At 39.6% G+C, this 71,729-nt stretch overlaps 3 protein-coding genes across 4 annotated transcripts; 1 reads left to right on the top strand and 2 right to left on the bottom strand.

Moving 5' to 3' along the window:
• Positions 1-12,808: 12,808 nt before the first annotated feature.
• Positions 12,809-36,820, bottom strand: WFDC9 (WAP four-disulfide core domain 9). Its single transcript, XM_025399997.1, has 5 exons — positions 36,755-36,820; positions 19,804-19,897; positions 14,970-15,118; positions 13,530-13,677; positions 12,809-13,008 (listed from the first exon to the last, which is right to left on the bottom strand). The coding sequence occupies exons 3-5, from the start codon at positions 15,058-15,060 to the stop codon at positions 12,978-12,980; spliced, it is 270 nt and encodes an 89-aa protein (XP_025255782.1). The 5' UTR covers positions 15,061-15,118; positions 19,804-19,897; positions 36,755-36,820; the 3' UTR covers positions 12,809-12,977.
• Positions 35,311-36,740, top strand: WFDC10A (WAP four-disulfide core domain 10A). The gene is made up of 2 exons (XM_025400000.1): positions 35,311-35,461; positions 36,422-36,740. Exons 1-2 carry the CDS (start codon positions 35,371-35,373, stop codon positions 36,568-36,570), a joined length of 240 nt encoding a protein of 79 aa, XP_025255785.1. The 5' UTR covers positions 35,311-35,370; the 3' UTR covers positions 36,571-36,740.
• Positions 36,821-51,991: 15,171 nt separating the features above from the next.
• Positions 51,992-70,122, bottom strand: WFDC11 (WAP four-disulfide core domain 11). Of its 2 annotated transcripts, none has more exons than XM_025399999.1 (5): positions 70,034-70,122; positions 66,604-66,685; positions 54,019-54,169; positions 52,694-52,836; positions 51,992-52,167 (listed from the first exon to the last, which is right to left on the bottom strand). In XM_025399999.1, the coding sequence occupies exons 3-5, from the start codon at positions 54,116-54,118 to the stop codon at positions 52,147-52,149; spliced, it is 264 nt and encodes an 87-aa protein (XP_025255784.1). In that variant the 5' UTR covers positions 54,119-54,169; positions 66,604-66,685; positions 70,034-70,122; the 3' UTR covers positions 51,992-52,146. The 2 variants fall into 2 exon arrangements, with proteins under 2 accessions (XP_025255784.1, XP_025255783.1); XM_025399998.1 differs by having other exon boundaries at positions 70,030-70,091.
• Between the last annotated feature and the right edge of the window lie 1,607 nt (positions 70,123-71,729).

The following is a 71,729-nucleotide window of genomic DNA, read 5'->3' as shown; positions in this document are numbered from 1 at the left end:
TCTATTACTTGCCCCTACTATACCCATGGGATACACCCCACCTCACCTTCATCTGTCCATTACAAAAAAACTCCTGTGTTCCCACAGAAGTCAAAACAGATTTTTGCCCCTCTGGGGAATGCTCTTGATAAAATCCACAGAACTGCAGATGGAGGGCTCCTAGATTTTAAAAGATTCTTCAGGGCACTATGTGAAAATAGAAGAGACCCTCTGACTTGAGACAGAGCAAGAACCTATGGGGAAATTACAAACTCCAGAAAAGAATCCAGACACTTTATATCCATTATAAGAGGGAGCAAAAGGAAAAAAGAAAGCACAGGGATTCTGAGTTGAACACCAAGTTCACAGCCCAGTGCTGATGTCAGAACTGGGGGCCAGGGAAAGTACATGATATCAAAGTAGAAAAACAGGATTTCATTCCTTCTCTTCTTCCCTCTCTGTCAGTGTCCAGAGAGAGCCTGGGCTGAGTCTATTTTCTCCAGAATAAAAATATGTATACACTCAAAAGCTTCCCGATTCCTTCTTCTTTTTTTTTTTTTTTTGAGATGGAGTCTCGTTCTGTTACCCAGGCTGGAATGCAGTGTTGCAATCTCGTCTCACTGCAACCTCCGCCTCCCAGGTTCAAGTGATTCCCCTGACTCAGCCTCCCAAGTAGCTGGGATTACAGGCATGCACCACCACGCCTGGCTACTTTTTATATTTTAGTAAAGATGAGGTTTCGCCATGTTGGTCAGGCTGGTCTCAAACTCCTGGCCTCAGGTGGTCTGCCCGTCTCAGCCTCCCACGGTGCTGGGATTACAGATGTGAGCCACCGCATCAGGCCCCAATCCTTTCCTATTTCTCAAAGCCATGTTTACGTCTAGTATGCCCCAGGGACCCTACTCTGAACTTCTCGCCATCAACTTCCTCTCTACCCCCTCCCCTTAACTCAGAGGTACTGACTGTGAGTCCCCTTATGCTTTGTTATCATGCTCTGCTCTGGACTCGACTTATCTATATTACAAAACTTAGCTTATAATGCTGAAAGGCATGTAGCTACCTTATCCCTCTGTGCATGAATACCTAGTCCCTTTTCCTATACAGAGGTATCAACCCTGGCACACAGTAGCAATTTTATAACCTCCTGTTGATTACTTACTGGAAGTTATTAAATTTTAAAATGAGCCTATTAGAGGTTATGTGGATCCTGAAAGAGTAAATGACCACTGGTGGAAATGAAATCAACTAGGCAAAAAGGACAAATCTAATCCTTCTCAAACTGAGGAATAGGTAATAATACCTTTGTGTACTGCTACTTTGAAGGCTGTCCTTCCATGAAGGAAATTAAAGACAACAGAGGAAACAGAGGAAGAGTCTTAAGAAAGGAAAAAAGAAGGAAAGGATAAATGGAGAAGCAAGTTGAGGGCACCCATGGATCAGTTATGGGGATATGCCCATATACGGGTGGTTGCTTTCTACAGATATTGGGTACGTTTAGAAGAGAGAGGTCTGTGGGGACCTGGTTGAGAAAAAGTGGCTATGTGATGAGTGGCAGGGATGGGAAGCCAGTGAAGAAGTCAGAGCTCTTGGACAGAAAGAAGAGTCAGGTACATGGCTTTAATGAGGGAAGCTAAGGGTACTGGAGATGGAGTAGTAGAAGTAGAAATCCTAGGTCTGCTTGATTGGAAGTCAAGGCTGGGAAATTCTCTCCCATGGAAATGGGTCCAGGTGAGGCAAGGAGGTAACCCTCTGTCTCCCTCTCTTCCTTTCCCATCTCCCACTGATGGATCAGAAGGTCAGGTAACCTTGGCCATTTGTTTGTCGGTCCAGGCATATCTCTCTCTGGTCAATGTAGAAATCCATATATGAATCCATTTGGAAGTGCCTGAATAATAATCCACCTATTGGGATTGTGTCAGGGCAGGTAGGTATGTACAACAGGCTTAGGAACCCTGAGAATCTACCCTTTTCAAACTTAACAACCCTTCTAGACTCTAGACTCCATGGATTTAACTGCTTCTTCAGAAAGCATCCTCTTTGTACTCTCCAAGTCCTGTGTTTGCTTAAACTCATTCCCTTTGCCCGATCTGCTCCTGCAGCCTCCCACAGGCTCCACAGCGTGCTGGCCTCTGGAACTTCCCTATTTCCCCTTGGCCAAAATGAAATCTATTTTTATCACCCCAAACTCTAATGAAGTCATCCAGTGAAATCCATACTCATAGAACTCCAGATCCCAAAAGAACCTGAGAGTTCCTCTAGACTCTCGCCCATATCTTATCTCTCCCTGACTCTTATTCTCTCCCCGCTGTCAATCACTCACTCCAGTAGTCTTTCTAGAGTCCTTCTTTAACCTTCTTTCCAACCTCTTGACCGTTCCACTATTGCTAGTATCATAGCTCATAAGTATCCAGATTTCACTCCACCTTCTTCTCCCTTTTCTTCAGCACAAAGTGAATGCATTAGGAAGTAAGTAAAATTTTTTTTCTCCCTTGGAATTGATCAAAGTTACATACAACTGGTTCTCAAAGTCTTTTTTTTTTTTTTTAGATAGAGTCTTGCTCTGTCACCCAGGTTGGAGTGCAATGACTCGATCTTGACTCACTGCAACCTCCACCTCCCGGGCTCAAGCAATTCTCCTGTCTCAGCCTCCCAAGTAGCTGGGATTACAGGCGTGCACCACCATGCCTGGCTAATTTTTGTATTTTTAGTAGAGATGGCATTTCACCATGTTGGCCAGGCTGGTCTTGAACTCCTGATCTCAAGTGATCTGCCCGCTCGTGGTTCTTAAACTCTTGACACATCAGTTGAGTGGCAGTGCCCACCACGCCAAAGGCTTCCCAACTCCAGATGACCAGACGTTTTCTTTTGTTTTTTGGGGGAAATGTAAGCAAAAGTTCCTGGAACTTTCTCAGTTAATTCTTACAGGTCTGGAAGGTAGCCTGTAAGGAAGTCTTTGGATGAAGCTTGAAAAGGGTGCAATACTCATCAAAGCAGTGAGTTCAGCACCAGGCAGATTGAAGGTACCAGCTTCTCTCCCCTCTTCAGTCCTATCCTTACCACCCATGTGGTCTCAGGACTTGGGTCATCTAGTATGAATCACAGCAAACCAGGGATCATAGAAGTTAGAGGTTTATGATATTAAGTATGTATGCATCTCTTAGTGATGGGTGCCTTTTGGAATATTGAGGAAGAAGGGAGGAAAATGGAGAAGGCTGTGCCACACATAGACCAAAACAAGAAGGTCGTCTCTTTGAGGGGACCCTCCTCTAGCTCTGTCTTTTCCCCATAGAGCAAAAAGCTTATGGAACCAAGAGGAGATGCTCACCTGGAGACTGTACTGCCACTTCTAGATTACTATGAGTAGCAAGTACCCAAGAACACCTTTTCCAAATAGCTCTAAGCCCATCTCCAGACCTGTGCGGGCTTTTCCTAAGATATAGCTTCCTAAAAATGGACCTTGTCATTGACGTGCATATCCCTGAACCCAAGCATTGGCCAAGGGGCAACAGTTTGCAGGTACATGTGAAGAAAGCTTAGAATTGTGGGTTTTTGTGTCTACTAGACTGAGCTTTCTACTCATTCCTCCATACACTCCTCATTATTTTCTTTTTATGATTACAAAAGCAATCCATATTTATTGTAGAAAATTTTTCAAAAACTGAAAAACAGTAAGAAGCAAATAGAAAATTACCAACAATTTAATGACCCTGAAACTATCATGTTACCATTTTAATGTATATGCTCCATGTAGGTACTTCTGCATGGGTGTGTGTGTGTGTGTGCATGTGTGTGTGTGCCTGTGTGTGTGTGTCCGTGTATCTGTGTGTGTGTCTGCGTGTGTATGTGTGTGTGACCTACATACAACTAGACATTCCCCAGTGGTGCTGAACAATCAATATCTTTTATGGGCCCGCCGTTAAACATCACTGTACTCACAAAGAAACATAAATCCAATTCTATAAATATTGGGAATTTTACTGATGGTAAAATGAAAACATGAGGAGGAGGTTACATCACTATCATATGGTAACATTCCCTTAAAAATCATCTCTTTATCTCTCCTAAATATTCCACTGTTCTTTGACTGCTATACCTCTCTCTCTTCTTTCACCAAGCCTCTCTCTTTGCTTTCCTTCTGGTAAAAGCAGTCTCAGTTTCTCTCTCTCTCTCTCTCTCTGTGTTTCTTTCTCTTTCTCTTTCTCCCCTTGAACCTGGCCTTTCTAAACACCCTCAACTTGTATACTTGTATACTATACTCAGCTACACTAAAGTTTCCGTATTTAGCCAAATCCAGCCCATCATACCAGCTGTTCCCCTGGTATATTCCTGGGAGTGGAGCTCAGTTCACGCTGTTTCACAATTTCCTTGGGAAACACTCTGTGTTCTTCTGCAAAGAGGAGTGGGCAATATGTTTTCAGATTTACAGACAAGCTCCTCCTTCCACCGTCTTGCTCCCATCCTATGCTAACTTATTCACAAAGGTTAAGCAAGCAGTTGGAATTATGGAATCTCCCATCTGGTTTCCTAATATTTTTACCGTCAGTATCAGGCCTATACTCATGTTTCATCCCTACACTGCTCCTAACCAGGTTCAGAACCTCTCTCTAGGGTCTCCTCCTCTGGTAACAAGAGAAAAGAATGGGTTTACCATGTTTGTTTCTCACTAGCATAAGCGGTTATGAGATGCACCTCATTTGCTATAATTGAAGAAAAGACAAGTGTATTTCCACTCTCAGAGTCCAAGGCTGTCCCAAGTGCGACTTTTAATATGTCTTACACTTTCTGGGCTCTGAGAAGGGCAGGATGCTAGTGCTCAAATGACCAAAACAATGACAATTATAAACATCTCTGACATGAGACATTATGTATACACTGATTGTACCTGTGTCCTAGGTTTATGTGCAATGTCCTGCAAATGAATTCACCCTGTAGGAAGATTATTAAAACTACCATGGATATGTTTGAACTGTTGTGAGAATTACCAAAATGTGACACAGAAACATGAAGTGAGTACATGCTATTGGCAAAATGGCACAGGTAGACTTGTTCAATGCATGTTGCCACAAACCTTCAATTTGTAAAAATGCAATATCTGTGAAGCATAATAAAACAAGGTGCAATAAACGAGGTATACCTGTATATCCGACTGATTTATGATGCTGTTGAGTTCAACCATGTCCTTACTAATTTTCTGCCTGCTGGATCCCATTCATAAGAGAGGGATGTTGAAGTCTCCAACTACAGTAATGGATTCATCTATTTCTCCTTGCAGTTCCATCAGTTTCTGCCTCACATATATTTTTTAAATGTATTGAGGCACATTTGACTTTTTAAAATGTATCTATTTAAATGTATATATTTTAAATATATATATTTAAGGTACACAATTTGATGATTTAATATGCATACACACTGTGGAATAATCAGCACAATCAAGATAATTTTTCTATCACCTCAAATAGTTACCATTTTCTTTCTCCCCTTTTTTCCTTTCTTGGTTTTTTCCTTTTTTTTTTTTTTTTTTTTTGGTGAGAATGCTTAAGATACATTATCTTACCAAATTTCAACTATACAATAAAGTATTGTTAATTATAGTCACATTGCTATTCATTAGATCTCAAAAAAATATTGATTATGCACAACTAAAACTTTGTATCCCTTTGACAACATCTCCCCACTTCTTCCTCCCTCTAGCTCTTGGTTATCACCACTTTACTCTCTATGTCTACGGGTTTGACTGTATTAGATTCCACCAATAAGTGAGATCATGCAGCATTTGTCTTTCTGCATCTGGTTTATTTTACTTAGCACGATGTCCTCCGGGTTCATCCTTGTTGTGTCAGCTGATGGAGCTGTTATTTCTATCTTGGTGAAAGCTGAATAATAGTCTAGTGTATATGTACATGGGTGTGTGTTTACCACATTTTTTTAAATCCATTCATCCATCAATGGACATTTAGCTTGCTTCCACATCTTAGCGTTTCTGCATAATGCTTAAATGAGCATGGGCATGCAAATATCTCTTCAAGATCCTGTTTTCAATTCTCATCGATATATATCAAGAAGTAGGACTGCTAAACCACATGGTAGTTCTACGTTTAATTTTGTTTGGAATATCCATGCTGTTTTCCAGAGCCACTACACCATTTTCATTCCCACCAGCAGTGCACGGGGTTCCCGTTTCCCCATGTCCTTACCAACTTGTTATCTTCTGTTTTTTTTTATGTTTTATGGGAGGTGTGTGTGTGTGTGTGTGTGTGTGTGTGTTAAATAGTGGTAGTCCTAATATAGGAGGTGATATCTCATGGTGGTTATGATTAGCACTTTCCTGATGATTAATAATTTTAAGCATTTTTCCAAATAAATGTTGGCCATTTGTATATCTTCTTTGGAGAAATGTCTGTTTAACCCTTTGCTCATTTTAAAAATTTGATTATTTATTATTGAGGGGGCAGTTATTGAGTTAAAGGAGTTTTAAAGTATATTCTAGATATTAATCTCTTATCCAATATCTGCCTTGCAAATATTTTCTCCAATTTCATAAGTTTTTTAGTTTGACGTCACCCTATTTCTCTATTTCTGCTTTTGTTGCCTGTGTTTTGGTATCATATCTAAAAAATCATTTCCCTTCTCAATGTCATGCTTTTTAATTGTTTTCTTCTGGGAGTTTTATAGATGTTTATAAAAAATTAACTTCGTTTTGGGTTCATTTTTGTGTATGGTATAAGATAAGGGTCCATACTAACAACATTTATTGAATAAACTACCCTTTCCCCAATGTGTAGTTTTGAAACTCTTATTAAAGATCATTAGACCTTGTATATGAGGGCTTATTTCTGGACTCTGTATTTTGTTCTATCAGTCTACATGTCTGTTTTTATGTCAGTGTTATACTGTTTTGATTACTATAACTTTGGAAACATGTTTTGAAATCAAGAAGTGTGATGCCTCTAGCTTTATTCTTCTTTCTCAAGATTGTTTTGGCTATTTGGAGTCTTTTAAGACTTCATATGAACTTTAGAATTTTTTTGTATTTCTACAATAAATGCCATTTGGATTTTGATAGGGTTTGTATTAAGTTCATATATTATTTTGGGTAGTGTAAATATTTTTAACAATATTAAGTCTACCAATCCTTGAACACAAGATATCTTTCCGATTGTTTTTGTCTTAATTTCCTTCAGCAATGTTTTGTAGTTTTCAGTGTACAAGTCATTGATTAAGTTTATTCCAAACTATTGTAAATGCGATTTAAAACAGATGTATTTGGATTGTTCATTGTTACTATATAAATGCAACTGACTTTTGAGTGTTGATTTTGTTCTATCCTGCAACTTTACTGAATTTACTAGTCTAATAGTTTTCTGATGGAGTCTTTTTATATACAGTTTTCTACATATAAGACCATGTCATCTGCAGAGATAATTTTACTTCTTCTTCTTTTCCAATTCAGATGCATTCTATTTCTTTTGTTTGTCTAATTACTCTGGATAAGACTTCCAGTACTATGTAGAATAAAAGTGCTGAGTTTGGACATCCTTGCCTTATCCCTGATCTTAGAAAAAAAACCTTTCAGTTTTTCACTATGGCATATGATATTAGTTATGGCTTTTCATGTATGAAATTTATTATGTTGAGGAAATTTCTTTCTATTCTTATTAATATATTGTTGAATGTTTTTATCATGGAAAGGTTATTTAATTTTGTCAAATACTTTTCCTATGTCTATTATGATAGTCACATGATTTTTTTATTCATTCTATTAATACGGTGTATTACATTTATTGACTTGTGTGTATTGAACTCTCTTTGCAACCCAGTGATAAATCCCACTTGATCGTGGCATATAATCCTTTTAATGTGCTGTTAAAATCGGTTTACTAGTATTTTGGTAAGGACTTTTATATCAGTACTCACCAGGGATATGGATTGTAGTCTTCTTTTCTTGTAGTATCTTTGTCTGGTATTGGTATCAGGGTAATGCTGGCCTCATATAATGAATTTGGAAGTTTTCTCTGATTCCATTTTTTTGGAAGAAATTGAGAAGGATTCATATTCATTATTCTTGAAATGTTTGGTAAGATTATTCAGTAAAGCCATCTGGTCCTGAGTTTTTCTTTGTTGAAAATTTTTTTTGTTTGTTGAGAGATTGTATATTTCTAGGAATGTATTCATTTCTTCTAGGTTAGCCAATTTAAATAAAAATTTCTGTGGCACCAGTTGTAATGTCTCCTCTTTCATTTCTCACCTATTTGAATGTTCTCTACTTTTTTCTTTTTCAGTCTGGACAAGGATTTATCCATTTTGTTTATCTTTTCAAAAATCCAATTCTTAGTTTTATTGACTTTATGTTTACTATTTTTCTATTCTCTATTTTGTTTATGTCTGTTCTGATTTTATCATTTTTGCTAACTGTGGGTTTAATTTTTCTTCTTTTTCTAGTTCCTTGAGGTATAAAGTTAGGTTATTGATTCGAGCTCTTTGTACTTTTTAAAATGTAGATGTTTATTACTATGAATTTCCCTCTTGGTACTGCTTTTGCTGCATTCCATAAGTTTTGGTATGCTGTGTTTTCCTTTTCATTTGTCTTAAGGTATTTTCTAATTGTATTTATTATTCCTCCTTGAAGCAATGGTTGTTCAAGAGAATGTTATTTAATTTTCACAGCTTTAAATGTTTTCTAGTTTTGTTTCTGCTGTTGGTTTCTAGTTTCATTCTACTGTGGTCTGAAAAGACACTTGGCATAATTTAAATCTTAAATTTGTCAAAATTTGTTTTCTAATCTAACACGTAATCAGTCTTGGAGAAAAATCTGTATGCTCTTGAGAAGAATATGTATTCTGCTGCTGTTGGGTGGAATGTTCTGTATATGTCTGTTAGGTCCATCTGGTAAACAGTGTTGCTCCAGTTAGCTCTTTCTTTATTGATTATCTGCCTGGAAATCCTATCCATTATTGAAAGTGGGCATTGAAGTCTCCTATTACAGGATTGCTATCAATTTCTCCTTTGAAATCTGTCAATATCTGCTTCATATATTTACATATTCATATTTAAGCTAATGTTGAGTGCACATGACCTAACAATTGTTTATTCCTATTGAATTGACCCTTTCATCATTGTAGTTATAACCACCTATTTTAAGTTGGTAACTTCAACTGCAAACAAAAACTTTACTTTGACTCCTCTCATAACCACCCACTTTGAGTACCTGTAGTCAGAGTTTGCTTCTTTTTATATTGTGTGTTTATTAACAAGTTTTTATCTTTTACTTTCATATTAAGGTTCAAAGTAATTCATGCATCACTTTTACAGTTTTACATTATTCTGTATTTATACATTTACCTTTCTCAGTGAGGTTTATGCTTCCTTATGCTTTTGCATTGCTATTCAGTGCTTTTCCATTTAATTTGTTTTTGTTCATTTGTTTGTTTGTTTGTTTGTTTGTTTGTTTTCTGAGACATAGTCTTGCCCTGTTGCCCAGGCTGGAGTGCAGTGGTGCGATCTCAGCTTACTGCAAACTCCGCTTCCTGGGTTCAAGCAATTCTCCTGCCTCAGCCTCCAGAGTAGCTGAGATTACAGGCACACACCATCATACCCAGCTAATTTTTGTATTTTTTTTTTTAGTACAGATGAGGTTTCACCATGTTAGCCAGGCTGGTCTCAAACTCCTGACCTAGAATAATCCTCCCACCTCAGCCTCCCAAAGTGCTGGGATTATAGGTGTGAGCCACTGTGCCCAACCTTTCATTTCAATTTGAAGAAACCCCTAAAGATTTCTTATAAGGCAGGCTAGTGGTGACAAACTCCCTCAGTTTTTGTCTAGGAAATGTTTTATCAGTAGTTTATTTTTAAAAGATAATTTTGCTAGGTATAGTAATCTTAGTTGGCAAGTTTTTTCTCACACTACTTTGATTATGTCATCTCACTCCCTCCTGGCTTGCAAGTTATCTGCTGAGAAATCCGCTGTTAATTGTATGGGGGTTCCCTTATACGTGATGAGTTGCTTTTCTCTTGCTGCTTTCAGAATTCCTTCCTTAACCCATGCTTTTAACAATTTGATTAAATGTATTTCATTGTAGCCTTCTTTGGATTGATCATATTTGGGAACTTTTGAGCTTCATAAATTCAGATGTTGACTTATGAACATCTGGGAAGTTTTCAGACATTATTATTGTTGTTGTTGTTGTTGTCATTGTTGTTGTTGTTATTTTGAGGCAGAATTTCACTCTGTCACCAGGCTGGAGTGCAGTGTCGTGATCTTGGCTCACTGCAACCTCCGCCTCCTGGGTTCAAGTGATTCTCCTGCCTCAGCCTCCCAGGTAGCTGGGACTGCAGGTACGTACCACCACACCCAGCTAATTTTTGTATTTTTAGTAGAGATAGGGTGTCACCATGTTGGTGAGGATGGTCTCGATCTCTTGACCTTGTGATCCACCCACCTTGGCCTCCCAAAGTGCTTGGGTTACAGGCGTGAGACACCATGCCCAGCCTCAGACATTGCCACTGTGCCCGGCCTCAGACATCATTTTTTAAAGTAAGCTTTATACTCTTTTATCTCTCTCTCCTTATTCTGGTATTCCCATAATACATATATTGGTCTATTTGATTGTGCCCCATAAAGCCCTTAGTCTTTCTTCACTCTTTTTCATTCTTTTTTTATGTATTCACCTTTGACTAGCTAAAGAACAAGTCATGATGTGTTCTTTGAATTTGCTGATTCTTCCATCGGTCCTTTCAGCCAGGTGAGACAAAAACCAGTCCCTTAGGCAGCCCTGAAAAAAGTCAGAATATTGGACAGGGTGCCAGTTTCTGTTTCTCTGTATTAGGCATACAATGCCCCCAGAGGCAGGCATTTCTGGCTGAGATAACTCCCATCAACCAAAGACTATTCTCTGGAGAAGGTTCCCGATGTACGTTATTAACCACAACACTTGCAGGAGCTCTGAGATGAGTGCACACACCAGTAAAGGGAATTTGGGTAGGTTACTAAGAGGTGTCTTCTATAATGACTCATTGGCATATCTACTTTATGCCACTAGACAGAAGCAATGGGTTATAGTCACAGGTGACAGTTTCAGGATTTATAACCACTTCAGTTTTAATAACAAGGATTCTGATATTCTTTCCCCAAAAATTCTATCTGACATTTATTAACATTAGCCACCCTGACAAGGAAAAGCAATCTGGGCTTCGTATCTTCTTCAGTGGCATGGCTGAAAGCTTAGTTGGCTCTCAGTGTATATAATCCACAGCCATTGTGTATATGTCTATGTAGTTGTGCTCTTCGTATGGCTGCATTTTACTGATCCCTTTGATCTCCTTCCACTTATCTGTGACAATTACTTTTTTGCTAATGTTGGTCAAGCAACTTCTCTCCCTTCCTCCCCTCATGACCCAGGCTTGGCAGATGAATGTATGAAAGAGACATAAGGTCTAAGTAGGTTATCCAAGAGGATAACTGGTTCTTTTCCTAGCCCTTCATTTGGGGATTCCCTAACCTTTTGTTTGTCTCTACTTTTTGTCAGGAAGGAATAAACTTCTTTACTCTAAAGAGCTCTAAGTCCAATCTCTTTCTCAATATCAGGACAAAGCTCCACTTGTGAAAGATGTTCACCTGAGCCCTTAGATCCTGAACTATTGTCCCTTTTCATTCCACAGAGCTCTAAGGTCCTAACTAACAATCTATTAGGCCCTAGTCCCTTGCCTGGCCTTAGTCATTGCTGCATCATATTCTCTAAAGCTGTATAGCCTTTCCTTGGGCTACAAAGTTGACAGATGTGACATTCTGACCCATCTGTCTAGGTAAGCATATTTGGTCCTCTGCCCCAGGGAGAAACACATGACTGGAAGTATAGTGAGAGCACTGTGATCTCCTCATTCAGGGGAAGTTACATTTTAAAAATGATCAAGAGACTAATGAAAAATGGTGAAAAATTTCACATAATCTGGGGAAACAATATGGGCAAGAAAGTCTTCCTTGCATTCCCTGAAATCACAGGATATGAGTAATATTACTCAGGTAAAATTTCCAGGCAAACAGAACTGACCTGGCAGGAATAAGAGGGGATTAGGTATGACAGAAGGCAGAGTCCATTCTGGAAGCTCATGGTACCAACCTGGAAGGCATAAATGCTTTCTCTAATGACAGCATACATTATCTTCTTACTGGAGTGATACTTGTTTCATTGGACAGGGTGATATGGAGGCCAAGGTCTTGGGTCTGTGTTGAGGAGTCTGGCTTTGCATGAGTAGACAGGTCACAGATTGCCAAGTACTTGCCAAATCCCATTTTCTGTTCTTCTTGAGAAAACAGCTAGATTCCCAATCTCCTTTGCAAATATGTGGGACCATGTGACTATATTATGGTCAATGGAATATAGATTAAAACAATAAACTTTGCTTCTAGGCCTAGCCCTTTAAAAGCTTCTGTATGAGCCCCCATGATGCCTTTCTTTCCCTACTGCTAGTTGGATATAGAGGAACCAGTAGAGAAGCCCCTGGGAGATGACAGAGCTACAGATTTAAGGAGCTACATTCCTTGAATCATGGCAGGGATAACTGCCCACTGACCACCCTCAGTGAAATGCATTGTGAATGAGAATAACCTCTCATGGGTTAACTGTATTAACCCCATGAGATTTGTATAAATCTGCTTGAATATTTGCTCCAGCAATTAACCAAACTGGTTCATTCATGGGTCTAACTGGGAAGGCAGAACTGGGCACCTCTGCTCATGATTGAATGGGAACAACTGTTGGGACTGCTGAGGATTACAATGAGAGAAATTAAGTCATAGGGAGGAATTTTTTAAAAAATACGCAGAGCCCTGAGGTTGCTGTAGCAATTTATTTGACAAAAGCTTCAGGGTAAAGGGGTCAAGGAAATAGCAGAAAGGTTACTAGCTAGAACCAGTGGGTGTCCCAAGAAGGAATTAGGCAGCACTCTTCTTAGACCAGATGTTCATCCTTCAGCCCACAGTAGTGATCAACCAATAGAATCTAGGGGTCTAGCATTGATTTAAGGGGCTCTCTAGAAGAGAAAAGTTAATCAAAAGTCAGGAATCCTGGGAGAAATCCATTTCTAAAATTAATAGCACCCTGGGCCCCAGATAAAAAGGACAGCAATTTTTCTGTTAAATCAGAAGTTATCCACTTTTAAGCAATTTCCCCCAAGAAGTTTGCCAACTGAACAGACAGATAAATACTAGGTCTTCTTGGGCCTGGCTGAGAGTAGAGAGCCTGTGGAGAGGCCCAACTAAGTAGTCAATAATTGGAACTTTGGATAAAGGAGGGATGTATGAACTGATGGGTGATGTTTTGAGGGAAGCAAAGGGAAGTGAATAAGAGTGAAGAAAAAAGTAGAGGACCTCATGTCGGTGTCTTGGTTTATTTTGCAGTGAGGAGCAGCCTAGGTTTGGAGAAAGGAGGACATTGTCTTTTGCTGCCTGTTTCTTTAATCAGGATTTGGGTGGCTGCAGTCTTTGGAATAGTGGGTAAGGAGCAGTGATGAAGCATGCCAAGGCCCTAGCCTTCCCACCCCAAGCAACTCACTCATTGTCTAAGCAGATGTTTCCACAGTAGGTCCAGCAGCATGTATGATTTGGACGTATACAGGTCCTTATTTTAGTACACCTTTTCTCACAGTACTTATATGGAGGCTGTACCCAGCACTGCTCAGTTTGTTGTATCAGGTCTAGAACTGAGATGGAAGAAGTTAGCAGGGTCCATCTATTCACAACTCAGACAAGAAACCCTTTTTAAGCTTAGCAATCCCTTCTGAAACTTGAGCTCCAAGTCACAAAGTATTTCTCTGCCTACCAAGAAAATCCCTTCCTCAAAGTATATAACCAGTGTCTTGTTACAACACCATCCTCGCATGGCCTGTGTTCCTCCATCTACATGTCCCTACAGTATTTCAGACTCTAAAGATAGGGCCTGGGACACCCTGACCATACATGACACCAACTACCAAATTTATTCTCATGTAACCTTAGATTTCAGGGCCTGCAATATGCTCTAACCCCAATTTCCATAGCCAATTTGCAGAATGGGAAACTGAACCAAGGGAGAATAGAAACTTGTTTTTCTCCCCTTCTTTTTTTTCTTTTTTTTATTTTTTTGAGACAGAGTCTTGCCCTGTTGCCCAGGCTGGGGTGCAATGGCACAATCTCGGCTCACTGCAACCTCCACTTCCCAGGATCAAGCGATTCTCCTGCCTCAGCCTCCCAAGTAGCTGGGATTACAGGAGCATGCCATCATGCCTGGCTAATTTTTTCTATCTTAATAGAGACAGGGTTTCACCATGTTGGCTGGGCAGTCTCGAACCCCTGACCTTGTGATCTGCCCACCTCGGCCTCCCAAAGTGCTGGGATTACAGGTCTGAGCCACTGCGCCCGGCCATTTTTCTCCCCTTCTATTGTTTCCCTGATGATGCCACCTAAGCCATCAGTGTCTCCATAAATTTCATTTTTTTTCCTGGCCCACAACCCTCCTGCTCAGTGCCTTTGTTGTCCACATTTTCTTATCATATGAACCCAAACTTTGACCCACTAAGGATCCTTTATTTGTCTTTTCGATTTTTCATGTTCTAAAAGACTCTTCCCCTCCAACTAAATTAACGTGTTAAATATTACCCTTTTGTCATTCATCAGAGGCTCACCCAACTGAGGCACAAAGGTTCTGAAAATATGGGCTTGGAGGGAAGCTGTGTTGGTTTTTCCTCTACTGGTCTGACATTGGAAAATATTATTTCCTGCTAACTGATGTAATATAGACAAAAGATATGTTCCCTTTTCACATACCTAGTGCTGCTTTCAGAGCTGAGAGAGAAAACTTAAAGGCATTGGGAATATCTAACCTAATCTTGCTTGAATATCTCTACTTAAGGAGAGATCCTTTAAAGGCTGATTCTTGAAATGCAGACCTTGAATTAGCTACGATAGACATCCCAGAACTGGGCAGAGCACCCCCCCCCCTTTTCACACCACCCACGGGGATCTCTGGTCCAGAGGCTTCCCAACACAGGCAGAAGCATCACAACTCCAGAGATGAACATGATGAGTGGAGGAATCCAGGGCTTCATGGAGGTCTCTGTGTGTGTTTGGGTTACGTTCTGGCAGAAGACAAGTCTTTTCCCAGTGCTGCTAGAGGTAGAAAATGGATTGAGGAGAATAGGATAAGCAACAGGGGGAAAGTGCTTATGACTATCATGTTATTCTTTCCCTTTCTAGTACCCAGTAGCATACCAACTAATTCCCAGGCTAGCCAGTGACTTCCCCAGGTTTCTTCTCATCTCATATTACATACCCCTTCCTTTGCAAAATTACTTCTTTTTAAAATGAATTGCTCCTTTCTGATTAAAAACAATAAATCTTCAGATTATACAATTTGTAAAACAAAAAATACAAAGAGGAAATAAATAAGCATTAGTAATTCCACCATCTAGAGATAATCAATATATGTCTATACTTTTATATTGTTGTCATTATTTTTATGAAATTGGACACATCAGTGTCCTGATATTTTATTTTAAAGCATATGGAACATGATGATATAAAGAAGTTTTAGTGAAGATCCTAAGACAAAAGGCACTAAAGCAATTTAAGAAGGAATTACAGACAGATAACAGGACTTGAGAAAAGATGATGGCTGAGAACTGTTAGGGGACTCAAAACTTTAATGCACTAAGATGGTCCAAAGTTGGAGGAATTGTAGAGATTTCAAAGATTTTATTGGTAAAAAGCTTTGCTCATGAAACCCGGAATGCTGCCTTCTAATTCCAAGTTGAAAGAAAAGGTTTTATGATACTACTCATTGAGCTTGCTATGTGATCCCAGAAGTCTATGGGAACACAGTAGACTTGTGTTTGAATCATGACTGAAGACTTTAAAGGGTGACTTTAAATCTGGCCAAAGTGGCCTGTAGTAGCAGAGAAGAGGGCTCTAATTTACGAAGTATCTGAACTGTAAATAGCCAGACGACATTTGATGTCTCCAATGAACCCTTGAAATCTCCCATGAAAGAGTCAAGACCAGAAGCACAGAACCAGCTCATGATAATATCTATTATACAAGAACTTTCCTACTCCTCTTATTGGTTCGTCCTCCCTCTATCCCTAGGAGACAGAAACTTGCTTTAGTCCGGAGTGGGTGGAGGAAAGGAATAGAATTACAAAGAACCAGAGCAGGGGGCGGGCGGCGGGGGAAAGAGATTCACCACATCCTGTTCCATAACTGGAGCTTCTGAAGGAGGGAGGAATCCATAGTTCTGAACAATTTATGGAGTTGTGACTAATTTCATGGACCTGGACATTTAACTTATTATATTGAGAAGATGTTTCATGACTGGAGAATCACATAAAATTTGCGGAGACCTACCTAAATTTTCCTGAAGAAGCAAGGAAATAAACTAACAATTCTGAATAAAATATACAGGGAGGCAAAAATATGCTCACAACATATAAGTCGTGACAAGAATTCAGCCATAATTATTATCGTTTCCTCATAGCATCAAGACCTGAATAGTGTCAATTTCTTCTTATAAAAATGTTCTAATGAACCTCCTTATAGTTAAAGCTTTGGTACATATATTGTTATTTTTATAGCATGAGTTAATGAAGAAAGATTTCTAGGCAAAAGACATTGTATTTCCCAGACTTTGGATACTTGCCGCCACATTTTTCTCACTAAGGGTTAGGTTACATTTCCACCTACTGGATATCAAATGCATGTCCCTCCACCCCTTGTTCTACTCTAGGCTATACAAAAGTCATTTTCATCACCACACTATTTGCTGATAGATATTTTACAGAGGAAAGAACATGGGCTCCGGAGTCAGATAGGCTTGAACTAGAATCCCAACCCCACCAACTTCTAGCCGTGGAGCCTGGGCCAGTCACATAATCCCCAGAGCCTGGTTTTCCCCATCCATAGTATAGAAAAAATATCAATACTCATCTCATAGGGTCACTGGGAAGATTAAAGAATATGTATGAAACACTAAGCATAGGACCTGGAATATAGTATACACTTCATAAATGTTAACTGTTAGCATTAAGCTCAGAATATCCTCCTCTAGATATTCGAAAACTATTTTCAATTACAATTGTTTTCTTTTTACTTTTTTTTACACTTAACCTTTTAATCTGCTTAGAATCTATGCCTCTGTGTGTGGAGGGAGAACGGGGAAGTTCATTCACTCAGTAAGTACTTATTAAGTGCCTAACTATATTCCAAGTTCTAGGTATTAGAATATAGTGGTGAACAAAACAGACAAAAATTCCCCCATTCATACAGCTGGCATTCTAGTTAAACAAGATAAGGAAATGCATAGATGGTAATCAGTGGTAAGGAGAAAAATAAGGAAACAGAAGAAAATAAAATAGCCTGCAGCTGAGTGACAGCTGAGGGGTAAGGGGAACTGGAGTATGGGAACAGCAGAAAAATCTTAATAAAATGGAATAGATAGACATTTTCTTAACACTGTAACAATGTAACTATTGCAATCCAAAAACCAGCATTCCACATTATAAAACCGAAAGTACTCCCATTAAAATTAGAAATAGGAAAAAAAGATATGCACTATTAGGCCTACTTTTTAACATTATTTTCAAGTGTTTAAGCCACTATAATTAGAAAAGAGAAAAATTTGAACTATAAATAATAGAAGAGTGGAAGAGGAGCCTAATTACAACTGAAACTTCCCAGCCTTCTCCCATCTACCCCCCTCATTCTCTATCTGTTGCTCTACCTTTGTAGAACCAAATAGGAAGGGAAACAAGAGTCAAAGAAAAGGATAAAATTCTGACATGAATTGCATGTAACAAGGCAGTGATTTTCCCTCTGCCTGAAAGTCTTTATATTTGTTCAGAAGTTTTCAGTGAAGCAAAAGAGATTTCTCTGTGCTGTTCAGTGTGATAGCCACTGGCCACATATGACTATTTAAACTCATTAAATTAAATCAAAATTCAGTTTCCAGTCATTTCAAGTATTCAGTGGCCACATTTAGTTAGTGGCTATTGTCCCCAAAGTCTTTCTCTGATGCATCTCAATCCATTCATACATGGGACAATGGGAACAGTTTACATGAACCTTTGATTTCTTGTGTGTCCTATTTAATATTCCTTATTTCTCAGGGACGGAGCACTTCCATCATCACAGAAAGTTCTACTGAACAATGCTGCTCCAGATGAATCCACCAAAATGACTCTGCTCAAAAGCAGGGGTAATACTAGAAAAATTTTAAACATGCCGAATTTTTCAAAGGAGGCTTTGAAAATGTATTCTCCTCTTAGCTTCTGTGAAATTTGGAAGCTGAAAAATACAAGTTTTAGGCACATGTCATTAGATGTATTGACTTTTAGGCAATCGTTTTTAAGAGATTTGAGCAGAGGCCGGGCGCGGTGGCTCAAGCCTGTAATCCCAGCACTTTGGGAGGCCGAGACGGGCGGATCATGAGGTCAGGAGATCGAGACCATCTTGGCTAACACAGTGAAACCCCGTCTCTACTAAAAAATACAAAAAACTAGCCGGGCGAGGTGGCGGGCACCTGTAGTCCCAGCTACTCGGGAGGCTGAGGCAGGAGAATAGCGCAAACCCGGGAGGCGGAGCTTGCAGTGAGCTGAGATCCGGCCACTGCACTCCAGCCCGGGCGACAGCGCGAGACTCCGTCTCAAAAAAAAAAAAAAAAAAAAAAAAAAAAAGAGAGATTTGAGCAGAGGCAAGAGCAACAACTTAACTTGGCAACTTCATTGAGTCATGCTTAGGTAAGCTGGTAGAGACACAGGTTCTTAATGGAGAAGCTTGAAGAGCAGGAATAAGCATGTAAGAGTAGAACCACCCCTCCCCCTGCCCACCCCAAATATCTGATCTTCTGCAATTTCAGGGCTTCTACTTCCCCTTTCCTTTCTCTCCCTAGTCTCCTGCTCTTGCTAGCTAGAAATGGTAAGATACACATCCCTTGAGCCTGAGTCCTTGAGAACCTCAGAGTGTTCTTCTGATTATGTGAATATACCAGCACATGGCAAGACTGGTGAACCATGGAGATACTCTGTTATCTGCTTACAGCCGGGGATGTGAGGGATGAGGTAACTGGGTGAAAGTGGGCATGGATTTCAGTAGGTCTCTGGATTCCTGGTACCAGCCCTTTGCATAAAGGAGGAATACTGATATACAGTGACAGGAACACCATAAATCCAAAGCATTGGGTTCCATGAGGCTGTTTCTTTGTATTCCAAAATACCACCCCAGACCCAAGTTTTCCGGAGCTTTGAAATCTGTTCATTCACACGGCCTCATTCTTACTCTAGTTTTCTTAATTTCTTACTTGCCCCTTGCCCCTTAAAGGTATTCAGGAATCTGAGGATGCCTAGTCCCCTTTTTGCACACCCCCAAGTGTACTAAATGATCCCAGACAAGAGAAACATCATTATGCCCAGGCTGGGTACTTCTCAACTTCTCATATACAGAGTGCTGTGAATTCTTTGGTCATCCTAAGACAAACTGCAGGACAATTCAAAGACCCCCAGGATCAGAAAGACACAGAACTACTTCTCTCCACCAAATGTGGAATCCTGGGCTTTCCAGATAATGTTAAAGAGGAGAGTGTTCTAGATTTAGTGTCAGGAATGCTGAAATCTTGTTTTGTTTCTGTCCCTTTTACCTATGGAACCTCAGACAGCTCATGTCACCCCCTCTCAGTTTTCTTATTTGAACAAAAGCGACAATAATCCCTACCTCACAGGAATAGTAACACCATCTGGGCTAGGAATTATTCCAAGCAAGCCACAAATAGAAGCTCATGTATCAAGACCTTTATCCTCACCTACCTCTGAAGGTGTCTGAGTTGAGTGTCTGTAGTAACTGACTGACAGCTCTTTTGTCTGGCCTCTTATTATGAAGTTGTTTGAAGTGGGGCTCAAACTGGGGGCAGAAGAGCAGAAAAACAATGTTCAAAGGCCAGGAACTTAATGGTGATTTTGGTTGTGACCGATTTTTAATTTCTACCCAGAAACTACACGTCGGCTGTATCACAGATTCTTTCCTTTGATATTCACCCATCCAGACGTACTCAATTTTCTTAGGTGCAGGTGGGATCTTCTGATAAGCTGGGAAGAACATTGTGTACCTGGATTGCAGCTCAGGCCACCCCCAGAAGACCCAAAGTACATGTTCCCAAGGTCTTTCGCAAATACTTCTCAGTCCATTCATACGTAGGAAGTTGGAAACAGTCTACATTGACCTTTGACATCTTGTCTGTCCTATTTAACATTCCATCTTTCTCAGTATTGATTTTCTCTTACCAATAAAATCATACCATGATCTCCCAGCAAATGCCCTCTGACTTTTATGTAGCTAAAAAGAGACTGAATAAGAAGAATTTTAGAAAAAGTAGATGACCACCTAGCAAATGAAGGAAGTGACGTGACCAAATCCAGCACCAAGTTCTTGCCATGAGCTTGTTGGTTGAGGTGCAGAGGGATTTGCTCACCAAATGTCAGGGAAGGGCATTACATTGGGCACAAAATACACATGATTTGGAGATCACTAGCTCATTAGAAAACAGAACAGTCAAGTGGGCAGGAGGCAGGGACTTCCAAGGGGTAAACCTTCTCTCAAAGCCTGTCTGCAGGAATATTATATACAGTGACAGGAGATGTCAACACAAAATTCTTCCCAGGATACAGGCATACCTCGGAGATATTGCAGGTTCAGTTTCAGGCTACCACAATAGAGATAATATTGCAATAAAGTGAGCCACGTACACTTTTTGGTTTCCCAGTGCATATAAAGAGTATGTTTTCCTGAAGTCTTTTATTTATAAATGTATTTAAACTAGAAAATGAAATATTTAATAGTTGAAAGTTGTTTCTCTGAAACAGCTAGTAAAATATGCAAACTTCTGATACAATATCTGTATATGTTTTAGTATACAACTGTACCTCTCATATTCTAAACAGTTTCTAATGGTTTTCTTATGATGAATTTCATTATTACTTATTAAAATATTAAAAAGGTATGTTTACACTATGCTCTAGTCTGTCAAGTGTTCAAAAGCATTATGTATAAAAAATAATGTGCATACCATTTGCGAGTGATTATCTGAGACTTCAACAAGTCATCGTCTTTTTGCTGGTGGAGGGTCTTCCCTCAATGTTGATGGTTGTTGACTGATCAGGGATCAGGGTAGTGGTTGCTGAGGGTTGGGGTGGCTGTGGCAATTTATTAAAATAAGACAACAATGATGTTTGCCACATCAACTGATTGATCCTCTCAAGAAAGATTTCTCCATAGCATGCAATGCTGTTTCATAGCATTTCACACGCAATAGAACTTCTTTCAAAATTTCGGTCAGTCCTCTCAAACTGTGCTGCTGGTTTATCTAAGTTTATGCAATATTCTGAATCCTTTGTCATCATTCCAACAATGTTCACAGCATCTTCACCAGGAGCAGATTCCATTCAAAGAAACCACTTTCTTTGCTCATCTATAAGAAGCAACTCCTCATCCACTCAAGTTTTCTCATGAGATTGCAGCAATTCAGTCACATCTTCAGGCTGCACTTCTGATTCTCATTCTGTTGCTATTTTCATCACATTTGCAGTGACTTCCTCCACTGAAGTCTTAAAACCCTCAAAGTCATTTATAAGGGTTGGAATCAACTTCTTCCAAACTCCTGTTAATACTGCCATGCTGACCTCCTTCCATGAATCATGGTATCTAGAATAGTGAATCCTTTCCAGGAATTTTTAAATTTACTTTGCCCAGATCCATCAGGGAAATTACTATCTGTGGTAGCTACAGCCTTACAAAATGTATGTCTTAATAATTTTGACTTTCAAGTCCATGGGCTGAAGAATGAATGTTGTTAGCAGGCTTGAAAACATTAATATCTTCATATAGCTCCATCAGAGCTCTTGAGTGACCAAAATCTTTTTTTCTGAGCAGTAGGCCTCAACAGTGGGCTTAAAATATTCAGTATACCATGCTGTCACCCAGGCTTTGCTGTTTCATTTACAGAACAGAGCAAAAGCAGAGTTAGCATAGTTTGCAAGGGCTCTAAGATTTTTGAAATGATAAATGAGCTTTGGCCTCAACTTTAAGTCTCCAGCTGCATTGGCCCCTAGCAAGAAAGTCAGCTTGTCTTTTGAAGTTTTGAAGCCAGGCATTGACTTCCATCTATGAAGGTGCTAGATGGCATCTTCTTCCAATATAAAGCTGTTGTATCTTCACTGAAAATCTGAGGTCTGTTGTAGCCACCTTCATCAATTACAGTTGACCCTTGAACAAAATGGGAATTAGGGGTACTGAACTCCTGCACAGTTGAAAACCCATGTATAGGCCGAGTGCAGTGGCTCACACCTGTAATTCCAGCACTTTGGGAGGCCAAAGCAGGCAAATCACAAGGTCAGAAGTTCGAGACTAGCCTGGCCAATACAGTGAAACCCCATCTCTACTAAAAACACAAAGATTAGCCAGGCATGGTGGTGGGCGCCTGTAGTCCCAGCTACTCAGGAGGCTGAGGCAGGAGAATCACTTGAACCCGGGAGGCGGAGGTTGCAGTGAGCGGAGATCATGCCACTGTACTCTAGCCTAGGTGACAGAGTGAGACTCCATCTCAAAAAAAAAAGAAAAAGAAAAAGAAAATTCATGTATAACTTTTGACTCCTCAAAAACCTAACTACTAATAGCCCACTGTTTTATTGTTAATTTTAGAGACACGGTCTTGCTATGTTCCCTAGGCTTATCTCAAACTCCTGGCTTCAAGCAATCCTCCTTCCTCATCCTCCAGAGTAGTTAGGACTACAGACACACACCACCATGTCTGAAATGTTCTTTTTATTGAGATGGGGTCTCACTATGTTCCCCAGGCTGGTCTCAAACTACTGGCTCAAGCAATCTTCCTTCGCTCAACCTCCTGAGTAACTGAAATTAGAGATGTGCACCATCATGCCTGACTAATAGCCTACTGTTGACCAGAAGCCTTACTAATAACATAAATATTTGATTAATACATATTTTGTATGCTATATGTATTTTGTATAATATTTACTCTTACAAGAAAGTAAGCTAGAGGAAAATGTTATTAAGAAAATCATAAGGAAGAAAAAATATATTTACTACTTATTAAATGGAAGTGGATCATCATAAAGGTCCTTGAGGATGTGCAAATGAACCCACACAGTTCAAGCCTGTGTTGTTCAAGGGTCAACTGTATCTTAGCTAGATCTTCTGGATAACTTGCTGCATCTTCTGCATCAGCACTTACTGCTTCACATCGCCCCTTTGTGTTATAGAGAGGCCTTCTTTCCGTAACCCTCATGAACCAACCTCTGCTAGATTCAAACTTTTCTGCTGCAACTTCCTCACCTCTCTCAGCCTTCATAAAATTGAAGAGTTGGGGTCTTTCTCTGGATGAGGTTTTGGCTTAAGGGAATGTTGTGGCTGGTTTGATCTTCTGTCCAGATCACTAAAACCTTCTCCATATCAGCAATAGGGCTGTTTTGCTTTTTTTATCATTCCTGTGTTCACGGAGTAGCCTTTTTAATTTCCTTCAATAACTTTTCCTTTGCGTTCACAACGTGGCTGTTTGGTACAAGAGGCCTAGCTTTCAGCCTGTCTCAGCTGTTTAACATGCCTTCTTCACTAAGATTGTTTTTCTAGTTTTTTATTTAAAGTGAGAAATGTGGGACTCTTCCTTTCACTTGAACACTTAGAGTCCATTGTGGAGTTATTAATTGGCCTAATTTCAATATTGAAGTGTCTCAGGGAATAAAGAGGCCTGAGAAGAGGGAGCAAGACTGGCAAATGACCAGTCAGCGGAGCAGTCAGAACACACACACATTTATTGTTCACCATGTGCTATGGGCACAGCTGGTGGCATTCCAAAGCAATTACAATAGTAACAACAAAAATCATTGATCACAGATCACCTTACAGATATAATGATAAGAATAATAATAATAAAGTTTGAAACACTTTGAGAATTACTAAAATGTGACACAAAGACATAAGTGAGCCTGCTGTTGGAAAAATGTGCCAAAAGACTTGCTCAATGCAGGGTTGCTGCAAACCTTCAATTTGTAAAACATGCAACATCCATAAAGCAAAAATAAATTAATAAAGCAAAGTGTAATAAAATGAGGTATGCCTGTATGTTGAGTGCACTGAGGGGCAGGAAATACATGCCTGGACTCCAGGGACTTGGCTGAGGAAGGTGGACCAGTACAGAGGCAAAGAGCTTTGGAACCAAGGTAAAAAGGTATGGGAACAAACTAAAGGAAATTTTGACAGGGACTGAAAATGGTGCCAAACCTAGAGTGATTGAATTATGGATTTCTAAGACATTTATTTATATGGCAGGAAAATGATGTTCCATGCATGACAATCATAGTCTTTTGCTCTGTGTGGCCCAGATGCTGTAGATCCTTGATGGTCTGTCTGAGGAGCACGGTCACTAATGAGTAGCTGAGGAGTGCCAAGGACTCCTGCCACTCATGATTCTGGACCAGCTATGCAGAATTTAGGACAATCTGTACACTCTTCTATTTTAGTTGAGAATTTCCCAGTGCAATATCTGAAATACTGTATCCAATAATTCTATATCCAGCAAAACTATCCTTTCCTGATGAAAGTAAAATAAAGACATTCCCAGAAAAACAAAGACTGAGAGAATTTGTTGCTAGCAGGTCTGCCTTTCGAGAAATACTAGAGAAAATCCTAAAGCTAAAAAGAAAAGACATCAGGTAGTAATGAGATCTATATTAAGAAACAAAGAGAACAGATAAAAGTAATTATGTAGGTAAATATAAAATCTGATATTAATATTTTTTAACAGATTGGAGTGACAACTGTATAAAACAATGATTATAATCATTCAATTGTATTGTTAGGCTTAAAACATAAAGATGTAATATACATGAAAAATAGCACAGCTGGGTGTGGTGGCTCATGCTTGTAATCCCAGCAATTTGGGAGGCTGAGGAGGTTGGATTACTTGAGGTCAGGAGTTCGAAAACAGCCTGACCAACATGGTGAAACCTCGTCTCTACTAAAAATACAGAAAATTAGCCTGGTGTGGTGGTAGGCGCCTATAATCCCAGCTACTCGGGAGGCTGAGGAAGGAGAATTACTCGAACCCAGGAGGTGGAGGTTGCGGTGAGTCAAGATCGCACCATTGCACTCCAGCCTGGGCCACAGAGCTTCTGTCTCAAAAAAAAAAGAAAAGAAAAGAAAAACAGCACAAAAGAGGGAAGAAGGCAGGCATGTAAGTATAGTTATGATCATCCAGTTTAAAGACTTTGTATTTTTAAGTATGAGAGCCACGGATTATTAAGTAGCATTATTTATTTTTCAGACATATAGGATTTGCTTTTGGTATTGATTTTCTATTTTCCCGCATTTTCAAAAGAAAATATTGTATGGCATTAATCATTTGGAATTTTTGAGACTTTCTTTGTAATCTAGGTCATTGTAACTAAGCACTCAAACCCGCTCAATTGGGCCAGGTGCGGTGGTTCACACCAGTAGTTTTGGAGGCCGAGGTGGGTGGATCACTTGAGTCAAGGAGTTCGAGACCAGGCTGGCCAACATGGAGAAACCCCGTCTCCACTAAAATTACAAAAATTAGCTGGGTGCGGTGGTGTACACCTGCAATCCCAGCTATTCGGGAGGCTGAGGCATGAGAATCACTTGAACCCAGGAGGCAGAGGTTGCAGTGAGCCAAGATAGCACTGCTGCACTCCAGCCTGGGTGACAAAGTGATACTCTGTCTCAAACAAAACAACCTGCTCAGTCTACAACTTTGTATAGATAATTTATTTTCATTTATTGAGGCCGTTTTGTGTGCATGTGTGTGTGTACACATATGTTAAGGTTTCTTGATCTGTTTTTTCTTTACCAATATAAAATATTCTTGTCTAAATTGTGTAGTGTCCTCTGTGTTGAACGTTAATTATATTGTATGATATTTAAATTGTTATATCATCTTTCTTTTTAATTCATATTTGGTGGAGCATCCTTTTTTATTCCTTTATTTTAAATTATTTCTTTACTTTTGGGAAACCACACATTGTTAAATCATTTAAAAATTTTAATCTGAGAGTCTCTGTCTTTTAATAAATGTCTCTAACCCATTTACCTTTAATAAATATTCTTGTAGAAAACAATCTTATGTTAGGGCCTATCTCTGGCATCTTATTTCATATTTTTTATTCATCATGCTTTTTAAATATTTGTTTTTATTTCTCTCTTCAGACATCTATTGGATGGATGAAATATCTTCTACTATTTTAAAAGCCATTATTGTATTCTGATTCCTCAGAGGATTTTTTATTTAAGCCCCCATTACTTTTCCATATAGTCTTAAAGATTTCCAAAATTTGTAAGTTTTCCTAAAATAAGACAGCTCTTTCAGTATGCTAACTGTTCCCTTTAGTTTACCTTCTGACCTTGTTGATATTTTCTAGACAGTTTTTAGTTCATGATTATAATGGATATTGGTGTTTTATTCTCTTATTCTTTCTATCTCTTCCTTCCACTTTGTTCTTAATCCCTAAATTTTTAGACAACACCAAACTTTATGAATTGACGTCTCACTGTGCAAAACTGCTGACATGGCAGGTCTGCAGTTGCTATCTTTACAAATCCTGCTTACAAGGTTGGTTCTTGGTTGGCATCCATAAGCCTGAATTTTGAGAAAGTTCCCATTGTTCTCAGAACAAACAAGTATGGCTCTCTGTGCCTCAACCGTTTGTACAAAAAACACGGTTTATGGTAGATATCTGCTTTTACTTTGGGAGTCTGGAATTTTGGTATATGCTAGGCAGAAGCTGCTAAATGACCAGCCCCCAATAGAAACCCTGGACACTGTGTTTGTCTCTCATGGGCTCCCCTGGTAGACAACACTTCACACACGTCATCACAACTGATGGATGGGGGAATTCAGCATGCCCTATGTGACTCCACTGGTCAATGGGAGAAGACACTTGGAAGCATGCACCTGATTTCCTCTGGACTTTGCCCCTTGCACGTTTTCCCTTTGTTGACTTTGCTTTGTAGCCTTTCACTGTAATAAATCATAGCTGCAAGAAAAACTATATGCTGAGTCCTGTGAGTCCTCCTAGCAAAGCACTGAACCTAGGGATAGCCTTGGGAACTCCAGCGTATTCACTCATTTTGCCCATATACTTTTGTACAGTCATTCTAGATTTATTTTCCTAGTGGAGCACATCCTTCAAGCAGGCTTTCAAAAAGGGTCTTTGTGTGGTAAGCATTCTGATGCTTTGTATGTCTTAGAACAATTTTATTGTGCCCTCATATTTTAAAAGTTCAGGATATAAATTTTCACTCGAAAAGTTTTTACCTTAAACATCTTGAAAATGCTACTCTATTGATTTATTGTCCTATTGTCACTATTTGAAAGTGTAATCTCAGTCTGATTATTTTTCTTCTTTGGATGATCTATTCTTTCTCTATAGGATATTTTAAAATTTATTTGTATTTGATGTTCATACATTTTATAATGTGGTTAGATATGCTAGTTTTCTTACTCTATTCTTTTTTTTGTTGTTTTTTTTTTTTGTTTTTTGTTTTTTGTTTTTGAGACGGAGTCTCGCGCTGTGTCGCCCAGGCTGGAGTGCAGTGGCGCGATCTCGGCTCACTGCAAGCTCCGCCTCCCAGGTTCAGGCCATTCTCCTGCCTCAGCCTCCGAGTAGCTGGGACTACAGGCGCCCGCCACCACGCCCGGCTAGTTTTTTGTATTTTTAGTAGAGACGGGGTTTCACCATGTTAGCCAGGATGGTCTCGATCTCCTGACCTCGTGATCTGCCCGCCTCGGCCTCCCAAAGTGCTGGGATTACAGGCTTGAGCCACCGCGCCCGGCCTCTTACTCTATTCTTTTATGATCATTTCCAGTCTGAGCTCTTTAATAGTTCTTTAATTTGGGGCAACTTTAATGCATTGTTTCATTAAATATTTTTTAACCTGCTAAATCTTTTTCTTTTAGAACTACTATTTGGATGTTTACACTTACACCTCTCACTTCCACATACCTTAATCTTCTTTTTTATTTTGAAACAATCTTAAAGTAGGAGAAAAGCTGAAAGTACAGTAAAAATAACTTTTCTTTTCCCTGAAACATTTGAGAGTAAGTTGCTTACTGGTGCCCAATCACCCCCAATGCTGTCATATACATTTTCTAGAAAGATAAGTTCTTCTACATAAACACAACACAGCTATCAAAATTCAGAAATAAATGATGCCAATATCTACACTAATCTATTTAAATATATTAATTATGTCTATTTTATGCATCATTGTAATTAATTCTGTATTATTTGCTATCAGTCATTCAGTGTGAGGGCAGAAACATTTCATGTAAATGTGATGTTCACTGCTAGGTTTGATCTGAAGGCCAAAAGGAAGCATAGGTTTGTTACTCTCATTCCATTAACCAGCTCAACTTGATGGGGGAGGTGATAAAAACCTACACAGATTTGGCTTGTCAAACCTAAAACAGTTTAGGTTAAGTTAAGCTGAGTGTGCATGTTTGAGAAAGAGCTCAGGAGTGAGGGGGAAACTAATGGATGGGACCAGCTGACAATCTAACTGTGAAGATCTGGGTAAAACACTCAGAGAGAAATTCAGAGGAGCCCGAGCTGACACATTTTATTTTAATGATCATACAATTATTCGCCAAGAAAGACAAAATTAGGCCAGGAAAATGGCAAACAGATAGAAGCTTCAAGGATTTGGGGATTGTTACAAAGATCCCAAAATTAATCTGGATTTTCTTGCATCTTTATTTCAGATGGCACATCAAGCAACTCCTCTTATTCTTTTCTGTTTAAGCAGAAAAATCAGATCTGTGGCATAGGTTTTGAATGTTTTTAGGCCAGGCATGGTGGCTCATGCCTGTAATCCTAACACTCTGGGAGGCCGAGGAAGGTGGACCACCTGAGATCAGGAGTTCAGGACCAGCCTGGCCAACATGGTGAAAACCCATCTCTACTAAAAATGCAAAAGTTAGCCAGGTGTGGTGGCGGGCACCTATAATCCCAGCTGCTCAGAAGGTTGAGGCAGGAGAATCACTTTAACTCGGGGGGCAGAGGCTGCAGTGAGCCGAGATTGTGCCACTTCACTCCAGCCTGGGCAAGAAGAGTGAAACTCCCTCTCAAAAAAAAAAAAAAGTTTTCAAATTGACAAGTAGTAATTTTACATATTTATATGATACATAGTGATGTTTCAATATGTATAATGTATAGTGATCAGATCAAGGTAATTAGCATACCCATCATCTCAAACATTTATCATTTCTTTGTGTTAGGAACGTTCAATATCTTCCTTCTAGCTATTTGAAATTATATAATATATTATTCTTACATATGCTCATCCTACAGTGCTATAGAACACTAGAACTTATTCCTCCTGTCCAGCTATGACATTGTATCCTTTAACAAACCTCTCCCACTGGGCGCGGTGGCTCACACCTGTAATCCCAGCACGTTGGAAGGCTGAGGCAGGCGGATTACAAGGTCAGGAGTTCGAGACCAGCCTGACCAGCATGGTGACACACCCGTCTCTACAAAAAATACAAAAATTAGCCAGGCATGGTGGTGTATGCCTGTAGTCCCAGCTACTCGAGAGGCTGAGGCAGGAGAATCGCTTGAACCTGGGAGGTAGAAGTTGCAGTGAGCCGAGATCGCCCCATTCCACTCCAGCCTGAGCAACAGAGCGAGACTCTATCTCAAAAAAAAAAAAAAAAATCTCTCCCAATCTTCCCCTTCCCACTATGCTTCCCAGCTCCCGGTACCTGCTGTTCTACTTTTTACTTCCATGAGATCGACATTTTTCCAGATATGAGTGAGAATATGTGTTGTTTAATTTTCTGTTCCTGGCTATTTCACAGAACATAAAGTCCTCCAGTTTCAGCCATGGTGCCATGAACAACAGGATTTTATTCCTTTTTATGGTTGAATAGGATTTTATTGTGTATATATATCATATTTTCTTTCTCCATTCCTCTGTTATTAGACACCTAAGTTGAGTCTGTATCTTGGCTATTGTGAATAGTGCTGCAATAAACATGGGGGTACATATGTTGATATGCTGATTTCCTTTCCTTTGGATAAATGCCTAGTAGTGGGATTTCTGGGTCATAAGGTAATGGAGTTCTATGTGTAGACTTTTGAGAAATTGAGATACCATTCTCCATAGTGACTGTACTAATTTATATTTCCACCAACAGTGTATAACAGTTCCCCTTTCTCCACATGGTCAACAGCACTTGTTATTTTTTGTCACTTTCTTATTATTGGAGCAATCCTGACTGGTGTGAGATGATACCTCATTATAGTTTTCACTTGCATTTGCCTGATGATTAGTGATGTTGAGAGAACAATGAAAAGTCATTTTTTTCATATATTTGTTGGTCATTTATATGTCTTCTTTTGTGAATTGTCTGTTCAGATCATTTGCCCATTTTTTAAATTGGATTGTTTGTGTTTTTGCTGTTGAGATGTTTGAGTTTCTTGTATATTCTGGATATTAATCCCCTGTCAAATGAATAGTGTATTAGTTTATTCTCACATTGCTATAAAGATTTTACCTGAGACTGGGTAATTTATAAACAAAAGAGGTTTAATTTACTCACAGTTCCACATGGCTGGGGAGGCCTCAGGAAACGTAAAATCATGTCAGAAGGCGAAGGGGAAGCAAGGCACATCTTACATGGTGGCAGGAGAGAGAGCTCATGCGGGGGAAACTGCACCTTTCAAACAATCAGATCTCATGACAACTCCCTCACTATCACAAGAACAGCATGGGGGAAACTGCCCTTATGATCCAATCACCTCCTACCAGATCCCTCTCCCTCCACACATGGGGATTAGAGTTCGAGGTGAGATTTGGGTGGAGACACAGCCAAACCATATCAAATACTTTGAAAATATTTTCTCTCATTCTGTAGATTGTCTTTTCAATCTGTTGATTGTTTCCTTTGCTGTGCAGCAGTTTTTTAGTTTGATATAATCCAATTTACCTATTTTTGCTTTTGTTGCCCATGGTCTTGAGATCTTACATTAAAAATCTTTTTGTAAGATCATGAAATGTCTTACAGTGTTTCCCCTATGTTTTCTTCTAGTAGTTTTACAGTTTCAGGTTTTACCTTTAGACCTTTGATCCATTTTTAGCTGATTTTTGTATAGAGTGAGAGGTGAAGGTCTAATTTCATTAGTCTGCATATGGATATCCAGTTTTCCTAGCACCATTTACTGAAGAGACCATCCTTTCCCCAGTGAGTGTTCTTGGCATCTTTGTCAAAAATCAGTTGGCTATAGACGCATGGAGTTATTTCTAGGTTCTTTATTCTCTTTTTTTTTTTTTTTTTTTTTTTGAGACAGAGTCTTGCTCTTGTTGCCCAGGCTGGAGTACAGTGGCACAATCTCAGCTCACTGGAACCTCTGCCTCCCAGGTTCAAGTGATTCTCCTGCCTCAGCCTCTGGAGTCGAGTAACTGGGACTACAGGCATGCACCACCATGTTCGTCTAATTTTTGTACTTTTAGTAGAGACAGGGTTTTGCTATGTTGGCCAGGCTAATCTCGAACACCTGACCTCACGTGATCCACCTGCCTCGGTCTCCCAAAGTGCTGGGATTACAGGCTTGAGCCACTGCACCTGGCCCTAAGTTATCTATTCTATTCCATTAGTCTACGTGTCTGTTTTTATGCCAGTGCCATGTTATTTTCGTTACTACAGCTTGGTAGTATATTTAGAAGTCTTGAAGCCTGTTCCCTCCAGCTTTGTTCTTTTTGTTAAAGATTGCTTTGGCTATTCTGGGATGTTTGTGGTTCCATACATATTTTAGGATTTATTTTATATTACTGTGAAGAATGTCACTGGTATTTTAATAGGGATTGCATTGACTCTGTAGATGGTTTGGGGTAGTGTGGTAATTTTAACAATATTAATTCTTTCCATCCATGAGCATGGGAAGTTTTTCCATTTGTTTTATCCTCTTCAATTTCTTTTATCAGTGTTTTGTAGTTTTCAATGTAGAAGTCTTTTATCTCCTTGGTTAAATTTATTCCTAAGTATTTGTTTGTAGCTGTTATAAATGGGATTGCCCTCTTTGTCTCTTTTTTTAGCTGGCTTATTGTGCACAGAAACACCACTGACTTGTATGTTTATTTTGTATTCGGCAACTTTACTGAATTTGTTTATGAGTTCTTCAAGTTTCTTGGTAGAGTCTTTAAGTTTTTCTCTACATAAGAGCTCATCTGCAAATAGGGTAAATATGACTTCCTCTTTTCCAAATGTAATGTCCTTCATTGTTTTCTCTTTCCTGATTGATCTAACTAGGACTTCCAGTACTATGTTGAATAAGAGTGGGTAAAGTGAGCAGCATGCTCATGGAGGCGGATGGAAGCTCCCTAGCCTTTCCCCCATATCTTCTTTGAGTTCTTAGAGGAAAAGTTTTCAGCTTTTCCCCATTAAGTGCATTGTTAGCTATGGGTTTGTCATTTATGATATTTATTATGTGGAGGTGCTTTCCTTTCATACATAGTTTATTGAAAGTTTTTATCATAAAGTGGTGTTGAATTTTATCAAATGCTTTTTCTGTATCTACTGAGATTACCATATGGTTTTGTCCCTGATTCTGTTGATGTGAAGTATCACATTTATTGATTTGTCTACATTGAGCCATTCTTGCATTCCTATGATAAATCCCACTTGATCATGCTACATTATCTTTTTTTTGTGTTGTTGAATTGGGTTTGTTAGTATTTTGTTGAGGATTTTTGCACCTATTTTCATCAGGAATATTGGCCTGTGGGTTTCTTTATGTTGTCTTGTTGTTGTCTGGTTTGTTTTGGTATTTAGGTTATGCAGGCCTCATAAAAGTGAGCTAAGAAGAATTCCCTCTGCATCAATTTTTTGGAATAGTTTGAGAAGAATTGGTATTAATTTATATTTAAAGGGTCATAGAATTTGGTGGTAAAGCCATATGGTTCTGGACTTTTGTTTTGGGGGAGACTTTTTATCACAGATTCAGTCTCCTTACTTGTTATTTGTCTGTTCAGGTTCTTCTATTTCTTTTTGGTTCAGTGTTGGTAGGTTGTATGTGTCCAAGAATTTATCCATTTCCTCTAGGTTTTTGAATTATAAAGAATATCACAAAGGATACAGAGGAAGAGGTGCATAAGGTGAGATATGGCGGAAAGGCTAGAGAGCTTCCATGCCCTCCATGAGCATGCTGCTCTCCAACAACCTCTAAGTGTTCAGTGGTAGCCATCTGGAAGCTCTGACTTATAAATTTTATTTTGAAATTTCTGTTCAGTTTCGAGTAATTGTCTTTTTTTAGACTAATTTCTAAATATTTCCATTATAGTCTGAAACTGTCCTTTGTGATATAATTATTTAAAATTTTGTTCAGACTTTTTTATAGCTTAATATATAGTCACTTTTGTACATGTTTTATTTGTGCTTGAGAAAAATGTATTTATTTACTTTTTCTATGCAGACTTCTGTATATTTTAATTAAGTCAAGCTTATTAATCATAATGTTCAAATTACCCATCTCTTTACTAAATACTACTCTATCAATAATTTGAAAGTATAAAGTCCTTCTATATACCCATAAATCCTTCCCCTTATAAATTTGTCAGTACTTGAGCCTGCCACAATGTTGACTAGACTGCTTTAACAGAAAGCTTCCATCACATAATGGCTGAAATACAATATACTTTTTTATTTCTTGCTCAAATAATAATTCAAGATGAGTATTCTAAAACAATGGGTATCCCTTTTTTCATGTGATAAAAGGAGTCAAGGACCCAGGCTCCTTTCATCTTTTGGCTTCACTAGAATCTAGAACCTTGTTTTCATCTATACTGAGCTGGTGGAAAAGAAAAAGAGTGTGAAAGAGACTTGCCCATCTTCTTAGGGTCTTGATCTAGTAGTGACAAGTCTGTTAGCCGAAATATTTACAATGTGGCACTGGCTGCAAGGTGGTTGGGTAAGGAAAATGCAGCTTCTGTCTGAGATGATGATTCTCCTCTACATAATCCCTCTTTGCTAGGATAATTATGATGGCGTCCAGTTTCTAAATTGTTCATTTATGAGTGGACAAAAAGAAAAACTAGGAAAGGGGGAGCCTTTGGGAAGGGTCAAATACTCAAACACTACTCTCTAAACTATAGGTACAAATATAAGAATTTTTGAATTATAAAGGATATCGCAAAGGATACAGAGGAAGAGGTGCATAAGGTGAGATATGGGGAAAGGCTACAGAGCTTCCTTTGAATGTAAATTACAACGGTGGACTGAAGGAGACTGCATTAGGAGTTCAGAATGTCAGAATGAGGTTCAAATCTTTAGAAGATTATCATCATCAGAGGAAGAGGGTGATCTTCTTCCCAGCTTCCGTGCCTACTAGGAGTCCAGTGACCCCAGGTTGTCCCCTCTCTCTCCTATTAGGGAAGAAGAAACATCTTCACTTCTGAGAGTTCAAATTTTTTTATGATATTCAAGGTCAGTGACCACCTCCTCCTGGACAGCCTGCCAAGCCTTTGACTGATAGGTCTCTCCTCCTGTCTGAGCTCTAAGATATTTACTATGTCTCCCCATTAGCCCTTCTGTCCCATGCCCTACAATAGTCTCTCTTTCTGTGTGTATATGTGTATTTAAATTTGTATATGTATATGTGTGTATGTGTTTATATACGTTTATATATGAAACAGATACTTACTCTTTCACTCAGGAATTCTAGCTCTCTTAGTCTAAAGAAATAAAAGATTTATAAATAAAGATGTTCAATATGACATTCTTTAGATTATTAGTAATTAGTACAATACAAATACTTGATTATTAGCATTTAAGTGAGAGCTGTGCAATTATGAAAATCCACATTTTGATAAATACTTACATGATTAAATAAGGCTGGCAAAAATAGGTAACAAAAGATGTTTATATTAAAAGGATTGTTTATATTAAATATGGAGGGCAACTAAAAGATAATGCAATGAAACATCAGTTAATTCTAAGCAACTCTTTCTAAAAATATTTTTTTTCTTTTCTTTTTTCCATAAAACATTTTGTAGTTAGGAAGCAGAAATAAATGATATCTTTCATTCTATCAGCAAGAACACAAGACTGGTAATGTGAGAGGAGGAGGCGTCATTCCTGCAGAAGCCCTATCCCAGGTGAAGAAGGACAGGGCTAGGGGCAAACAAAAGGAGGAAGCCAAGACTCTCTTGCTCTGCCCCGACTTGGCCAGTGGAGGCAGTGAGGAGCTAAAGATCATTCCTTCTTTCTTTCCTTCACTCTCCACAGGCAGCTCTGCAGGGAAGTCTGTGACAACCTGGTCAGACTTAAGGCCCACGCTCTGGTCAGAGTCATGCCATCCCAGACTCTGCTGCCTGTCCTGGTTCTCTGTGTGTTGCTGCTTCAGGCCCAGGGAGGATACCGTGACAAGAAGAGGATGCAGAGTAGGTGATGGGCCGCTGGATGGGTGAGGGGGAATTGGGTAGGGGGAATGGAGGGCCTGTGTCCAGTCTGAGTAGGACCTAGGAGTTGAAAACTCTCTGCATATCCAGCTCTGACCACAATGTTGTGTAGACTCTGGACTGTCCCAAATCATGGCCCTCCAGCCCCTTAGCTGGCCCTGGGTATAGTAATGGGAATGAAGAAGAAACCTACATATTTTGCTGTTCCTTCTCAATACTTACAGATAAATGGCACATACCATAGTGAAAGGTACACCAGGGCTGAGAATCCAGTGGGAAAGAAGACAATTAGTTGATTTATGCACATTTGTGAGGAGTAAAGATTCAGAAGTGGTTATGACAGTAGGTGTAGGTGTAGAATGGATATAAGTGTAGGGAAATAGGACATAAGACAAGCAAAAGTTGGGGTACACAGACCCAAGTTAAGGTTATCATCAAACGGACAAGGAGAGTGGTGGTGGAAAGGAAACTAAAGAAGGGGCAGGAAAGACTAGAGACAGTGACAGTGAGCAGAAGAGAAGGAGAGAAAAGAGACAAGTTGATCCTCATCTCTGAGTTCTACTACTCAGAGACTAGGAGAGGGTTTGAAAGACGTCTCATGCTTCTTTGAGCTCTCAGGATCAGACTATAGATTCTATGGTGGTGACTTCACCAAGGCCATGGCTAGTAAGGGAGATGGAGTTCTTATTGCTGGTGTATGGAGAAGGTCCAGGAAGTCCAGACATTGTGGTCTATTGGGGTAAGATGTACAGTGGAGAGACAGGATTTAAAATATGACCAATCACTAGGATTTGGTGATGGGCAGGAAGGTAGTTCTATGAAGAAGGAATCCAGGAGTGTCATGAGTGAGACCTGGGTTCAAGGGTCTTGGAGGAAGATTTAGCTTGAGAAAAATGTTCTCTAGGAAGCTGCATTTATTTACCCCTCTATCCTCCTTTTCAGAAACACAGCTATCCCCAGAAATTAAAGTCTGCCAGGAACGGCCTAAACTATATCTATGCAAACGCTTCTGTGAATCTCACCGAGACTGTCAAGCAAATAATATATGCTGTTCTACCTACTGTGGGAATGTTTGCATGAGCATCCTGTGAGTGGGAGACTGGGCTGGGATGTGCATCCTGCTTCCCAACTCCTCTATCCAAGACTGTGCCCACATCTGAAGCACAAGGACTTCAAGTCACCAGCATAAGAACATCAACAGGAATGCCGCCCTCCCTACTGTCTGAACTCCTTGTCCCTGTCAAATAAACCAGAACAAATGTTCAGGGATCCTGCCTCTTTCGCTGCCACTACAGGTGATCATTGAGAGCCCACTGTAGCCCCCACAGACGCCCCACTCGTCTTGTGTCCTGGTGTTCGATTTCTCTCCCTGGCTATGCTTCTCTACCCTCCCTCTTTGGCCCATATATCCCTGCCAGCCCTCAGGAGGCCCAGCCCCTTGCTGTTTTGCTCACTGAACCAGTACTCCCAGGGGGAGGAACTGCTCATGTGCAGCATCTCCCGATGCTAAGAACATTTCTCACTCTGGAGTCAGAAGGACCCTTAAGCATGAAATGGGTGGCAGTTAGAACCCGAGGTAAAGAGTGGGAGGCCTCCAAGCACTGCTTTGGTCTCCTTAGCCTTGGTGCACCCCCATCCCATACTCCCCAATCTCTCTGTAAGGTTCACATTACTGTCTATTTATCATTAGGATAATGAGTCCCAGAAGCCCAGCAAGCCCAAGGCCACAAGAGAGTGAGAGGATATGATGTGGCCAGAAGAGGGTGTTTCTTCTAGGCTGACTTTTTCCTCACTTCTCTCCATTACCTGAGACCAGAGGCATCCTAGTGAGAGTGAGTGCCTGCACCAACCCCGAAGCTCCTCCTATCCAGCACCCACCAATATGGCTACTCCTCTGATGGGACCCATTTTAGGCCTCAGGATCTGACACTCCAGTACCTTCCATTAACTGAAGAGTCCCTATCTTTCCCAAGCCCTCTTCCTTAGGGGCCAGTTCATTCTCTTTTCTTTAGATCAAGAGGAACGCTAAGGGATGTGGAACAGGTGGTTCATGCTGCTGTTGCTAAGGACTAATTGGCACAGAGTGGCTATGGGTCTTCCCTGTCATCCTGCTGTGAGTTAGTGGAAATTAATCAGTGTGGTACAGAATCTCCTACTCTGTGTAATTGCAACTCCTCTGAAATGATCCTGGGGTTAGATCCAGGGTTGGGTCACATGTAGCTCACTGGGACACGAAGCCAAACGTGAAGAGGTTTCAGGAGGACAAGCCATGCCCAGAGGCAGGTGTGCAGTGTTATGCTCCAGTCTAGTGCTTCTTGCTGGGCCATTCAATGAAATAGACATCAGAGAAGAAAATTTCCCGCATCAGACCAGAGGCTGTGAGCCACCTCTGAGACATCACCAGGCTTTGGGTATCTCAGGTTTGTTTTCACCTTTCTCAAGAGCTTCCCTTGGACAAGGATGTCTTAGGAAAGAGATCATCATCAACCACCAACAGACATCAAATGTAGTCGGTGGGCTGTAAGAGCATGATCTCCAAGAGACCTTATTTGGTATTTCCTTGGATAGCCTCCCTTACCAAGCATCCTCTCAAGCCATCTCCAAACACGCCTCCTAGACACTACAGGCATGTCTGCTTTTATTGAGCCTTGCTCTATTGCACTTCACAGCTATAGTGTTTCATACAAATTGAAGGTTTGTGGCAATTCTGCATCGAACAAGTCGTCTGGCACCGTTTTTCCAACAGCATGTGCTTACTTCATGTCTCTGTGTCACATTTTGGTAATTCTCAAAATATTTCAAACTTGCTGGGTGCAGTGACTCACACCTGCAATCCCAGCACTTTGGGGGGCCAAGGCAGGTGAATCACCTGAGATCAGGAATTCGAGACCAGCCTGACCAACATGGTGAAATTCCGTCTTTAATAAAAATACAAAATTAGCTGAGTGTGGTGGCGCATGCCTGTAATCCCAGTTACTTGGGAGGCTGAGGCAAGAGAATTGCTTGAACCTGGGAGGTGAAGGTTGTAGTGAGCTCAGATCTCGCCATTGCACTGCAGCCTGGGCAACAAGAGCGAAACTCCATCTCAAAAAAAAAAAAATTTCAAACTTGTTTTATTATCATATCTGTTGTGATGATCTGTCATCCATAATCTTGGTTATTACTATTGTAATTGTTTTGGGGCACTATGAACTGCGGCCCTAAAAAACAATGAATTTAATGGATAAATGTTGTTTGTATTCTGACTGCTCCAACAACTGGGCATTTCTCCATCTCTCTCCCTCTCCTTAGGCCTCTCTATTTCCTGAGACACAATAATATTAAAATTAGGCCAATTAATAACTCCACAATGGTCTCTAAGTGTTCAAGTGATAGGAAGGGTTCTATGTCTCTCACTTTAAATGAAAAGCTGGAAATGATTACAGTTAGTGAGGAAGGCATGTCAGCAGCCAAGATATGCCAGAAGCTAGGCCTCTTGTGCCAGTTAGCCAAGATATGAATGCAAAGGAAAAGTTGTTGAAGGAAATTAAAAACAATAATTTCCAGTGAACACATGGATGATAAGAAAGCAAAACAACCTTATTGCTGATATGGAGAAAATTTTAGTGGTCTGGGCAGAAGATCAAACTAGCCACCACATTCCCCTAAGCCAGAAACCTAACCAAAGAAAGGCCCTAGCTCTCTCTCTCCAATATCAGAAGGCGAAAGAGGTGAGAAAGCTGCAGAAGAAAAGTTGGAAGTTAGCAGAGATTATTTCATGAGGTTTAAAGAAGCCACCTACATAATATAAAAGTGCAAAGTGAAGCAGCAAGTGCTAATGTAGAAGTTGCAGCAAGTTACCCAGAAGATCTTGCAAAGTGATGAAGATGTCTACACTAAATAACAAGATGTTCAGTGTGGAAAAAGCAGCCTTCTGTAGGAAGATGTCATCTAAGACTTGCATAACTAGAGAGCAAAAGTCAATGCCTGGCTTCGAAGCTTGAAAGGATAGGCTGACTCTCTTGTTAGGGGCTGATGCAGCTGGTGACTTTGAGTTAAAGGTAATGATGATCATTTACCAATCTGAAAATCCCAGGTCCCTTCAGAATTCTGCTAAATCTACTCTGTCTGTGCTCTATAAAGGAGACACCATCTTGATGATAGCACATCTATTTACAACATGGTTCACTGAATATTTTGAGTCTACTTTTGACACCTAGACACCTACTGCTCAATTACAAAAAAAAGATTTGTTTCAAAATACTACTGCTCATTGACAACATGCCTGGTCACCCAAGAGCTCCAATGGAGATGTACAAGGGGACTAATATTGTTTTCATGCCTGCTAACACAATATACATTCTGCAGCCCATAGATCAAGAAGCGATTTTGACTTTCAAGCCTTATTGTTTAAGAAACACATTTTATAAGGCTATAGATGACATAGATAGTGATTCTTCTGATGGATCTGGGCAAAATAAATTGAAAACTTTCTGAAAATGATTCACCATGATAGATGCCATTAAGAACATTCATGATCGACAGCAAGAGGTGAAAATATCAACACTAACAGGAGTTTGGAAGAAACTGATTCCAACTCTCATGGCTGATTTTGAGAGTTTCAAGACTTCATGGAGGAGGTCACTGCAGATGTGATAGAAATAGCAAGAGAACTAGAGTTAGAAGTTGAGCCTGAAAATGTGATTGAATGGCTGTAATCTCATGATAAAACTTGAATGGATGAAGGGTTACTTTTTTTTTTTAAGAGATAGGATCTCACTCAGTTGCTCAGGCTGGAGTACAGCGGTATGATCAGAGCTCACTGCAGTCTTGAACTCCTCGGCTCGAGCTACGCTCCCACCTCAGCTTCCCTGGCAGCTAGAACTACAGGCATGCACTACTGCCCTTGGCTTTTTTTTCTTTTTTTTTTTTTTTTTTTTTTTTTGTAAAGACAAGGTCTCCCTAAGTTCCCCAGGCTGGTCTCAAGTTCCTGGCCTCAAGTGATCCTCCTACCTGGGCCTCCCAATGTGCTGAGATTATAGGCATGAGCCATGGCACCCAGACAAGGAGTTGCTTCTAATGGATGAGCAATGAAAGTGGCTTCTTGAATTAGAAACTTCTCCTGGTAAGGATGCTGAAAACATTTTTGCTACTTGGGAGGCTGGGGCAGGAGGATCACTTGAACCCAGGAGTTTGAGGCTACAGTGAGCTATGATCCTTACCACTGCACTCTAGCCTGGGTGGTAGGGCAACACCCTGTCTCTTAAAAAAAAAAATAGCAACTCCTCATCCATGAAAGTTGTATCATTATACTGTTGAAATGACAACAATGGATTTAAAATATTACATAAACTTATGATAAAGCAGTAGCGGGATTTGAGAAGATTGACTCCAATTTTGAAAGAAATTCTTCCATGGAAAGAAATTCAAACAACATCGCATGCTACACAGAAGTCTTTCATGAAAGAAATAGTCAACTGATGCAGCAAACTTTATTGTTGTCTTATTTTAAGAAATTTCCATAGTCACTTTAGTAACCACCACCCTGGTTAGTCAGTAGCCGTCAACATTGAGGCAAGACTCTCTACCAGCAAAACAATTATGACTCACTGAAGGTCAGATGATCACTAGCATTTTTAGCAGTAAAATACTTTTAATTATATACATTGTTTTTAACATATAATGCTATTGCACACTTAATAGATTATGGTATAGTGTAAACATAACTTTTATATGCAGCAGGAAACCAAAAATATGTGTGATTCTCTTTATTGTGGCAGTTGGATCCGAACTTGATCTCCAAGGTATGTCTGCATTAAGAGAGGCAAAATTAGCCAGGCACGGTGGCTCATGCCTGTAATTCCAGCATTTTGGGAGGCCGAGGCAGGTGGATCACCTGAGATCAGGAGTTCGAGACCTAGCCAATGTGGTGAAACCTCATCTCTACTGAAAATATAAAAATTAGCCAGGCGGGCCGGGCGCGGTGGCTCAAGCCTGTAATCCCAGCACTTTGGGAGGCCGAGACGGGCGGATCACGAGGTCAGGAGATCGAGACCATCCTGGCTAACACGGTGAAACCCCGTCTCTATTAAGAAATACAAAAAACTAGCCGGGCGAGGTGGCGGGCGCCTGTAGTCCCAGCTACTCAGGAGGCTGAGGCCGGAGAATGGCGTGAACCCGGGAGGCGGAGCTTGCAGTGAGCTGAGATCCGGCCACTCCAGCCTGGGCGACAGAGCGAGACTCCGTCTCAAAAAAAAAAAAAAAAAAAAAAAAATTAGCCAGGCGTAGTGGCACACACCTGTAGTCCCAGCTACTCAGGAGGCTGAGGCAGGAGAATCGCTTGAACCTGGAATTCAGAGGTTGCAGTAAGCCAAGATTGCGCCATTGCACTCTAGCCTGAGTGACAGTGTGAGACTCCATCTCAAAATAAACAAGTAAACAAACAGAGAAACAATGAGAGGCAAAGTTACCTGCCAGGGGCCACATGGAGAGTAACCTTCCATGTCCAAATCCAGTGCACTTTGCCATGTAAACACACTATAGGTGTCTAACTGCTCTATTCCCTGTCACTGGTGCAAGTGCCATGAACCATGAATTTTACTAGAAGCAGTTGCTCCAATCACTGGTGTCCTGACCTATGTTCCAGAGAGCTCACTGGACAGCCTACCCTGCCCCAGGGAACTCAGAGGCTACACCTAGAATATTGCAGCTGGAAAAGGTGCCCATTTGGTTATGACGGTGTGCTCTGTCTTATATGGAAGCATCTGCATACCTCCATATTATTTACAGTAGGGTGGTGAAGACTCCTGGAAGACCTTGAACTTCATGGAGATATAGGAGGAATCAAATGCATATTCTGCCAAGATCTGGGTCTCCAAAATGTTAAGTCCTAGTCATCAGAGAATCACAGATGAGGTCTGGCCTGTTGGTGACCAAATGCATGGCATTATGGTTTCCACTGCTTTTACATTATTTGTTCTCTTCCTATGCTCCAGACATGCTCCTTCAAGATGTCAATGCAGATGGGATCATCCTAAAAGGATACTCCCCACCTCAAATATCATGATGTTGGGCAGCTCCTGCCTCATTTCCATACTTTGGCCACAGCTGATGCTCACAGTGAGTCCATACTGATGCTGTCATCAGCAATATGTGCCCCACCCCAATCTCTAGTTCATCCTAACAAACCCAGGATGCCTATATCATGCAGTACAGAAAGTTATCTAAAATGCAAGGGTTGGGTTTAGGTGCTGAGTGCAATATCTATCACCAAGAAAAGTCCATTAGCCAAAAATATAGTTAAAATAACTATGACATGAAGCATTCAAGGACAGTCTTCTATCCAGGGGAAGTCTCTTATAACTCTGCCATTAAACATACATTCTTTAGGATTATACCCACGTGTCCAGTGTCTTAACTTGGGAAGAGTTCACTTCCTGAAAATTTTTAGTGACAGATGGTAAAAGGTAGAAAAGTAAGTATCTGAGTGAAAAGTCACTAAACTTCAGATTTCTGAGGCTATTCTGGATCATTGTGGCTGGTACATGGTGACCCCTTGCCATGTTGATTCAAGTATTCTATTATTTAAAGACTTCTTGGACTATAGTTTTTTAAATTAATTTATTTATGTTTTAATTGACAAAAAATCATATATGTGGCCAGGCGCGGTGGCTCAAGCCTGCAATCCCAGCACTTTGGGAGGCCGAGACAGGCGGATCACAAGGTCAGGAGATCGAGACCATCCTGGCTAACACGGTGAAACCCCGTCTCTACTAAAAAACACAAAAAACTAGCCGGGCAAGGTGGCGGGCGCCTGTAGTCCCAGCTACTCGGGAGGCTGAGGCAGGAGAATGGCATAAATTCGGGACACGGAGCTTGCAGTGAGCCGAGATCCGGCCACTGCACTCCAGCCTGGGCGACAGAGCGAGACTCCGTCTCAAAAAAAAAAAAACCATATATGTTTATCATGTACAATATGATGTTTTGAAACCTGGATACGTTGTGGAATGGCTAAATCTAATTAATATATGCATTACCTCACTTATTTTTTATGGTGAGAACACTCAAAATCCACTCTCTTAGTAATCTTCAGGAATACAATACATTAACTGTAGTCCCCATGTTGTACAGCAAATCTCTTGAGCTTACTTCTCCTATCTAACTGAAATATTGTATCTCCAACAACTCCCCAACGTCTACCCCTCAGACCCCAGTAGACCCCATTTTACCCTGTTTCTGTGAATTGAATTTCTTTAGATTTCATATTAAAGTGAGATTGTGATATTTATCTTTCTGTGCCTACTTATTTTACTTAACATAAAGCTCTCTGGGTTCGTCATGTTGTTGGAAATGACAGGATTTCCTTCTTTTTAAAAGCTGAATAATATTTTATTGTTTATATATACCCCACGTTTTATTTATCTGTTCATCTGTTGATGGACACTTAGGTTGCTTCCATGTCTCGGCTGTTATGAATAACACTGCAATGAACATGGAGTGCAGATATCTCTTTGGCATACTGATTTTATGTTCTTTAGATGTATACCCAGTAGTCTAATTGCTGGATAATATGGTAATTCTATTTTTAGGTTTTTTTTAAGGAACTTCCATACTATTTTCCATATGGGTATACTAATTTGCATTCACACCAACAGTGTGCAAGAATTCCCTTTTCTTCATATCCTTGCCAGCCCCTAGGATATTTTGTTTAATTGATAACAACCAATCTAACAGGTAGGTGTGAGGTGATAACTCATCATGGTTTTAATCTGCATGTCTCTGATGATTAGTGATGCTGAGCATTTTTTTTCATCTACCTATTGGCTATCTGTATGTCTTCTTTTGGTCCTTTGCCAATTTTTTAATCAGGTTGTTTGCTTTCTGTTGAGTTGTTTGAGTTCCTTACATATTTTGGATATTAGCCCTTATCAGATGCATAGTTTCTAAGTCTTTTCTCCCATTCCATAGGTTGTCTCTTAACTCTGTTAGTTGTTTTCTTTGTGGTTTGATATTACCCCACTTGTCTATTTTTGGTTCTTATTGCCCTGACCAATGTAATGGTGCTTTTCTTCTATGTTTTATTCTAGTACTTTTACAGTTTTAGGTTTTACATTTAATTATTTAATCCATTTAGAGTTGATTTTTGTATATGATGTGAAATAAGGGTCCAATTTCATTCTTCTGCATGTGAGCATCCAGTTTTGCTAACCCCTTTTATTGAAGAGGCTATCCTTTGCCAATTGAGTTTTCTTGGTATCTTTGTCAAAATCAATTGACCATAAATGATTGTGTTTGTTTCTAGGTTCTCTGTCATATTCCTTTCATCTATGTTTCTGCTTTAAATGCCAGCATTATACTGTTTTGATTATTATAACTTTGTAACATACTTTAAAACCAGGTAATGTGATATGTTCAGCTTTCTTGCTTTTGCCCAAGATAGTTCTAGCAGTTTGGGGTCTTTGTGATTCCATATAAATTTTAAGGTTTATTTTCCTATTTCTGTGAAAAATGTCATTGGAATTTTGACATGATCACATTGCATCTGTAGATCACTTTGAGTAGTATGCACATTTTAACAACATTATTAATTCTTCCAATCTGTGAAAACAGAATATCTCCACTTATTTGTGTCTTCTTCCATTTCTTTCATCAATGTTTCAGTGTCCAGTGTACAAGTTTTTAATCTCCTTGTTTAAATTTATTTGTAAGTATCTTTTTTTTTTTCTGGTAGCTATTGTAAATGGATTGTTTCCTAGACTTCCCTTTTGATAGTTCATTTTTACTGTATAGAAATGCTACTGATTTTTCATATGTTGATTTTATGCCCTACAACTTTATCAAATTTGTCCATTATTTCTAAACAGTTGTTTTAGGGTTTTCTGTATATCAGAGCATGTCATCTGAAAACAAGGACAAATTAACCTCCTTCTTTTCAGTCTGGATGCCTTTTATTTCTTTCTCTGCCTAATTGCTCCAGTTAGCACTTTCAGTACTATGTTGAATAGAAGTGACAAGAAAGAGTGGGCATCCTTGCCTTATTCCTGACATTAGAGGAAAAGTTTTCAACTTTCCACCATTGAGCCTGATATAAGTTGTAGACTTTTCATATATCGCCTTCACTGAATTGAGGTACGTTCCTTCTCTACCTAATTTATTGAAAGTTCTTATCATGACAGCATGTTGAATTTTGTCAAATGTTTTTTCTGCATCTGAGGAGATGATCATATGGTTTTTGTCCTTCGTTATATTAATGTGATGTATCACATTTATAGATTTGTATATGTTGTATCATCATTGGATCCTAGAGATAAATCCCACTTGATTTTGGTACATAATATGTTTAATGTGTTATTGAATTAGGTTGGCTAGGACTTTGTTAAAGATTCTTATGTTTGTTCTATTAGGCTGTTCTTGCATTGCAAAAAGGAATACTCAAGATTGGGTAATTTATAAAGAAAAGAGGCTTACTTGGCTCACGGTTCTGCAGGCTGTGCAAGCATAGTGCCAGAATGTGTTTGGATTCTGGGGAGGCCTCAGGGAGCTTTTACTCAGCAGAAGGCAAAGCAGGAGCAGGCACTTCACATGGCCAGAGCTGGGGCAAGAGAGAGAGATTGGGCAGGGAGGTACCACACACTTTTAAACAACCAGACCTCATGAGAACTCACCATCATGAGGACAGCACCAAGCCATGAGGGATCTGCCCCCATGACCCAAACACTTCCCATCAGGCCCCACCTCCAACACTGGGGATAACATTTCAACATGAGAATTGGTTGGAACAAATATTCAAGCCATATTATATATGTTTGCTATGGGTATTGGCCTATAAATTTCTTTTCTTGTAGTGTCCTTGTCTGGATTTAGTATCAAGGTAGTGCTAACCTTGTAAAATGAGTTTGGATGTATTTCCTCTTCTTCCATTTTTTGTAAGATTTTGGAAGGATCAATATTAATTCTTTATAAATGTTTGGTAGAATTCAGCAGTAAAGTCTTCAAATCCTGGGCTCTTTTTTTTTTATAGGAGGTTTTATTATTGATTCAGTCTCCTTACTCTTTATTGGTCTTTTCAGATTTCCAGTTTCTTCATGATTCAGTTTTGATAGGTTTATGTGTCTAGAAATTTACCCATTTCTTCTTGCTTATATAATTTTTTGGTATATAATTGTTTATAGTAGTCTCTTACAGTACATTGTTGTTTATCTGGTATCAGTTGCTATATCTTTTTTCTTTCTGATTTCATTTATTTTAGTCTTTTCCCTTTATTTTTCATAGTCTACCTAAAGTTTTGCCAATTTTATTTAGCTTTTCAAACACCTGACTCTTAGTTTCACTGATCTTTTCTATTATTTTTCTATTTTATTTATCTATTACATCTATTTTTGCTCTGATCTTTATTATTTTTTTCCTTCTGCTAAAGTTGGACTTGTTTGTTCTTATTTTTCTACTTCCTTGATGTATAACATTAGATTGTTTACTTGAGATCTTTCTTCTTTCTTAATGTGGACATTTATTGCTTATCTAAACTTTCCTCTTAGAATTGCTTTTGCTGCATCCCCTAAGTTTTAGTATGCTGTGTTTCCAGTTTTGTTTGGCTCAAGATATTTTGTAATTTCTCTTTTAATTTTTTCATTGACCCACTGGTTATTCAGGAGCATGTTGTTCAATTTCCATGTGTTTGTGAATTTTCAGAAATTCCTCCTCTTATTGATTTCTAGTTTTATACCATTGTGGTCAGAAAATATAGTTGATATGACTTCAGTCTTTGTAAATTTGTTGAAACTTATTTTATGGCCAAATATATTATCTATCCTGGAAATTGTTCCATGTGCACTTGAGAAGAAAATATATTCAGCTGCTGTTGGATGGAATGTTCTGTATATGTTTGTTAGCCCATTTGGTTTAAAATCTAGTTCAACTATGTTGTTTTCTTGTTGATTTTCTGTCTACATGATCTGCTCATTGCTGAAACTGGGATATTAAAGTCCCTTTTTATTGTACATTATAGTGTAACTCTCCCTTCAGATCTTTTAATGTTTCCTTTATATTTAGATGCTTCAATCTTGGATGAATAGATATTTATCATTGGTAAATTTTCTTGATGAATTGACCTCTTTATCATTGTACACTCATTTTCTTTGTCCTGTATTACAGTTTTTGACTTAAAGTTTATTTTGTCAATATAAACATAGCTACCCTTGAGCTCTTTTGGTTTCTCTTTTGGAAAAAGGAAAAGGAATACCTTTTTCCACCTCTTTACCTTCAGTCTATGTGTGTCCTTAAAGGTGAAGTGAGTCTCTTTCATATAATTGGGCCTTGTTTTTTATCTATTCAGTCACTCCATGCCTTTTGATTGGAGAATTTAATCTATTACATTCAAAGCAATTGTTGAGAAGGAAGGGCTTCCTACTGCCATTTTGTTAGTTGTTTTCTGGTTATTTTGCAGATCCTTTGTGCTTCCTCTCTTACTGTCTTCCACTGTGGTTTGATGGTTTTCTGTAGTGGTGTGATTTGAATCTGTTCTTTCAATCTTATGTATGTTTGCTATTGGTTTTCACTTTGTGTTTACCATGAGGCTTTCAAAAAAATCTTAGAGTTATAATAGACTATTTTAAACTGATAACAATTTAACTTTGATAACATAAAAAACTATAAGCTTTTTTTTTTTGGAGGCAGTGGGGGGCGCTGGGTGCAGTGGCTTATGCCTGTAATCCCAGCACTTTGGAGGTCAAGGCAGGTGGATCACTTGAGGCCAGCCTGGCCAACATAGCAAAACCTCTACTAAAAATACAAAAAGTTAGTTGGGCATGGTTGCACACGCCTGTAATCCCAGCTACTCAGGAGGTTGAGGTACACAAGAATCACTGGAAACCAGAAGGCAGAGGTGGCAGTGAGCCGAGATCATTCCACTGCGCTCCAGCCTGGGCAGCAGAGCAAGACTCTGTCTCAAAAAAAAAAAAAACTATACACTTTTTCTCTGCTGCCACCATGCCCTGCATTTTAAATTTTTGGTATCACAATTTACATCTTTTTATATTGTATGTCCTTGAAAAATTATTATGGCTATTAATTTTAATAACTTTGTCTTTCAACCTTCATACTAAAGATATATATGATTTGCACACCACCATTCAGTATTAGAGTATTCTGAATTTGACTGTGTGCTTACTTTGACCATTGAGTTTTATATGTTTTGTGTTGCTAATTAGTATATTTTACATTAAGCTTGAATATTCCCTTTAGTATTTCTTGTAAAATCAGTCTGGTGATGGTGAACTCCCTCAGCTTTTGTTTGTCTGGGAAAGTCTTTATCTCTCCTTCATTTCTGAAGGACAGCTTTGCAGGGTATAGTATTTGGTCTTGATAGTTTTTTTCCTCCAGCATTTTAAATATAATATATCATCTCTCTCGCTCCTGGCGTGTAAAGTATCTGCCAAGAAATCTGCTACATGGCCAGGCGCGGTGGCTCAAGCCTGTAACCCCAGCACTTTGGGAGGCCGAGACGGGCGGATCACGAGGTCAGGAGATCGAGACCATCCTGGCTGACACGGTGAAACCCCGTCTCTACTAAAAAATACAAAAACTTAGCCGGGCGAGGTGGCGGGCGCATGTAGTCCCAGCTACTCGGGAGGCTGAGGCAGGAGAATGGCGTAAACCTGGGAGGCGGAGCTTGCAGTGAGCTGAGATCCGGCCACAGCACTCCAGCCTGGGCGACAGAGTGAGACTCCGTCTCAAAAAAAAGAAATCTGCTGCTAACCTTATTGGAACTTTATTATACGAGATTTGTTTATTTTCTCTTGCTGCTTTCAGGATCCTCTCTTTGTCCTTAATTTTTGACAGTTTGGTTATCATGTGTCCTGGGGTAGTCTCGTTTAGATTGAATTTCATCGGACAATTTTGACCTTCCTGTACCTGGATATTTATATTTGTCTCCCAATTTGGAAATTTTTCTGCTAATATTTCTTTAACTAACTTTCTACCCCTTTGTCTTTCTCTTCTCCTTCATGAACTCCCATAACGTGAATATTTGATCTTTTGATGCTGTTCCACAAACCCTGTAAGCTTTCTTTTTTGTTGTTGTTGAGTTTTGTGTTTGTTTGTTTGTTTGCTTGTTTGTTTGTTTGCTTGGGACTTGCTTGTTTTTGAGACAGAGCCTCAGTTCTGTCACCCAGGGTGGAGTGCAGTGGCACAATCATGGCTCACTGCACCCTTGACCTCCCAAGCTCAAGTGACACTCCCACCTCAGCCCCCCAAGTAGCTGAAGCTGGGACTACAGATGCATGCCACCATGCCCAGCTAATTTTTTTTGTAGAGGGTAGGGGTCTTAATTTGTTGCCCAGGCTAGTCTCAAACTCCTGGGCTCAAGTGATACTCCCACCTCAGCCTCACAAAGTGCTGGGATTACAGGTATGGGCCACTACACCCAGCAATCTTGTAAGTTTTCTTTATTCCTTTCATTCTCTTTTTCTTCTCTGACTGTATATTTTCAAATAACCTATCTTCAAGTTCAAAAGTGTTTTCTTCTGCTCAATTTCTCATCTATTCCATTTTTCATTTCATTGTATTTTTTAGCTCCAGTTTGATTGATATTTGATTTCTGTTTGATATGTTTTATAATTTCAATCTCTCATTAAATTTATCATTTTGGTCATTTTATTGTTTGCTTGATTTGACTGAATTGTTTCTCTGTATTTTCTTGAAGTTCACTGAGTTTCCTTAAAACAATTATTTTGAATTGTCTGTCAGGTAGTTCATGTATCTCCATTCCTTTGGTATCAGCTACTAAGAGATCACTGTATTCTTTTAGTGTTCTCCTTGTGTTTTTGTTTTTGTTTTTGTTTTCTTATTGCCTTACATTAATGTGTGTACATTTGAAGAAATAAGGATATTTCAGTCTTTGAAGACTAGTTTTTTTCTGGGGAAGCACTTCATCAGTCATCCAGAGGTTCAGGAGAGGCCATCTGGCATGATCCAAGGTCATACTTGCTGCTGGAGTCCTCAGGCAGGCTGGCCTGGTTCCTGGGTCAGGAGATGGGTGGGCCTGGTGCTTGAGTCTACAGGGTTGGGCCTGAAGCCTGGATCCACTGAGGTGAATTTGTTGATTGGGTCTGCAGGAATGGTGTTGGAGCCAGGGTTCATGAAGGCAGGCCTGGACCTTGTATCATTGAAGGCCAGCTTCATGCCTGGGTACACAGGAGCTAACCTGGCTCTGGGATGGGCCATAAGCCTGAATCTACAGAGTCTGGCCAAGTTCTGGGAGGGGGATGGCACCTGGGACTATTGAGATGGGTCTGGAGCCTGAGTACATCAGGGCTGTCCTGGAGCTTACGTCTGCAGGGGTATTCTTGGAGCCTAGTCTATGGGATCTGGCCTAGAACTGAATTCTACTGGGGTGGGTCTGGACCCTGGATCTGCTATATCAGGTCTGGACTCTGGGTTCACTGGAGCTTGGGTGCACATGGACTGGCCTGGAGCCTACAGCCAGCCTGGTACTAGGGCTAGTGTGAAGTTTGGTCCACAAGGGCTGGTCTGGAGCCTCAGATCACGGGCACTGACCTGGTGCCTAGAGTCACTGGAGCTGTCCTGGAGCCTAGAGCCAGGAAGGCTGGTCCAGTTCTGAAGTCTGCTGAGACTCTCGGACCTCTAGTCAAGTGTGGGGGGTGGTGCTATGAAGACTGGCCTGGCACTGTGCAGGCCTGAGCTTGTGTCTGTGAGTATATTCCTGGTGTTTAAGGCCAGGGATGCTGATCCGGCACTGGAATGGGTGGGAAGCCTGAGGCCACGGGGGTTGACTTAGTACTGAGTGGTCCTGGATCTTGTATTTGTAGGGCCTGGCCTGGAGGCTGAGTCTGCACGTGCTGGTCTGAGGAGTAGGGCTGTGGGAATCAACCTGGTGCTGAGGTAGACTTGAAGCCTGAAGCTATGAGGGCCAGCCCAGTGCTGGAGAAGGTCCAGAGACTAGGGCCTTGGGGTCTGCCTGGCCCTGGGATGGGCTTGGAACATGATTCTGTTGGGGTTAGCCTGAAGCTAGGACTGCTGGGGCCTGTCTGCCACTGGGGCCGCTAGAGTTGACCTGGCACTAGAGCAGACCCAGAGATCAAGTCTGCTAGGCAGACCTGGAGCCTGGGGCTGCTGAGTTCAGCCTATTTATAATTTCTTTTGTCTGACAATTAGAAACCTTACTCAAATTATCTTCCAGTTATTTACTTATTTGTTTAAACTTGTATATATGGAAAGTAGTTTTCCATATATATGGAAAGATGTGTTTATCCGTATCTCTGTGAGAAACCATTTACCAAAGACCTGCTCTCTAACCAACTGAGTGAAAGTGCTACTGAAAATTCCCCACATTAAAAATGGGACAGAAATAAAATTCTGTTCTGTGAAGCCCATGAAATTAGCCTATCAGTTCTAAGCTTATCAGATGGGACGGCAAAAGTTGGAAGCTCGTCTACAATGTAGGAGAGGAACAATACTGGGGATTTGTAATAAGGGTACTCACGGGTGGTGGGATGATCTGAAAAAAGGCAAGGCCACTACTGGTAAATGAGTTTATTCGTCAAGTGTTTGCTCTTGTCTAGCTGTCAGTAAAAATAGACTGGTGTTCCTAAAAGTAGCCACATGGTACTACTATGAGACCTTTTAAACATTTCCCGCCCACACAGGTGGCAGCCTGGTGGGAAGCTAGGGTTTTAGTAATATTCATCGGTTTTCTGTAAAAGAAAAAGATTAGATTTTTAGAAGCTAAAGAACTCTGAGAAACAAGCATTCATTCCCCCCACTTAATAGTATCCATGTTCACCAGACAATGGGACAAGAATACTTCAACGTAACAACAGGAGTTGCCCACTTCTGAGTAGGTGAGGTATTGGTCTATTGAACAAAAAAAGGTGGAGACTTTGGGCCTGGCTGAGCCAAATGGCCCATGGAGAAGTCTGACTATGGAAGCAGTGGTTAGAAATCTGGACAAATTTAGGAAAAAATAGGAAACTATGGTGTAATACAAAGAAGACAACACAGACAGGTATTGATTATATAATGAAAGAAGCAATGGGGTCTAACCTGGTGTCTTGATTTACTTGCCAGTGAATTGCTTTCCAAGTTAAAGGGACATTGTCTTCCGTTATTTTTGTACCTAGAATTTGGGGTACCTCAGTCTTCTGTTTAGGAATAATAGCCTCTGGGAAGGGAATGAGAATCAGTGAAGATATACACCCAAGCAAACATCTCCCAACTCACGACGTTTATCCAGCAGATGTTTCCACAATAGGTCCAGCAGCATGTGTAATTTTTGTCTTTACATCTAAAGGCTTTAGAACACTTCTTGGTACATTCTTTGACCTTTGGCTTTCCCCAGCACTCTTCAAGTAACAATTCCTTCCCTGAAATTTAGATGAGATGGTCAAAGGTTGATAGTACGTTTCAGCCAAGCATGGGAAGAAAAGCCCTTCATATGTTTAACAGTTCCTCCTGGAATCTGGGCCCCAAATCCCAACCAAGGTATCTATTTGCCTTTTAAGGAAATTGCCTTCATGAGCCTCCTCAAATTCCTGTCATTATACCTTCACTGACCCCATTGCGTCTTCACTGACCTCTTTTCCTTCTCGACCTCTGCAGGCTTTACCAGTGTTGCAGGCCTCTGGGTCCTCTCTGAGCATCCCAACGATACAATTCAGTCAATCCCCAGCATTCATGTGCCCTCCTATGAAATCTACATTTACATAACAGGAGATCTCAGGGCCTGGCATATCTTGTAGCCTCATTGCAATGCCTAATTTCACAGTGTGGGAAGCTAGGCCAGGTCAAGTAAGAAACAGATTCTCTCCCTTTTTCTTTCCCTACTTGCTGACTCTGTGTTTAATAACTCAGCCTCTCTTCAAATTCTTATCTCTCTCACTCAGTTTTCTTAGCCCCTCCATTCATCCCATTTTCTCATCATATGAGAGGTTGCCCCACTGAGAACCGATCTCAAGCCTCTTTCCTAACTTTTCACATTCTGAAAGCCTTGCCACTGAAACTAAGGATATGTATTAAGAAATGCCCATTTGGTACTCATGTGACAAAGTATACGCAGCTAGCTCACAGAGATACCAGTATAGAGCCGCAGAATTAGCTCTATACTGACATCTCACCCTCAAAGACAGTCTAACATTGGAAAATGTTTTTATGTTTATAGCTTATGGTATATATACACACACATATGTGTGTGTAAATATATATATATTTAAATATATATCTTATATATGATATATATTCATATATATGAATATATATAAATATTCATATATATTTAAATATAGATAGATAGATACATAGATAGAGAGAGATGGAGAGAGAGAGAGATAGACAGATATTGCTATTTTCAAGGTTAAAAGAGGAAGCATTAAAGGACCTCAGCTTAGGGATTTCTTGAATCTCTGTGCATACAAAGTTGTCTGATTCTCTGATGGGTGATCCTATGAAGGTGGGTCCTGAGTCAGATACAGCAGACATGAAACCCCCTCCCTTGTTCAGAAACAAGCTCATCCCACTCCTGTGGCCCTTAATCCAGCCTCACCACCTACTGGAATATTTTTTCTTCCTCATTTCTCCCAGCACAGACAGTAGCACCGTACAGACGAATGTCATAAGCATGAGTATCCACAGCTTCATGAGGCTGACCATATGTGTCTGAATATATGTTGTTGGAAGGATTGTTTTTCTTCCCAGCTGCTGCTAGAGATCAAGACATATAAATAGGGAAAGAGAGGTGTGAAGCAAGAGAAAGTGCTTGTCGAATTTCTTCATTCTCTATCTTCTCACTATTCCCCCTTGCCCTCTGCCTACCTAACAACTGGCACACCTAAGCTGAGTGTTAGCTTTGCCAAAACGAATCTCTCCATCTCACACCTCATGTTTTCCTTTTACTGGAAAAAAAATGTAATGTGTTGCCTTATTTTGATTAAAACATAATTCAAATTCAGCTTACAAAAAAAAATTTTGATCTTTTATTTTAGGTTTGGGGTACATGTGAAGGTTTGTTATATAGGAAAACTCATGTCGTGAGAGTTTGTTGTACAGATTATTTCATCACCCAGGTATTAAGCCCAGTACCCAACAGCCATCTTTTCTGCTCCTCTCCCTCCTCCCACCCTTCACCCTCAAGTAGACCCCAGTGTCTATTGTTCCTTCTTTGTGTTCATGAGTTCTCATCATTTAGCTCCCACTTATAAGTGAGAATATGCAGTATTTGGTTTGAACAAATTCTTTTTGAAAATGTGTTCAACATTTATTGAACACCTACTGTGTGACAGGTACTATTATACACCATACATAGAGAGAGGATCCTTAACTTGTGACGGTTTGACATACAACTTTTCAACTTTATGATGGTGCAAAAGCAATATACATCCAGTAGAAATCGTACTTTAAGTACCCATCAACCATTCTGGAGGTTTTTTGCTTGGTTTTTTTGTTTTTGTTTTTGTTTTTGCTGTTACATAATATTCCACTCCGTGAATATGTCACACAATATGTATTCATCTTCATGAAAATGAACATTCAGGTTGTCTGCAGTGGTTTCACTGTTGAAACCATAAAACTAAAGCAGTCATGAACAAATATACTATTCTCCTACCCATGAATGAGAATTTTTCCCCTTTCCATCCATGCTTAATTTTTCTCTTTAATGTTTTTTTTATTTTCAGCACAGTATTAAATACATTACATGAGCTATTCAACACTTTATTATAAAATAAGCTTTGTATTAGATAATTTTGCCCAACAGTAAGCTAATGTTAAGTGTTCTGAGCACATTTAAAGGGTTAGCTTACAAAATTCTTAAAACATAAAAAAACACATAGAAGAAAGTGAAAATATTTCTAGTTATTCCACTATATCGATGTACAATATTCTTTCATATTTGCATAGATATATAGATTTTTTATAAAACAAAATTATATAAGCTTGCTGTTATATAATGACTTTTTTAAAACTACTTCATTAAGATATAACTGACATATAAAAAGCTATTTATAAGACATCTTGGCCGGGCGCGGTGGCTCAAGCCTGTAATCCCAGCACTTTGGGAGGCCGAGACGGGCGGATCACGAGGTCAGGAGATCAAGACCATCTTGGCTAACACCGTGAAACCCCGTCTCTACTAAAAAATACAAAAAAAAAAAAAAAACTAGCCGGGCGAAGTGGCGGGCGCCTGTAGTCCCAGCTACTGGGGAGGCTGAGGCAGCAGAATGACGTAAACCCGGGAGGCGGAGTTTGCAGTGAGCTGAGATCCAGCCACTGCACTCCAGCCTGGGCGACAGAGCAAGACTCCGTCTCAAAAAAAAAAAAGACATCTTTAGTGTATACAACTATAATGAGTTTGAAGACAAGTATACACCCATGTAATCATCACCACAATCTAGGCCATAAACATATCCATCGCCTCCAAAAGTTTCCACTGGCCTCTTTACTTATTATTTGGTGTGTGTGTGCGCGCGGTAAAAATAAGATCTGTCATCTTAACAAATTTTTAACTTCGCAATACAGTATTGCTAACTATGGACACTATGCTGTACAACAGGTCTCTGAGATGTATCCGTCTTGTATAACTGAAACTTTGTGCCCTTTGACTAATATCTCCAATCTCTCTGCTTGTTATTTGGTCTGTCCAGGGTATCTAATTCTTCCTGATTTAAGTTAGGAGAGTTGTATTTTTCCAGGAATTTATCCATCTCTTCTAGGTTTTCTAGTGTATGTGTGTAAAGGTGTTCATAGTAGCCTTACATGATCGTTTGTATTTCTGTGGTGTCAGTTGTAATATCTCCCGTTTCATTTCTTAATGAGCTTATTTGGATTTTCTCTCTTATTTTCTTGGTTAATCTGGCCAATGGTATATCAATTTTATTTATCTTTTCAAAGAACCAGCTTTTTGTTTCATTTATCTTTTGTATTTTTTTTTGTTTCAATTTCATTTAATTCTGCTCTGATCTTAGCTATTTTCTTTTTTTATTACACTTTAAGTTCTGGAGTACATGTGCAAAACATGCAGGTTTTTTACATAGGTATACACGTGCCATGGTGGTTTGCGATACCCGTATTTCTCCTAATGCTATCCCTCCCCCAGCCCCCCACCCCCTCAACAGGCCCTGGTGTGTGATGCCCGCCCCCTGTGTCCATGTGTTCTCATTGTTCAACTTCCACTTATGAGAACATGCGGTGTTTGGTTTTCTGTTCTTGTGTTAGTTTGCTGAGAATGATGGTTTCCAGCTTCATCCATGTTCCTGCAAAGGACATGAACTCATCCTTTTTTATGGCTGCATAGTACTCCATGGTGTATATGTGCCACGTTTTCTTAATCCAATCTATCATTGATGGACATTTGGGTCAGTTCCAAGTCTTTGCTATTGTTAACAGGGGTGCAATAAACATACGTGCGCATGCGTCTTTACAGCAGCATGAGTTATAATCCTTTGGGTATATACCCAGTAATGGGATCACTGGGTCAAATGGTATTTCTAGTTCTAGATCCTTGAGGAATCACCACACTGTCTTCCACAATAGTTGAACTAGTTTACAGTCCCACCAACAGTGTAAAGTGTTCGTATTTCTCCACATCCTCTCTAGCACCTGTTGTTTCCTGACTTTTTAATGATCGCCATTCTAACTGGTGTGAGATGGCATCTCATTGTGGTTTTGATTTGCATTTCTCTAATGACCAGTGATAATGAGCTTTTTTTTATTTATTTATTTTTTATTATTATTATACTTTAAGTTCTAGGGTACATGTGCATAACATGCAGGTTTGTTACATATGTATACTTGTGCCATGTTGCTGTGCTGCACCCATCAACTCGTCAGCACCCATCAACTCGTCATTTACATCAGGTATAACTCCCAATGCAATCCCTCCCCCCTCCCCCCTCCCCATGATAGGCCCTGGTGTGTGATGTTCCCCTTCCCGAGTCCAAGTGATCTCATTGTTCAGTTCCCACTTATGAGTGAGAACATGCGGTGTTTGGTTTTCTGTTCTTGTGATAGTTTGCTAAGAATGATGGTTTCCAGCTGCATCCATGTCCCTACAAAGGACACAAACTCATCCTTTTTTATGGCTGCATAGTACTCCATGGTGTATATGTGCCACATTTTCTTAATCCAGTCTGTCACTGATGGACATTTGGGTTGATTCCAAGTCTTTGCTATTGTGAATAGTGCCGCAATAAACATACGTGTGCATGTGTCTTTATAGCAGCATGATTCATAATCCTTTGGGTATATACCCAGTAATGGGATGGCTGGGTCATATGGTACATCTAGTTCTAGATCCTTGAGGAATCGCCATATTGTTTTCCATAATGGTTGAACTAGTTTACAATCCCACCAACAGTGTAAAAGTGTTCCTATTTCTCCACATCCTCTCCAGCACCTGTTGTTTCCTGACTTTTTAATGATCGCCATTCTAACTGGTGTGAGATGGTATCTCATTGTGGTTTTGATTTGCATTTCTCTGATGGCCAGTGATGATGAGCATTTTTTCATGTGTCTGTTGGCTGTATGAATGTCTTCTTTTGAGAAATGTCTGTTCATATCCTTTGATGAGCTTTTTTTCATATGTTTGTTGGCTGCATAAATGTCTTCTTCTAAGAAGTGTTTGTTCATATCCTTCGCCCACTTTTTGATGGGGTTGTGTGGTGTTTTCTTGTAAATGTGTTTAAGTTCTTTGTAGATTCTGGATATTACCCCTTGGCCAGATGGATAGATTGCAAACATTTTCTCCGATTCTGTAGGTTGCCTGTTCACTCTGATGACAGTTTCTTTTGCTGTGCAGAAGCCCTTTAGTTTAATGAGATTCCATTTGTCAATTTTGGCTTTTGTTGGCATTGCTTTTCGTGTTTTAGTCATGAAACCTTTGCTCATTCCTATTTCCTGAATGGTATTGCCTAGGTTTTCTTCTAGGGTTTTTATGGTTTTAGGTCTTGTGTTTAAGTCTTTAATCCATCTTGAGTTGATTTCTGTATAAGGTTAAGGACGGGATCCAGTTTCAACTTTCTGCATATGGCTAGCCAGTTTTCCCAACACCCTTTATTAAGCAGGGAATCCTTTCCCCATTGCTTGCTTTTTTCAGGTTTGTCAAAGATCAGATGGTTGTAGATGTGTGATGTTATTTCTGAGGTTTCTTCTGCTGGGTTTGGATTTGGTTTGTTCTTGTTTCTCTAGTCCCTTGAAGTGTGACATTAGCATGTCAATTTGGGCTCTTTCAGTCTTTCTGATGTAGGCATTTAGGGGTATGAGCTTTCCTCTTAGCACCGCCTTTGCTTTATCCCAGAGGTTTTGATAGTTTGTGTCACTATTGTTGTTCAGTTCAAATAATTTTTTAATTTACATCTTGATTTCATTTTTGACTCAATGATCATTCAGGAGCAGGTTATTTAATTTCCACATATTTGCATGGTTTTGTAGCTCTTTTTGGAATTGATTTCCAGTTTTATTCCACTGTGGTATAAGAGAGTGCTTGATATAATTTCAATTTTCTTAAATTTATTTTTTTTAATTTTTAATTTTTGGAAACAGAGTCTCGCTCTGTCACCCAGGCTGGAGTGCAGTGGTGCAATCTTGACTTACTACAACCTCTGCCTCCCAGGTTCAAGCAATTATCATGCCTCAGCCTCCTGAGTAGCTGGGACTACAGGCCTTTCCTGGCTAATTTTTATATTTTTAGTAGAGATGGAGTCCCACTATGTTGGCCAGGCTGGTCTTGAACTCCTGACCTCAGGTGATCCACCCCCCTCAGCCTTCCAAAGTGCTGGGATTACAGGCATGAGCCACCACGCCTGGACCAATTTTCTTAAATTTATTGAGGCTCGTTTTGTGCCCTATCATATGATCTATCTTGCAGAAAGTTCCATGCGCTGTTGAATAGAATGCGTATTTTCCGGTTGTTGGATAGAATGTTCTGTATTTATCTGTTAAGTTCATTTGTTCCAAGGTATAGTTTTAATCCTTTGTTTATTTGCCGACTTTCTGTCTTGATGATCTGTCTAGTGCTTTCAGTGGAATATTGAAATCCCCCACTATTTTGTGTTGCTGTCTATCTCATTTCTTATGTCTATTAGTAATTGTTTTATAAATTTGGGAGCTCCAGTGTCAGGTGCATATTTGTTTAGGATTGTAATATTTTCCTGTTGGACAAGGTCTTTTACCATTATATAATGTCCCTCTTTGTCTTTTTTAACTGTCATTGCTTTAAAGTTTATTTTGCCTGATATAAGAATAGTTACCCCTGCTCACTTTTGGTGTTCATTTGCATGAAATGCCCTTTCCACCCCTTTAATTTGTTGTGAATCCTTATGTGTTAGGTGAGTCTCTTGAAGTCAGCAGATAGTTGGTTGGTGAATTATTTTTCCATTCTGCAGTCTGTATCTTTTCAGTAGAGCATTTAGGCCATTTACATGTGTTTCCAGAATTTGTTTCAAGATTTAGAGCTCCTTTTAGCAGTTCTTGTAGTGGTAGTTTGATAGGGGTGAATTCTCTCAGCATTCGTTTGTCTGAAAAAGACTATCTTTCCTTCATATATGATGCTTAGTTTCACTGGATACAAAACTCTTGGCTGATAATTGTTTTATTTGAGGAGGCTGAAGATATGGCCCTAATCCCTTCTAGCTTGTAGGGTTTCTACTGAGAAATCTCCTATTAATCTGATAGGTTTTCCTATATATGCTACCTGGTGCTTTTTTTCCCAGCCCTTAAGATTCTTTCCTTCATCTTAACTTTAGATAACCTGATGACAATGTGCCTAAGCAATGATCTTTTTGTGATTAATTTCCCAGGTGTTCTTTGTGCTTCTTGTATTTGGATGTCTAGGTCTCTAGCAAGGCCGGGGAAGTTTTCCTCAATTATTCCCCCACATATGTTTTCCAAACTTAGATTTCTCTTCTTCCTCAGGAACACTGATTATTTTAGGTTTAGTTGTTTAACACAATCCCAGATTTCTTGGAGCCTTTGTTCATATTTTCTTATTCTTTTTTCTTTGTCTTTGTTGGATTGGGTTAATTAAACCTTGTCTTCAAGCTCTGAATTTCTTTCTTCTACTTGTTAATTCTATTGCTGAGACTTTCTAGAGCATTTTGCATTTCTGTAAGTGTGTCCAATGTTTTCTGAAGTTTGTATTGTTTTTTCTTTATGCTTTCTATTTCCTTGAATATTTCTCCTTTCACTTCTCGTTTCTTTTTTTTTTTTTTCCCCCTTGCATTGGGTTTTACCTTTCTCTGGTGCCTTCCTGATTAGTTTGATAACTAACCTCCTGAATTCTTTTTCAGGTAAATCAGGGATTTCTTCTTGGTTTGGATCCATTGCTGGTGACCTAGTGTGATTTTGGGGGGGTGCTAAGGAGCCTTGTTTCATCATATTACCAGAGTTGGTTTTCTGGTTCCTTCTCATTTGGGTAGGCTCTATCAGAAGGAAGGTCTAGGGCTGAAGGCTGTTGTTCAGATTCTTTTGTCCCACCGGGTGTTCCCTTGATGTAGTACTCTTCCCCTTTTCTTATGGATATGGCTTCCTGAGAGCTGAGTTGTAGTGATTGTTATCTGTCCTCTGGGAATAGCCACCCAGCAAGTCTACCAGGCTCTGGGCTCCTATTCATCATAAGACAGGTGAATATTTGTAATTTCTTCTCTTTAGAAAAAAGTGTCATTGATGATATTCTTTCCATTGGAATTTTGTTAAATTCATTATTAACTTCAGATCACAAATTTATAGATCTAAAATTTGTAGATTCTAGGTAAAGTATACTGTCTATTTTATAACCTGGATAGTTGTTTCTATCTTTTTCTCCACCAGGATTGGTTTATTTTACCAATAGAATACACGTGTTGTCTTACTATAAGAGATAAATTATCCCTCATTTGTCACCACACAAAATTGTTGGCATAGCATGGAACAGAGAACAAAACCTGAACACTAGAATCAGAGAGACCTGGGCCCAAATGAATCCCAATCCCAACACATTTAGTTTAGGGCCTCAGTTTCCAATATATAATATGAGAGTTATATTAGTATCACATTCACATTGTGAATGCATGAAGCCCTGAGCATAGGGCCTGGCACACAGATCATGCAAATAAATGTTGGCTATTATTATTATTATTATTAAACTCTCTTTTCTCCTCCAGAGGGGTGGAAGTTATTTAATTTCATTGACTTCGTAGTGGTCTTCTTAAAACTTTCAACTATTTAACCTACTTGGAATTAATTCTACTGATTGACTGAGGTCCTAGCCTTCATTCATCTGTCATAAATTCATTCATCCCACAAATATTAAATGACTACTGTAAGCCTGGCACTATTATAAGCAATGAGGATACAGTAGTGGACAAAGCTGACAAAAATCCCTGCCCTCATAAAGTTTGCTTTATAGTCAAGGGAGAGGCAATAAATAAGGTATATAAAAGAAAGATACAATATGCTATATAGAGATTGGTGAAAAGGAGAACAAAATAAATTTTTTAAGGTTCTAGGACTCAGAACACAAAAAATGCAAAATAAGTGCTGGCTATTATTTCAGGCAGCTCATTGGTGATGGGAGTTAGGGCTTGGAAAGAGGGGGTTAAGTACTGTTCAAAAAAAAAAATTCATCAATTTTTTCTTCACTCCTTTCTCACTCCCAGCCTGCTCCTTCACTCTCCTGAATCCAAACAAAAAGAAAGAGGAGAGAAACAGATACAAAGGAGAAGTCTGGATAGGATACTATGAATTGCACCATCATGGGGGAGATATTGTCCCTTCCCTGCAAGTAACCAATTTTCCCTGAAAGTCCCATTTTTGCTTCAATGTTTTCAACCAAGCAGAAGAAAATATGCATGAATCAGTTGAAATCCTTCAAAGGCTCAAAATTAGGAATAGTACCTACAGACATTTTAAAAGGTACAAAGCCTTTGAGAAGGACTAAATTTATTCTCCTCTTGGCACATATGAAAAATTATAAAACAGAAAAATAAAAAAATTGAGGCACATGGGCCATAAAATGGGTTGCCTTTAACTCACTTTAAGCTATTATTTGGAAATAATTTCAAACTTACAGGGGTAAGAATAGTACAAAGATCATCTGCATACCGTTTACCCAGATTCACCTATTTCCTTTCCCTCTCTCCCTCTCTCCCTCACTCTCTCTCTCCCTCTCTCTCCCTCTCTTATTTTTTGAGCAATTTGAGAGCAAGTTTCATTTGTCATGGCCCTCATTTTTAAATACTTCTGTGAGTATTTTTTTTAATACTTTAAGTTCTAGGGTACATGTGCACAATGTGCTGGTTTGATACATAGGTATACATGAGATATGTTGGTTTGCTGCACCCATCAACTCGTCATTTACATTAGGTATTTCTCCTAATGCTATCCCTCCCCCAGCTCCCCACCCCCGACAGGCTCCAGTGTGTGATGCTCCCCGCCCTGTCTCCTAGTGTTCTCATTGTTCAATTCCCACCTATGAGTGATAACATGCGGTGTTTGGTTTTCTGTCCTTGTGATAGTTTGCTGAGAATTATGGTTTCCAGCTTCATCCATGTCCCTACAAAGGACATGAACTCATCCTTTTTTATGGCTGCATAGTACTCCATGGTGTATATGTGCCACATTTTCTTAATCAAGTCTATCATTGAGGGATATTTGGGTTGGTTCCAAGTCTTTGCTATTATGAATAATGCCACAATAAACATACATGTGCATGTGTCTTTATAGTAGCATGATTTATAATACTTTGGGTATATACCCAGAAATGGGATTGCTGGGTCAAATGGCATTGCTAGTTCTAGATCCTTGAGGAATCGTCACACTGTCTTCCACAATGGTTGAACTAATTTACACTCCCACCAATAGTGTAAAAGCATTCCTATTTCTCCTCATCCTCTCCAGCATCTGTTGTTTCCTAATATTTTAATGATCTCCATTCTAAGTGGTGTGAGATGGTATCTCATTGTGGTTTTGATTTGCATTTCCCTGATGACTAATGATGATGAGCATTTTTTCATGTGTCTGTTGGCTGCATAAATGTCTTTTTTTGAGAAGTGTCTGCTCATATTCTTTGCCCTCTTTTTCATGGGGTTGTTTACTTTTTTCTTATAAATTTGTTTGAGTTCTTTGTAGATTCTGGATATTAGCCCTTTGTCAGATGGGCAGATTGCAAAAATTTTCTCCAGTTCTGTAGGTTGCCTGTTCACCCTGATGGTAGTTTCCTTTGCTGTGCAGAAGCTCTTTAGATTAATTAGATCCCATTTGTCAATTTTGGCTTTCATTGCCATTGCTTTTCGTGTTTTAGTCATGAAGTCCTTGCCCATGCCTGTGTCTTGAATGGTATTGCCTGGGTTTTCTTCTAGGGTTTTATGGTTTTAGGTCTAACATTTAAGTCTTTAATCCATCTTGAATTAATTTTTGTATAAGGTGTAAGGAAGGGACCCAGTTTCAGCTTTCTGCATATGGCTAACCAGTTTTCCCAGCACCATCTATTAAATAAGGAATCCTTTCCCCATTTCTTGTTTTTGTCAGATTTGTCAAAGATCAGGTGGTTGTAGATGTGTGGTGTTATTTCTGAGCCCTCTATTCTGTTCCATTGGTCTATATATCTGTTTTGGTACCAGTACCATGCTGTTTTGGTTACTGTAGCCTTGTAGAATAGTTTGAAGTCAGGTAGTGTGATGCCTCCAGCTTTGTTCTTTTTGCTTAGGATTGTCTTGGCAGTGAGGGCTCTTTTTTGGTTCCATATGAACTTTAAAGTAGTTTTTTCCAGTTCTGTGAAGAAAGTCATTGGTAGCTTGATGGGGATTACATTGAATCTATAAATTACCTTGGGAAGTATGGCCATTTTCATGATGTTAGTTCTTCCTATCCATAAGCATGGAATGTTCTTCCATTTGTTTGCGTCCTCTTTTATTTCATTGAGCAGTGGTTTGTAGTTCTCCTTGAAGAGGTCCTTCACATCCCTTGTAAGGTGAATTCCTAGGTATTTTATTCTCTTTGTAGAAATTGTGAATGGGAGTTCACTCATGATTTGGCTCTCTGTCTGTTATTGGTGTATAGGAATGCTTGTGATTTTTGCACATTGATTTTGTATCCTGAGACTTTGCTGAAGTTGCTTATCAGCCTAAGGAGATTTAGGGCTGAGATGATAGGGTTTTCTAAATATACAATCATGTCATCTGCAAACAGGGACAACTTGACTTCCTCTTTTCCTAATTGAATACCCTTTATTTCTTTCTCTTACCTGATTGCCCTGGCCAGAACCTCCAATACTATGTTGAATAGGAGTGGTGAGAGAGGGCATCCCTGTCTTGTGCTGGTTTTCAAAGGGAATGCTTCCAGTTTTTGCCCATTCAGTATGATATTGGCTGTGGGTCTGTCATAAATAGCTCTTATTATTTTGAGATACGTTCCATCAATACCTAGTTTATTGAGAGTTTTTAGCATGAAGGGCTGTTGAATTTTGCCTAAGGCCTTTTCTAAATCTATTGAAATAATCATGTGGTTTTTGTTGTTGGTTCTGTTTATGTGATGGATTACATTTGTTGATTTGCAAATGCTGAACCAGCCTTGCATCTCAGGGATGAAGCTGACTTGATCATGGTGGATAAACTTTTTGATGTGCTGCTGGATTCGGTTTGCCAGTATTTTATTGAGGATTTTCACATTGATGTTCATCAGGGATATTGGTCTAAAATTGTGTTGACGTCGATGCTATTCCTTTCTGTTTGTTAATTTTCCTTCTAACAGTCAGGTCCCTCAGCTGCAGGTCTGTTGGAGTTTGCTGGAGGTACACTCCAGACCCTGTTTGCCTGGGTATCACCAGCAGAGGCTGCAGAACAGCAAATATTGCTGCCTGATCCTTCCTCTGGCAGCTTCGTCCCAGAGGGGCACTCAGCCATATGAGGTGTCTGTTGGCCCCTACTGGGAGGTGACTCCCAGTTAGGCTACACAGGGGTCAGGGACCCACTTGAGGAGGCAGTCTGTCCGTTCTCAGAGCTCAAACACCATGCTGGGAAAACCACTGCTCTCTTCAGAGCTATCAGACAAGGACGTTTAGGTCTGCAGAAGTTGTCTGTTGCCTTTTGTTCAGATATGCCCTGCCCACAGAGTTGGAGACTATAGAGGCCTAGGCCTCGCTGAGCTGTGGTGGGCTCCACCTAGTTCGAGCTTCCCGGTGGCTTTGTTTACCTACTCAAGCCTCAGCAATGGTGGATGCCAATCCCCCAGCCAGGCTGCCGCCTCGCAGTTCGATCTCAGACTGCAGTACTTGCAGTGAGCAAGGCTCTGTGGGCGTGGGACCCACCGAGCCAGGCCCAGAAAAGAATCTCTTTGTCTGCCGGTTGTTAAGACCTGGGGAAAGCACAGTATTTGGGTGAGAGTGTCCTGATTTTCCAGGTACAGTCTGTCACAGCTTCCCTTGGCTAGTAAAGGGAAATCCCCCAACCCCTTGCGCTTCCTGTGTGAGGCGACACCCCACTCTGCTTTGGCTCACCCTCCATAGGCTGCACCCACTGTCCAACCAGTCCCAGTAAGATGAACCAGGTACCTCAGTTGGAAATGCAGAAATCACCCATCTTCTGCATCAGTCATGCTGGGAGCTGCAGACCAGAGCTGTTCCTATTCGGCCATCTTGGAGCCACCTCCTCCATGAGTATTTCTTAACAACCTGAGCATTATCTTACATGATCATACTACAGTTATCAACTTTGTTAAATTTAACCTTGATCAAACATACTTTTATCTATTCTATCATGAGTATTAAATTTTATCATTTCACCCAATAATGTCCTTTGTCTTTTATGCAGTTCAAATTTTGGAAGAATACAGCCAACCTTTTCTTCGAACTAAATAGTCCTCAATTGGGGTTTATCTGAGATTTCCTTAAGATTAGATATAAGTTATGTATTCTCGGTGGGAATAGCATGTAGGTGATGCTGTGTCCTTCTCAGGATATCACATATGGAGGCACACGATGTCTATCCATGTTATCGTTCTCTGCCTCAGTTTCTCCATTTGAACAACATAAACAATAATTTATTCCATAGAGGGATAGTGTTGGCATGATGCAGGGGCATGATTAGGGCAAGGAACCCATCCAAGCAAGACAAAGGTGAAAGCTTTTACAGGCTCACACTTTCAGCCCCAGGACCTTGACCCCCACCTACCTTTGAAGATGTTGGAGTTGGAGGTGCTGATACCTACTTGACTGGTGGCTCTTCTTCCTTGCCTCTAGGAACTGCAGAGCCCCTACACAGTGAGTAGGTGGTGAGCAGAACAAATCAATTATGCAGATCTTAGTCATGCTTCTGGTCGTGGCAGATCTGTAAGTTCTGTCCCAAACCATAAGTTCGGTACATATAGAACATTGTCCCTGAATTCCTATTCAAGGAGTACTTTCTTCTTTTTGCTGCAGGCAATATAGATAGAGACAGAACACTGTGGACCTGCAGAATCCTCTCCTCCCCAACACACACACAAGTCTGGCTGATTGTGGACACTCAGACACAAGTCTGGGTGATTGGGGAGTGGAAGGAAGATCTACATATCTATTTTTTTCTAACATTGTGTGAGGACCTTCATAAAGTCTCATCCATCTTTATATTAACTTCTCCATTGCTAGCATCAGCCTAACACCACCTTATCAGCAATCTCTTGTGACTTTTGTGAGGAAAAGAGAGATCTCTTCCAAGAGGGCTTGGAAAATGTCACATAACATGTAGATTTTAAATATGTAGACTTAAACTAAACTCAAATCCTACCTCCCACTTACTCTAGGAAAGTCACTAATCATCTCTGTGCCTCAATTTCCTCTTTTTTAAGTGAGAATAGCAGTACTTTCTTCATAGGATTTTTGGGAGGATTCCATGACTTATTTTGTGTTAAGCACTGAGACCCAATGTCTGGCATATAAGCAGTGCTATGTATGGTTTGTTAAATAAACCAATAAAACACTTATTGAAGTATTCAGAATCACCCAGCTGAACACCAAACTCACTATGAGTCAAATATTTAACATGTATTAACCAATACTCTTAATGACCCAGTGAGTTTAGTGCTAAACATTTATATTTTGCAGATACAGAAACTGAAGCACCGAGGCGCTAAGCAACTTGCCCAAGGCCACACAGCCAATAAGTGATAGATACAAGATTTGAAAGGAAGTGAATCCAGAGCCAAGTGTGCAAGATGGTGAAGCCCACAGCTTTTCCTGGGCCTCAGAGCCACGATACATCTTGGGCTTATTCCCATCACCAAGAGCCCTCTCTCTAGGTACTCTTACAGTGCTAGCACAGGGGCATAATGGGAAGGGAAATTTCAGGAGCTGAGCTCACTGTGAGAGGCTCTGAGTAAGTCGTGACTGGGTCTAGGAATATTCCCAGAGTCATTTGGTTGGGATGAGAAAGTGGGAAAGTGGGAGAGAAGCAAAGCCTGTGGATCATACTAACATTTTCTTCTCTAGTTCTATTTCCTTGCCTCTTCCCACTTTACAATATATTTTTGGCTTTGGCCTCTTCCTGGGACCCGCCATCATTTTATATCATTGACTTCTCTCCATAGGAAAAAAAAAAAGGTTTCTTTTCAGGATGTCATTTTTTGCTCTTGTACTAATACAAGAGCAACTCATGCTTAGTGCATAAATCTTGTAAAAATATGAAAATGACAATTAAATTTAAAAATCACTGTTAATCTTGTCAACCTGTGCTAACATTTGTGCATATATTCTAGTAGACTTTTTCTTATGTACATATATGTTTTTACATAGTGGATAATCCTGTGAATATTTTTATGTTTAACCTTTACAATAAATGTTTTCTTGTATTCCTAAATATTTTCAAAAATTTCATAAATTAGTAGATTACTCTGCCAACTAATCACCAGTTGTTGACAAGTTTGGTGGTTCCAGTTTTTCCCTATTGTAGAAATTCACTATTAGTTACATAATTATAACTAAATCCTTGAGTATTTATTTATTTATTCCTTAGGAAAGCCAATAAAAGTAGAAATACACGTAAGTTAGAAATACACATAATTCAATCTGTGCATAAATATTACCAATTCTCTCTTCATAATGTTTAGGCTATACTTGCACCAACCAAGAAATGGTCTGGGCTGGGCGCGGTGGCTCACGCTTGTAATCCCAGCACTTTGGGAGGCCGAGGCGGGCAGATCATGAGGTCAGGAGATCGAGACCATCCTGGCTAACACGATGAATACCCCGTCTCTACTAAAAATACAAAAAATTAGCTGGGCGTGGTGGCGGGCACCTGTAGTCCCAGCTACTCAGGAGGCTGAGGCAGGAGAATGGCGTGAACCCAGGAAGCAGAGCTTGCAGTGATCTGAGATCGTGCCACTGCACTCCAGTCTGGGTGACAGAGCGAGACTCCGTTAAAAAAAAAAAATAGGAAAGAAAATAAATGCTCTGAAAATGTCATACCATTTCCTTCATCTTGACCCTGACAATAGACATTCAGAGGATTCAGATAGATGGTAAGTCGGAGGAGCCAGCAGGTTATTGACTATTCACAGTTGTCTAGTGCCACAGTCACAGGCTTTACACTCATCCGATGGAAACTTAAAACACATCTTTACAGAGGCAGATACTAAAAAATTAAAATTAAAATTAAAAAACCATCTTTATCATTTGCTAACCCCATGACCTTGGGTAACTCATTTCACTTCTGGAAAAACTCCATTTAATCACATGGAAAAATGAGAGTACAGGCATACCTCAAAGATATTACAGATTCAGTTCCAGGCCACCCTAATAAAGTGAGTCGAACAAATATTTTGGTTTCTCAGTGCATATAAACGATATGTTTACACTATACTGTAATCTACTAAGTGTGTGACAGCATTATGTATAAAAACAGTGTACATATCTTAATCCAAAAATACTTTATTGATAGAAATCAATAACAACATCTCTCAAAACCACACACTTACATGTGCTTGTTAGTACATGCTCCTGTTCCTGAATGACTTTTTTGTAAACAACAAAATTAAGAAAGAAATCAAGAAGTTTTTTAAAACTAATAAGAACAAAGATACAACATACCAAAATCTCTGGGACACAATTAGAGCAGTGTTGACAGGAAAGTTTATAGCACTAAATGCCCACATCAAAAAGTTAGGAATATCTCCAACTAACCTAACATTACACCTAGAGGAACTTGAAAAACAAGAGCAAACCAACCCCAAAGCTAGTAGAAGAAAAGAAATAACCAAAATTAGAGCGGAAATGAACAAAATGGAGATAAGGGAAACCATATGAAAGATCAATGAAACCAAAAGTTGGTTCTTTGAAGGATAAATAAGACTGGTAGACCACTAGTTAGACTAATAAGGAAGGGGAAAATCCAGATAAACACAATTAAAAATAACAAAGGAGATATTACCACTCACCCCATAAAAATACAAACAAACATCAGAGACTATTACAAACACCACTATGCACACAAACTAGAAAACCTATACAGAATTGATAAACTAGTGGAATCGTACAAACTCCCAAGATTAAACCAGGATGAAATTTAACAGACCAATAACAAGTACCAAAATTTAATCAGTAATTAAAAAAAAAAAAAACTTACCAACCAGAAAAAGCCTTGGACCAGATGAATTCATAGCCAAATTCTACCAGATATATAAAGAAGAGCTGGTGCCAATCCTACTGAAATTATTCCAAAAAATTGAGGAGGAGGGACTCCTCCCTAATTCATTCTATGAGGTTAGCATCATTCTAACATCAAAACCTGGCAGAGACACAACAGAAAAAGAAAACTTCAGACCAGTATCACTGATGAACATAGATGTAAAAATCCTAAACAAAATACTAGCAAACCAAATTCAGTAGTACATCAAAAAGCTAATCCACCACATTGTTTCCTGTTGGGAGCTCCCTGCAATACCCGCCTCCCGCCCCCAAAAAAACTAATTCACCACAATCAAGTAGGCTTTATCCCTGGGAAGCAAGATTGATTCAACATATGCAAATCAATACATGTGATTCATTACATAAACTGAACTTTACAAAAAAATGATCATCTTAATAGATGCAGAAGAGGCTTTTGATAAAATTTAACATTCTTTCATGTTAAAAACCCTCAACAAACCAGACATCAAAGGTACATACCATAAAATAATAACAGTCATCTCTGACAATCCCACAGCCAACATCATACTGAATTGACAAAAGCTGGAAGCATTCCTCTTGAGAAGCGGAACAAGACAAGGATGCCCACTCTCACCACTCCTACTCAATATAGTATTGACGTCTAGCCAGAGCAATCATGCATGAGAAAGAAATAAAAGTCATCGAAATAGGAAGAGAGGAAGTCAAACTATGTCTCTTCACAGACAATATAAGCCTAGAAAACCCTGTAGTTTCTGCCCAAAAGCTTCTAGATCTGATAAACCGCTTCAGCAATGGTTCAAGATACAAAATCAATGTACAAAAATCAGCAGCATTTCTAGTAGCATTTCACTCACATGAAATGCAGAGAAATACATCCAAGCTGAGAGTCAAATCAAGAATGCAATCCCATTCACAATAGCCACAATAAGAATAAAATACCTAGGAATACAGCTCACCAGGGAGGTGAAAGATCTTTACAATGAGAATTATAAAACACTGTATCAGAGACAACACAAACAAACAGAAAAACATTCTATGCTCATGGATAGGAAGGTTCAATATTGTTAAAATAGTCATACTGCCCAAAGCAATTTACAGATTCAATGTTATTCCTGTATACAAACTACCAACAACATTTTTCACAGAATCAGAAAAAGCCATTCGAAAATCCATTTGGAAGCAAAAAGGGCCCGAAGAGCCAAAACAATTCTAAGCAAAAAGACCAAAGCTGGAGGCATTATACTTCTGGACTTCAAACTGTACTACAAGCCTACAGTAACCAAAACAGCATAGTACCGGTACAAAATCAGAATCATTAACAAATGAAACAGAATAGAGAACCCAGAAATAAAACCACACACCTACAACCATCTGATCTTCAACAAAGCTGACAAAAACAAGCAATGAGAAAAGGACTTCCTATTCAACAAATGCTACTGGCATAACTGGCTAACCACATGCAGAAGAATGAAACTGGACCCTCACTTTTCACCATATACAAAAATCAACACAAGATGGATTAAAGACATAAATGTAAAATCTAAAGCTATAAAGACCCTAGAAGAAAATCTAGAAAATGCCATTCTGGACATTGGCCTGGGCAAAGACTTCATGATAAAAACTCTACAAGCAGTTGCAACCAAAACAAAAATTGAC

Source organism: Theropithecus gelada, chromosome 10, assembly GCF_003255815.1.
Source record: "Theropithecus gelada isolate Dixy chromosome 10, Tgel_1.0, whole genome shotgun sequence".
Classification (NCBI taxonomy): Eukaryota; Metazoa; Chordata; class Mammalia; order Primates; family Cercopithecidae; genus Theropithecus; species Theropithecus gelada.
This window is presented reverse-complemented; position numbering and strand designations above follow the sequence as displayed.

Coding starts and splice junctions, on each gene's coding strand:
- WFDC11 (XM_025399999.1), bottom strand. CDS start 54,118: ATGGTCAGCCTCATGAAGCTGTGGATACTCATGCTTATGACATTCGTC. Junction 52,837..54,018: donor GAGGAAGAAAAAATATTCCA/GTAGGTGGTGAG, acceptor TCTAAATTTCAG/GGAAGGAATTGTTACTTGAA. Junction 52,168..52,693: donor ACATCTGCTGGATAAACGTC/GTGAGTTGGGAG, acceptor TTTCTTTTACAG/AAAACCGATGAATATTACTA.
- WFDC9 (XM_025399997.1), bottom strand. CDS start 15,060: ATGAAGCCCTGGATTCCTCCACTCATCATGTTCATCTCTGGAGTTGTG. Junction 13,678..14,969: donor CCTCTGGACCAGAGATCCCC/GTGGGTGGTGTG, acceptor CTTCCATCTCAG/TTCTAGACCTGATACAACAA. Junction 13,009..13,529: donor AACATCTGCTTAGACAATGA/GTGAGTTGCTTG, acceptor TTTCTCTTCTAG/AGAGCCCCTTAAATCAATGC.
- WFDC10A (XM_025400000.1), top strand. CDS start 35,371: ATGCCATCCCAGACTCTGCTGCCTGTCCTGGTTCTCTGTGTGTTGCTG. Junction 35,462..36,421: donor TGACAAGAAGAGGATGCAGA/GTAGGTGATGGG, acceptor CCTCCTTTTCAG/AAACACAGCTATCCCCAGAA.